At 39.9% G+C, this 72,089-nt stretch overlaps 2 protein-coding genes across 2 annotated transcripts; one reads left to right on the top strand and one right to left on the bottom strand.

The window, feature by feature from the left end:
- The first annotated feature begins 6,092 nt into the window (after positions 1-6,092).
- Positions 6,093-23,263, top strand: TMEM207 (transmembrane protein 207). Its single transcript, XM_075266886.1, has 5 exons — positions 6,093-6,164; positions 13,555-13,589; positions 13,677-13,721; positions 22,623-22,765; positions 23,112-23,263. Exons 1-5 carry the CDS (start codon positions 6,093-6,095, stop codon positions 23,261-23,263), a joined length of 447 nt encoding a protein of 148 aa, XP_075122987.1.
- Positions 23,264-35,261: 11,998 nt separating this feature from the next.
- CLDN16 (claudin 16) lies at positions 35,262-68,766 on the bottom strand. Its single transcript, XM_075268546.1, has 5 exons — positions 68,623-68,766; positions 62,234-62,336; positions 46,626-46,790; positions 39,507-39,698; positions 35,262-35,392 (listed from the first exon to the last, which is right to left on the bottom strand). The coding sequence occupies exons 1-5, from the start codon at positions 68,764-68,766 to the stop codon at positions 35,262-35,264; spliced, it is 735 nt and encodes a 244-aa protein (XP_075124647.1).
- Positions 68,767-72,089: the final 3,323 nt, after the last annotated feature.

Raw genomic sequence — 72,089 nt, 5'->3', positions numbered from 1 at the left:
TGGGCTGTTTAGAGGCTCCCTCCACCATGAATTGGTCCAAACTGGGGGTTTTTAGAGGCTCCCTCCACCATGAATTTGCCCAAACTGGGCTGTTTAGAGGCTCCCTCCACCATGAATTGGTCCAAACTGGGGTTTTTAGAGGCTCCCTCCACCATGAATTGGTCCAAACTGGGGTTTTTAGAGGCTCCCTCCACCATGAATTGGTCCAAACTGGGGTTTTTAGATGCTCCCTCCACCATGAATTTGCCCAAACTGGGCTGTTTAGAGGCTCCCTCCACCATGAATTTGCCCAAACTGGGCTGTTTAGAGGCTCCCTCCACCATGAATTTGCCCAAACTGGGGTTTTTAGAGGCTCCCTCCACCATGAATTGGTCCAAACTGGGGTTTTTAGAGGCTCCCTCCACCATGAATTGGTCCAAACTGGGGTTTTTAGAGGCTCCCTCCACCATGAATTGGTCCAAACTGGGGTTTTTAGAGGCTCCCTCCACCATGAATTGGTCCAAACTGGGGTTTTTAGAGGCTCCCTCCACCATGAATTTGCCCAAACTGGGCTGTTTAGAGGCTCCCTCCACCATGAATTTGCCCAAACTGGGCTGTTTAGAGGCTCCCTCCACCATGAATTGGTCCAAACTGGGGTTTTTAGAGGCTCCCTCCACCATGAATTGGTCCAAACTGGGGGTTTTTAGAGGCTCCCTCCACCATGAATTTGCCCAAACTGGGCTGTTTAGAGGCTCCCTCCATCATGAATTGGTCCAAACTGGGGTTTTTAGAGGCTCCCTCCACCATGAATTGGTCCAAACTGGGGTTTTTAGAGGCTCCCTCCACCATGAATTTGCCCAAACTCTGCTGGTTAGAGGCTCAATCCACCCTGATTTTCAAAACAAATGTTGGTGCCAACCTCAACTTACTACAAGGGCCAAATTCACTGCTGGTGACAAGCTCTCCTCACTGCAAGTGCCAAATACACATGTTTCAAGGTGTTTTCCTACTGTCTGAGAGGTGGTATTGAGTGTGTAAAGTGTGTAGTTGTTAGGCTGTGATGTTGGGGTAATAGAGGGTCTTTGGTGTGTTAGATGCCCCCAGACATGCTTCCCCTGCTGTCCCAGTGTCATTCCAGAGGTGTTGGCATCATTTCCTGGGGTGTCATAGTGGACTTGGTGACCCTCCAGACACGGATTTGGGTTTCCCCCTTAACGAGTATCTGTTCCCCATAGACTATAATGGGGTTCGAAACCCGTTCGAACACACGAACATTGAGCGGCTGTTCGAATCGAATTTCGAACCTCGAACATTTTAGTGTTCGCTCATCTCTAATATACAATCAAAAAGTAGTCTCTGGGAGTCTTTGTATAGGTCAGAAGGGGAACTACTTTTATGCCTCCTGTGGCAAGGCCCAGGGTCTACTCAGATCATACATGTTATCATATACATTTTTTTTCAATGTAGATTGTGAGCCCACACAGGGCTAACAACGTACATTTTTCCCTATTGGTATGTCTTTGCAGTGTGAGAGGAAACCCCTGCTAACGCAGTTAGAACATACAAACTCCTTGGCAGGCTTCGAACCCAGGACTCCAGTGCTAACCATTGAGCCACCGTGCTGCCCCCATCATATACATATTTAATATAACTGCATGACAGAATTTGCAGCAATCAGACATTTCTATCTTGGTGTGTGTTTTTTTTTTTTTGAGTGTATAAAGTTGCATATGTTCTGCTTTCTTTCACAGGAACCAAGATGAGCTCATATTGACATTTATGTATCCCATTAAAAGGGTATTCCCATTATAAGACATTTATGACATCCACAGAATATGGGAACACAGGTACCATATGATTTGAAGCAATAATCCAGTTGTGTGGATGTAGGTATTGGTGTAATTGCATTGCAGGACATTGTGGGAATATTGTGGTGCTTGCTAGGGATAATAATCACTGCTCTTTTACAAAATCCTATGAGTGCTGGAGGTTAGGAGGGAACACTAGGATTATGGTAGAAAGGTGACAGAAAAACCCTTGTGATAATAAATATAGTAATAATAATTATTTATATCTACATATCATTTAAATAGTTTGATGTTTATTAAAAATGTGTGACAGTAATCATGCCATTGACTTACACTTATATTCTTAGATACTGTACGTAGATCTTGTTACAGTTGCATGAAAAAGTGAACTCTTTAGTATTACATGGATGATTACTATTAACCTGTGGATTGTGATTGTTACAATTCACAATTATTGACAAACAAAATCTACTCATATAAAAGGGGTTTTCAAGCCCTAAATAGAGTTTTCATACTGATAACCCATCCACAAAAACGGCACAGGAACTTTCCGTAATAGGATAAGTCATCAGCATGAGATCTGTGGGGGAATAGACACCAAGACGCCGCATAGATCAGCTGTTCTGGTAGCCTCCAGACACCGGAAACGGCTGCATTAGTGGACGGTGTGTGCTGGCTAATCCTATTCAATAGGAGTGACACAGTAGCCCTGGCCACTGCTCCTATTAGAGGAGGAGCCTACCAATGCTACTTACCCACTGAACCAGTTTCCAGCACCTGTGTGGTCTCACAGATGACATAGTAATAATCTATCCCGGGTATATGTCATCAGCATGAAAGCTTCATTTGGGGCCAGAAAACCCCTTTGAGGCTCTGACGCCCATAAAGCAAAACACAGTTAAAAAGTGTTATTAAGTTTGCGGAGCTAAAACTAACATAATGCATTATTAAAAAAGCAGCTTTTCTTGCAGCCATTTTTTTCTGCAATGTGTGGAATAGATTAACTATAATCTCATTCACTTTGCTGGTACTGTAAAACACAGCCACGTAGCCACACATAGCGAAAACCAGCTAAAAACATTGCAGAAAAACATAACCGCAAGAATAATTAAAATATGTAGCATTTTTTTCTGCATGTTCTGCATTTTCCATTGTATTTTTGCTGGGTTTTTCTCTGGGCTTTTTCTTTGCCTATTAAATATACAGGGGAGACAGTCACAATGCCGCAGCTAATATTACCATGCTCTTTGAAACATTTTGAAACGCGGCTTTTTAGTAGCTTTCTTTTTCCACAGATTTTTTTCACAATATGTGGATGAGATTAAACAAAATCTCATTCACTTTGCTGGTACCGTAATACATATCATTTTACACGGAGTTTACTCAGCTGCAAAAGTCCACAACATGGGGCCTTAGGGTTCATTCACACGGAGTAATTGCGTGCTCATTTTGGCAGTAAAGAATACACGTGTAAAAATAAGACTCCCATTGACTTCAATGACATTTTTTACACGTATAAAAAATGCATCAGTAAATGCAACACGTTTTGACACGGGTTTTTTTTAACACATGTAAAAAATGTCATTGAAGTCAATGGGAGTCTTATTTTTACACATGTATTCTTTACTGCCAAAATGCATTTACTCCATGTGAATGGACCCTGAGTCAAAGATTGACATAAGAAATAATCATCATAATAATAATCATAATCATCATAATAATAATCATAATCATCATTATTATTAATAATAATATTTATATAGCACCAACATATTCTGTAGCACAGACAATATTTGACATCACAATGTGACAAAAAATTAACACATCAAACAATATGAGTGTGAGCCTGGCTCGCAACTGCTTACATTCTATGAGTAAATATGGGGACACAAGAGGTAAGCGATCTTAGGGTAAGTTCACACAGTTTTTTGGTCAGGATTTTGAGGCCGTATCCACTGCAAAATCCTGGGAGCTGGTCAGTTCTTTTCTCCGAGAGCCATTTTGAAGTGACATGCTCATTCTTTCTGGCAGATTTGCTTCGCGACATCTGCCTGAATACACTCCCTCCCGACTAGGCCCATTCATATGGGCCTAATCCAGAGCGGAGTGCCACGGCTGGATGCACTGCATCGGCATCTAGTCACTGCTAATTGTATTTCTGGACCAAAAAACCCCGTGTGAACTTACACTTATTTGGTAGAATGTTAGGGCCCATGGAATCATAAGGAATGGGCCCCATGGTTTCACAGGCCCTGGCACGGTGTCTTAATGATGAATTTATGTTAATTATATGGTATGGTATTTCTGTGTGTTTCTCCCTCCCTATTTTATGTTCACAGTGATTTTACCTTATGGGAGGTCATCTTCGGGTCAGCTGTGCCATGGCATGAGCAGGTTCTAGAAGTTTCTTGAAGTTTGCCCAGCAGCAGGAGCATCAGCTGATTGGACAGCTGGAAGCTGTGGCAGAGGTTTTGATTGGGTCAGCTGTGTCTCTAAGGCATGAGCAGGTTATGAGGGTATTCTGCCTGGTAGCGGATACGGCAGATGATTGGTCCGTTGGTTTCAGTGGCGGGAAAATGGAGCTTTATAAGGAGCAGTTTGTGAGGGATCTGTGGCAGCTTACCCAGGATCCAGATGGAGCAGCACCCGCCCCCCCTCCCTTGAAGATCCTATTTTCCTACCTGTCGCGATGCTTTGTTAGTGGGGAATTGTCCCCCAGCTAATGCTGGGGGGACTGTGTTTAATTAATTGATTTGGTGATCATTAATTGGTTAATATTGATTTTGGTTAATTATTGGTTATTTATTATTTAATAAAATATTTATTTTATGGTTATTTAACTTTTCATGTAACCCCTTAATAAAGGCATCGCGGCCAATTTTTATCCAATGAAGAATTTGGTGTGTTTGTGATTTATTTCAGGTAATTGGTATAAATGGTAAGTAATAAGTTGTGCAAATGGGCCTTTGTGAAACCATGGTCCAGCCGTCAATTAATAGATAAGCTCACATAATTGAAGCTGTATGAGCCATCACCAGCCAGTATTTGTGAATATATAGATACTAAGTATGTGCAGTGCAGGGTAACCTCTAAATAAAGGGGTCAGATTTTGAGTAACAGGTCATGTGATGAGCATAGACAAATTTAATTTTAGGGAAGAAGCTGCTGTATTTGGATATTAATGGGATTGTTTGGGGTAAAGCATTTTAGAGCACAGGTGCAGCTTGAGAAAAGTCTTGGAGATGGATTTTATCAATGATTGTGATAGTTTTAGGGAGCCTTCACATGGAGTTTACGCTCCGTTCATTCAGACGCGTAAACACGTGTCAAAATGACTGCTGTAAAACACAATCCCATAGACTTCAGTGTGCCAGTTTTACACGCGCTACACATTGAAATCAATGGGAGGCTTTTAAACCCATTGATTTCAATGCATAGCACGTGTAAAACTGGCACACTGAAGTCTATGGGATTGTGTTTTACAGCGATCACTTTGACACGTGTTTACGCGTCTGAATGAGCGGAGCATAAACGCCGTGTGAAGGCTCCATTATATTGTATTCTGTGGTGAATGGGCAACTGGCACAGGGTAGGTGCATCTGTATATCAGTTTGACAGAACAATAAGTATAGTGGCTGCATTCAGGACAAATGGGTTTAGTAAAAGGAAGCCCAATTAATAGAGATTTGCAATAGTCAAGATGAGAGTGAATCAGAGCAACAATAAGGGTTTTTGCTGTCTCCACATTGAGAAAAGGGCGGATTCTGGAGATGTTTTTCAGGTGCAGGTTTAATCCTAGTAATGGTAAGTATGATATATACTATAGATAACGCAAACTTGAGCCTTGTGTAACATACAGATAGACTCATGTACATAGCTTGTAATGGCTACTGAACTGTGTTAACCCTGCTACCTTTGCACAAATTAAAATCAATAATCATGACAACCACCTTCATCACAACAATGAAGAACCTAAGAGCTCCTCGGTCTTCACTGTCAAGTTATCTCACTAATAGTCAGATATTGAAGACTAGGAACATACAGTGTACATGAGTGGAATTTTGACTCCTCCAGATAGGAAATTATATGTGGAGAGCTTATGTGCTTCTGTGTCTAATGGCGTGAAACAAAAGTTCATTTGCTGTTAACACCCTTTAAAGCAGCACTTTCTGCATCCCATAATCAGTTGGTCACACCGGAAAACTCCCTAATGAATTCAGCAACCGGAGCAGAGAACTTCAAAAGCACAGGAGAGTGGCATACCAGCTGTGAGCGCAAATCTTAATAGGATTTTTCACACTCATAATGAGGTTTAAAACAGTGTGCTCCTATTTCCTGAACCCTTTAAATGGATTGGTGTATTTTGCGTTTCCTCAGGTAACATTACATACCATATACAAATATACATTACTTCTTTTTAATGTCCTGACAGGCTTTTCCATACCTAATTGCAAAGTTTATGATTGATATTATATTATATTTAATTGCATGTAAACTGATGAGTTCCTAAAATACACTACAGACAGGGGTCTCTAAGAGATTGCAAAGTACATAGATAAATGACCATGGCAGTCACTGTCACAGCGGTAGTCCAGGATTTTAAGTGATAGTTTTGCAATATTTGGAGGCACATACACCCTGAGTTATCTGAAGTATAACATTGAAGATGAGGTGATAGATGACATTTTGGAGAAGATTATGCTCTATGGCTGATGCGCTCAGTTCAATCACTAGTAAGAGCTTTGCTGCTCAGTTCTTATGCCAGGCAATCACTCAATGTCCAAATCTTTCCTAAAAAAAAAATCTTAGTGGAATGAAAATCTAAAAGGAAGTTCTTGTAAAATTACCTCAAGATATAGAATCTGATAAGACATGGTTGATTTGTATAATTATTTCTATGTACTATTGTTATTGTAGTTAGTAGTAAATATACTGAATATTGTTGTAAATATCCAAAATATTGACAGGTCTATTTTCACAGATTTATTCCAAATTGGAAATAAAAATGGTTAAAAGGGGTATTGTTGTATAGAACCCATACATCAATTGTCTTCAATAGGAAATACGAAAAGTCACCCTGTAGATTAATTCAGTACAGTGTAGGCTATTGTGTTGTGTACGGCATCTATTCAATCCCATATAAATAACTGTACTATATAACGAAGTTTATAATTGCCATAGTCGGCATTATGTATATACTATTGTACCACCACCAAGCAGTGTGCTGAAGCTGAAGTTCCATAGCGCATCTTACTCATAGAATGTACAATTTTCTATAGTGTTATAACTCCAGTTACAATGAACATGGGGGAAGTCGGAGAGCCGTGTCCATAAGTGTCAAGATTCAGGTTTTCGTGTACAGTTTTCTAAGCCAAAACCAGCCATGGTGCTAAGCCTAAGGGCAATGTTTCCCGTGTGTATGTGGTTTCAATTGCCTCAAATACACACTGCATTTGTATTGGATCAAACATCTGCTGGACTTTTCTCTTAGTATTACCGTTCTCTTAGAATTGGCTGGGGTAAAGGAAGTGCCAGCAGTGGTTTGGACATTACAACAGTGAGCAGGACCAGCGTGGAGACACTTTATGTACAGCACTTATACAGTATGATTACTTTATTCAATCTACTCCTGGTTTTAGCTTCAGAAACAGCTTGCAAAAATCTGAACATGAAAACCAAGTTTAGGCCGGAGCCTTAGGGCAAAGGACACACAGAACTGAAACACTGTCAAAACATTCTGAGAGAAACAGAAAAACACAAGTTAGGACACTCAAGACTAACAATGTTTGAGGCTTTTAGTCTATGAGGATTTAAGGTGAGGGTAATAAAAGCAGGTATTCTGCAGACTGGTAAAGTGGTGCAATATATATAATATACACAGATACACACACACACACACACACACACACACCATAGTGTGTTTGCCACACCAATATGTGGATAACATTTAGAAACATTTTCCTGGGGTCGTAAAAAGCTGTGTTTTTGCTACAAGCATCTCCTCACCAAAAACAATGCTTTTCTGCGCTATCTGTCCACGACCGAAACAAAATTACCACTATTACACATGCGTGAAAGTGGCCTCATGGTAAGCAGATTTTTATTTTTTTTTTACAAAAAGTTCTGAATGGGGCAGAAATAGAGACCCCCATGACTATGCTCTGGGTTGGAGATATGACTTAATTGTTTAATACAGATAACTCCCTTCCCTCACACACAAAGATGAAAAATGGATTCCAGATCAAGTCAGTATGTGTCAGATCACTGTCTATACTCCCCAAAAAGAAATTATTCAGGCAGATTTTCATGTCTGTATTTGAAATAAGGAGAGAGTATAGTGTCCATATGAGTATATTACACTACTATTATATTATACTATATGCTCCGCCCCTTTATGTCTATATACTAGGCATTTTAGAGTTTTTTTCTTTTTTCCTCTGTTTAGTTATGTCTATTACTGATCTTTCCCATATGGTTGTAGTTATCTGTATGTACTAGGTGCTGCTTAAGTATAGATTTAAGCAGCTTCTTTTCAGAAGATCAGTACAGATATGTCATGCATGAGTCCAGATAATATAAAACAGGACATACAGAGAGATAGTAACGAATGCGTGTCATTAAAGGCATGTTAACCCATTAGTGACCGGCATATAGATTTTCTGCATTGGTCACTAATGGTACATATTTAGCTGCTACTGTCTTTCTACGCTAGTTGCAGCAGAATATTGTGGGCTCTCCAGCTTGCTCAGATGTGGGGGTATGTCTATGTACTCACTCACAACTGAGCAACTGCTCCTCATACCCAGGATCAGCAAACCAACGATCCTGGGGGTCTAACTCCTTAAATACTGCAGTAAATAGTGACCACAGCATTTTAATAAAAAATACCACGTGTCTTGCAAAAAAAAACATCCCCATACAGTTACACCAGTAGAAAAACAGTATTTGCTTTGTGATAATGTAAAAATGTAAAAAATGGGTTAAACCTGCAATACAGTTAGATAGGTCAGGCTCACTTCACTGTAACACATTTTTCTCTATGAGAATTCATGCCTCCATTACCGAGATATTCATTTATTTCACATTATGTAAAGCAATCTGGATCACCGGCGATGACTCCATTGATCCAAATTGCTATGTTCCACACTGTTCCAATTTGCCCTTCTTCCCCCTCCCTTCTTTGTGACAGGGCCAGGGAGCTAAACTGAAATCTCACCCTGAGTTCTCATATTTGCTCCATAGTAGTGTCAGTCATAGCAGTTTGGAGCAGTGGAGCTGCATACAGTAATCCAGATTGTGAAATAAATAAATATCTCAGTTGTAGAGACATTTTCATAGGGAAAATGGTTTTACATTGGGGTAAGCCTGACCTATTTAACTGCAAACTAAATACTGGTCTTCTTTGAGAGCCTAAGGCCTCATTCACATCTGCGTTGGTAATCCTTCCGGGGGAGTCCGCATGGGGACACCCCCCCCCCCCCCGAAAGGACTACCGAACACATATGCAAGTGCTGTGCAGAGAAAGCACACGGATCCCCATAGACTATAATGGGTTCCTTGTGCGGCAAGTACACGAACCCCATTATAGTCTATGGGGTCTGTGTGCTTTCACTGCACACCGCTTGCAAATGTGTTCAGTAGTCCATTCAGGGGGGTCCCCATGCAGACTCCCAAAATGGATTACCAAACGCAGATGTGAACCAAGGGTAATACTAATAATTGTATGTAGCAATAGGCAGAGGTGTAAAATCAAGCTTCATAGCCCCAGTGCAAAATCTTTACCAGGTTCACCAACTACGATGTATTATTTATAGTACTAGTCTCTTCATTCTGGGAAGAGACACCTTATGGCCCCCCCTAAAGCTCCCAGGTTATGTCCCTGGTAATAGGCAATTTTGGAAAAAGGGGATAACTTTTAGTAAGACCAGCATTTCATAAGCCAATCTGCACAGGAGTAAGATACAAGTTCTCTATGAGCACACCCCTCTTAAATTAGAGCAAGCTGAGGGGAACCTGTTCCTCCATTAAGCTCTTCCGCTTTTCTGGAAAGCGGCAGGTTGAAAACTTTAGTGAAAAACAGGCTTGTATAAAAACCTGTGTCTCGTGTATACCAGTTTTCTTCCATAAGTACTTTGATGATTTTCCTCAGAAGTCTTTATATTTTATGAAATAGTAAAATAAATTATATAAAAGGGAATTTGAGCATAGGCTAGCTGTTAGCCAGATTTACCAGCTTTAACTTCATTCTGGGTGCAGGCCTCCTAGCAATCTAGTTATCTTTGATGGTGGGAGTCCCTACCTCTGAGTAACATACTGTCCCTTACCAACTACAGCATGAACAGTATGCCTCTGGGTGGCAGGGACTCCTAACATCATAGATAGCTATACTGCTAAGACTGCTACTCCCAGCATGAAGTTCAAACCAGTAAATCGGGCTAACACAGAGACTGAGTTTCATGGGTCAAACTTGGTCATGTAGACCTAGCCTAAAGCAGAGAAAAAGTATAAAGGCAAGATGTGTTGGTGTAGATCTTCCCAATTTTGAACTCACTCCTGATTTTGGCTTATGAACACTAACCAAAATGCTGTCATGTGACGGTGGTCTTGGGTTTAATTTTCAATTATTGAACCATCACAAATTTAGACTATTGGACTAAAATAATTTGACTCCATACATTTTAATATTTCTTTTGTATGAGCTTTATGGATGTTTTTCTGTTTTTGTTCAGTTAGATTTTATCATCCTAGAAAAGCAAAAGTTAAAATAAGTTGGTATTGAGCCTGAATTTTAATGTGACATTTCCGACTGGCATTAGACGAAGAATGTTGCTGTTAATGAAAACAAACTGGAATTAGATGAATCAATTCTCATTATTTTCCCCATTGCTAATGGTAGAATTGATTGTTTGCTGATCAGCTACTTGGAGAACATACGTTTTACATTAGCAGCATGTTTATTGTTTGACTGAACCAGATGTCTAAAATTACATCTGGCTTATTCGATTAAACTAATTATTCGCTTCATATGTTGTCTAAACTGATTTTCTTTAAAATGGATAATGACCTTATGTCTGCTCTTCTAATGGTAGAGATTGGAGTGGTCCATTGATTTCTCTCAGCACGGGTATTACATAGTGCCATGTACTATAAATCATTGGATCTAAGTAGTTTAAGTTTTTCAAGTTACATTACAAAATTTCTGAAAATATAACATTTTGTTACTTATTCATATAATGATATTCAAAAAGCAGAAATTGGTATACATTATATTGGCATACCGTATACTGTTATTTCCTGCAGGTGCCAGAATGTGGAAAGAGGATTAGCCTCCGGCTGATCATTGACCTTTCCATACCATGCTGATGCTCCCAAAATCTGTTCCTTGCATAATGTCTGCTATGTTACTAATGCTGATCTATAGGGCTGGGGACATTAGGAGGTAAAATGACTATGAAAATCTAGTTCGAATTTGAAAGGAAGAAGACTAAAAATTTGCTATTCAAAGAATCGCCTTTTTATTACCACAAAGATCTGCATGAAGCTAAAGATCCACTTTAATATGTTATTCGTTCTTTTCATGCTGACAATGCTTTCCATGTTGGCAATGTCTTTTAGACCTCATGCACACAAACGTAAGAAAATATGTTACTAAAGGAACAATCTATATTGCCTTTGATCTTCATCAATTTCAGAAAATTTTTAGTTCTGTATGAATACCATCTATTCTTCTTTATCAATACCAATACCATCTATCTCATTAAAATGGTACCTGTCAAGGGATGGGATATGTCAGACAAAAGTTAACAATCTGTTCTTGATGTTGGGTTGGAAACAGGATGGGTTGGAAACAGTGGCGTAACTACCAGGGTAGTAGAGGAGGCAGTTGCAACACAGGACCCAGGGCATTAGGGGGCCTGGCGACATATCAAAGGTTCGCCATGGGGCCCCCGTCATTCCTAGTTACGCCACTGGTTGGAAACAGAGATTTGAGTGACAAGGGCTAGATGACTGAGTTGGAGCATCTTGGTAGGTCTCATGGGGTGTTTATGGCATACAATGGTTTCTACCAACTAAAAGTCAACCAGTGAAGGATAACCAGAGAACTGGTACTTGTGAAAGAAGATGTAATTAGATATGGGAACCTCACAAGTTTGTTTTGTACTAAACTTGTTCAGGTTAAACTGGAATTGCTATTATTATACTCTAGGTTCTCATCAGACCCCAGAGTACAATAAGCAGAGGCTCAGGGGAGGTGAGCAAAAATAACAAACAATTATACTCACATCACCTCACCTCTCCTGGGCATCTTTACGGTGCCTGACATTCCAAATTTCAGACCTCTTCCAGCCTGTGGTCACCTCTGAGGCCTGTGATTTGGCCACAATAGTCCAGTGGGGCTCATAGATGTCACGTCATTAAAACCTAACATCATGATGTTGACACACTCCATGTTTCCACTGAGAATGTCACACACCCCGGGCCGTGTGACAGTCGGAGGTCAGAAGAGGTCAACACCCAGGAGAGGTAAGACAAGGTGATTATAAGAGTTTGTTAATTTCCTTCACATGTGCCTCCACTTATTATTCACAAAAGTTTTGTGCTTGGACAAGCCTGAAACTTTAGGAAATTTCAGGTCACATCCGGTTTTAAACAAATCAATCCACTCCTCGCTACTGGTAATGTACTGGAAGAACAAATCAAATCCATGAAGTTTCTACCTCAGAATTTAAGGAACCTGAGGTGGAAGAATGCCTTCAAAGGTCACACAAGATGCAACAAAATGTGGCTATCTTAGATTGCATGTGAGCAGTCAATTCTTAAACTTGATGGCCTGGAAATAGTAAAATGAGGATGTGGGTGACAAGAGCCGAACTATGATGACTAAACATCGATATCAGATGATCTTCAAAGTGGCAGTTCTTATGAGGTAGAATTGCAGTGGTTACCACCTTCCAAACTTCATCAAAGGAAGGGCAACCAAAGAACTGATAACAGTGTTATGGGAACCTAAAGGTTATTGATAGTGAGCAAAAACTTAGTGGCATAACAAACATGATTAAAGCGAGTTGATGAAAGAAATGGATGTATCATATGGTGAATTCCAGATGAAGGTGAAAGTGAAGTGAATAACATTGATTATTCATTATAGTGGTACCAGTAAAGAATTGGATATGTCAGGCAGAAGTGAACAGTCAGTTCTCTAATTTGATGGGTTAGAAATAGAAAAAATGATCAAGTATAAGTATCTGAGTCACATGTGGTTACTACTTACTAAAAGTCATCGAAAGAAGGACACGTCAAATCCATGAGAGTCCTACCTCACAATTCAAATGGATTATCCACTTTTATAAAATAGAAAGCCTTTCCTTAATATAGGCCATCAATTTTAGATCAACAGGGAAATAAAAAAACACATAGCATATGCTACCACTAGCATGTTACAAATGTATATATCCAAATTTTCAGGTCTCCATTAACTATGATAGTACCAGGATAAATTTAACCTGCATTTGCATAGGATATGATGGAATATGCTGTTACACCATACAGAAATAATAGCATATAAATATAGGACTCTGTGCATGAGCTCATAGACTAACATTAACTTGATTGTATGGAACAAATGTTATTCCATACAGATGTCACTTACTGTACACTTGTGCATGACTGCTAATTGGTTTAGTGAATGAATGTAACACATTTCATTAGATATCAGACTGCCTATGTATTTCTTGGTACTACTCTTAAATGTTTTATGTATCCGCAGCCTTCCTGCACCAGTTTATGCAACCAATCTGAGATGTAAGTTCCCTTCAATTTCCTTGATATTTAAACTTTCCAATATTTTACACAAGATAAACATTTGAAGTCATGCTTTGTATCTTTTAGATGTGTCCGTTACATTGAGCATCCTTTGAATGCATGGTATATATGGTAAGTATCATTGGAATTCTCATTATAATAAACACAAGAAATGTCTCGCAACATCTGTCTTTGTTTACCCGTCTTTAAGAAAATGAAAGGCCCTGTCCCCTTTTAGCAACACCAATGAAAAACCATTTAAGGCCGTTTATAGTCACATTGCTCAAAAATATGCACAAAGTAAACACTGACTTCCAATACCATCACGTTTTGGGAAATTGCAGCATGTCAATTATACCTACGGATACACTGGCGCTTTCCTTATAGGTAAAATGGAAGCAGAAAGCAGAAAACTTTCTGTGAAAAATGCTGCAGGAAAAACTGAGATGCATTGCAGCCATGGTTTTTACCTCAGCAATTTTTTGTTGTGGCCTGCTATGTGGGGCCTTAATATAAACCTATATGAAATCACCACAACATAAATAACCACATATAAGACATATACCAAAATATAAATGCATTTTATTAATCAAATAATCAATTGTCATTTTTTGGATAGTACTATATACTCCTGTTACTGTGTAATACTGTTTTGATACGCTGTGAGGTGGTACCGCGACTTCCGCGTTTTTTGTATGTGTTTTTATGCATTTATATTTTAGTATATGTCTTGTATGTAGTTATTTATGTTGCAGTGATTTCATATAGGTGTATATCTGTTTTGGGGAAATCAGTTGCTTTATGGAATTTTGATAATAATTGGAGGAAATTGTAGGTGTAATATGTGGGGCCTTAGCCTAAGGCTAAAGTCACACATTGTGGAAATGCATTGTTTTTTGTTGCAGATTTTGCTGCAGTTTTTCAAACCAAAGTCAGGAGTGTATTTAACAGAAGGGAAACATCTAAGACCTTCCTTTTTATTTTCCATTCCTTTTCAAGCCACTCCTAACTTTGGCTCAAAAAAGTGCAGCAAAATCTCCTGAGTGTCACTTCCACATAACAGTTTAAGTGAATGGGCTGAGCTATCATATAAAGCACAACAGCTGTACGAATTTATGGCACTGTGCTCGGTAAGATCTAAAGTGGTTACAGCACTCATCTGAATGCTGCATACTTTTCAAACAGTCAATTGGCCAGTGAGTGTCCTAGCTGTCGAACCACTGCCAATCGTTAATTGATGATGTGTCCTAAAGATAGGTCATCAGAGCTGGAAAATCGAAGGTTTGACCTAATGATAAACATTTAGGCCGGGTTCACACGGAGTTACGTGCCGCGAGATTTGGCACGTAGACGCCGCGTGACCCTTTGCGTGCCGTACACGCTCCCATTGAGTTCAATGGGAGCAGGGAGCGTATGCGCCGCGCTAGTTTGCGGCCGTGAATAAATGCACGGCCGCAAACTAGCGCGACGCATACGCTCCCCGCTCCCATTGAACTCAATGGGAGCGTGTACGGCACGCAAAGGGTCACGCGGCGTCTACGTGCCAAATCTCGCGGCACGTAACTCCGTGTGAACTCCCCCTTATGCTTTTATTCGCAGGGTAAAAATGGGTTCTCCAACAGCTCCAGTAGAATATATTCAGATCAATATAAGCTAACATCTTTCAGTGTCATGTTGGGTTCACACTACCGTTGTTAATGTCTGTTGCTGTCTCCCGTTATAGGAAGACAGCAATGGACATTAACTGTTACAGAGAATGGACACAGACAGAGTCTATATCCATTCCCATTGACATTAATGATGCTATCTTTTGTCATGCTTACTTACTTTTGTAATGGAAGAAAGTCCTGCTTGTAATTAATGTCTGCAGTTGTCATCCTATGACGGAAGACAGCAACTAATATTAAAAACAATAATGTGAACCCAACCTTATGCATGTGTTACTTGTGAAATAACAAAATAATGTTACCCTAGTAGCCTGTAGCTATCATAATAAGTAACATTTTCCTATAGATGTTCTACTCTGTAGATGCCCTGCTAGAAAGCTAAAAACATTGCATTTCCGCAGCATAGGGACTTCGCATTAGGCTAATGCCCCAGGGAGCAAAGTGCAGCTTAAATTGCTTGCTTTTCACAGTGTTTTTCATTGCATTTTTACTGTTTTTCTCTACAGTTTTTCTTCATTTTCCGCAGCAAAAATTGACCTGCTGTGTTTTTTTAAATGGATACAAAGTAGGACATGCAGGACTTTGTGTCCGGTTAAAAAAAACGGTTTCACCGCGGAGTGGCAGAAGAGACACACGGGCGATTACTGTGCAAACCCATTCAAGTGAATGGGTTTGAAAACTGACCGCCGAGTTTCCTTCCCCTGTCCAGTTTCTCGGGGCAGAAGACGGAAACCCACTGGATTGGCTAAAGTGGAGACTAGACGCTGACAATGCAACTTTTCTGCAGCTGTTTTTTTCTCTGCAATGTGTGGATGAGATTAGCCAGAATCTCATTCACTTTGATGGTATTGTAAACACAATGTTTTTTTCCACTGCATTACCAAAATGTGGGGCCTTGGCCTGAGTCAGGAGAATTGGAAAATGGAATTATCTGTGCTGAATACTAATACATAATAAATATACTATATGAGTACCAATGTGTCCCATCCTTATAATACAGTACAAAGCCAAAATGTTAACCCTACAAGCCACAAACTAGTACTTACAGGTTATTAAAATCTGCAGAACAAACCACTAAGTTCGGATTTTAGACAGCTTTTTCAATAATTATATAACTCTATGCCATACATACTGTACATTAAGGATTAGTTAGTGTTAAAGTCTATACAAATGTGTTTTATAGCATGACAAATACTGTAGTTGTTATTTAGTGCTAAATAGAGATGAGCAAACGGCGTTCGATCAAATTGGTATTTGATCAAATATCAGGCTGCTTGAGATATTCGATTCCAATCGAATACCACGCGGCAAATGCACTAAAAATTCGTATCCCCCCCCCCCACCTTCCCTGGCGCTTTTTTTTGCACCAATAACTGTGCAGGGGAGGTGGGACAGGAACTATGACAACGTAGGCATCGAAAAAAAAAAAAATCGGAAAAAGTAATTGGCTGGCTAAATCAGGTGACCTCCACTTTATATGAAGATTGGATTTCAGATTCAGTTCATATGAGACTGTGAACTATGTGACTGTGAGACAGGGATAGATGTACTGGCAAGGTTAGCTAGGAATTAGCTTTATTTAGGTGGGAATGTCACTCACACAGCTCTTTGGGGCTCTATCTCGTGGCAGCCCATTATATGCTAGTCGGGATCCCTGTCAGCTTGCGTTTTGTGGGAGCTGACTTTTCTCAGGTGTAGCAGAGTTCAACGCACGGCCAACACTGCCGCATCTCAGGTGTAGCAGAGCTCAGCGCACGGCAAGTTCTGCTGCATCTCAGGTGTAGCAGAGCTCATCGCACAGCCAGCTCTGCAGCATCTCAGGTATAGCAGAGTTCAGCGCACAGCTCTGTTACACCTGAGATGTAGCAGATCTGTGTCAAATCTGCTATACCTGAGATCAGGCCACAATGGAGACTGCTGTGGACCGTTCTTAGACTCCGCCTCCTCACATACGAGCCTCCGGTAGAACCAACGTTGATTGGCCGAATGCTGTACTCTGTATGGCATTCGGCCAATCAACGCTGGTCAATGCATTACTATGGGAAAAAGTCAGCTCTCGCATTATTAGCAGCGTAATACAGTGACTTGGGCATGTTAGATGCCCCCAGGCATGCTTCCCCTGCTGTCCCAGTTGCATTCAAGAGGTGTTGTCCTCATTTGCTGAGGTGTCATAGTGGACTTGGTGACTCTCCTGAGTCGAACATTGGTTTCCCCCTAATCGAGTATTTTTCCCCATAGACTATAATGGGGTTCGATCGAACAGTCGAGTATTGAGCGGCTACTCGAATCGAACATTTCACTGTTCGCTCATCTCTATTGTTTACTTTTACTTTTTACTCCCCAAATGGAATACTGAATACGGATGTGAACCAGCGGCCTAACAATTACTATTTAGATTGGCAAGCTAGTGAACAAAGGCTCAACTGATACATCAAAATCCAATACAGATTAAATGAAATCCAACATCAACATTTCATTATGGAGATATATTTATATTTATTCAAAAACACATCAGGTAACACATATTTGAAAACCACAAATAAGCCTGCCCCGACATTATAGCAAATCTAGTAAGAATAGATAAGATTGGATCTCAAATGTAACCCATTTGGGGATCTCGTATGCAAAGTTATCATCCTTTTCCAATCACAAAGGGCAAAACCCTTTTTCTGTACCATACACTTGCATAGAATTCACTGATCCTCCATGTGTGTTGATTACATCATGACATATTCATTTTCAGCGTACTTTATCTGCGAGTCGCTCTTGGGTTTGCCCAGGACGTGTGTGTTTGTTTGTACAGCCTAATGGAAATATTTAGTCAGGTGTTTCTATCCCATATATTTATATGTGTGTTATATAAATAATTTTTAATAAAAGTGTACAGTTTGTTTTTCATCATTCCTGTATACTTTATTATCAGTGTGATCTGTTGTTTTTTGCTATACAGGATAAGTATAGATCAGGGAATACAGGCCACAATGTGAATAGGTTTAGCTGCTATACAGGGCAAGCACCAAAACATGAGACCTGAGGTCATATCAATGAGTTAAGACAAGGCCTCTTCTGTATTCAGTAACATTACATTCTTTATCATTTTTAATCTGGTGGTGATGTCTGACTGTTACATCTTGAAATTGCAGCTCTGGTTGAGTGACTGGTAAGTATGAAGTGTACCGAGCAGCCCAGAGAATGACAGGTTTACAGGCATCATTCAATCCTACAAGACGGAAGTCTTCTTAGTAATCACTCTGTATGCAGGAACTGAATTGCAAGGTCTTAATGTTACAGAGAGCAATTCTGATCTTGCTGACAAGATGTCTTGTGATATATTGTAACAGCTAGCAGTGCATGTGGACACATCACTGAAGAAGGCATATAACACCATGCAGCCACCTGCTTGCACAAACGATATATCAAACTACATGGGGAATACTAACTGCTGTTGTAAGGGAATTGCTAAGACAGCAATTCCCAGAACTGTTAAACCCTGGGAGGGGCACAAGAGACAGTGAGCCCTAAGCTGAAGCCCCCCGCTTTCCCTTCCTATTGCCAGGCCCTATCCTAGGTAATAGGCGACAACCACGAGGACAATCCCTCCCTGAATATGTGAAACACAAAACGCAGACAAGACGAATAACAACAAAGGGAGGTCAGCTAGCCAGGGTTCGGTAACAGGAGAGTGATGCAGTGCCAAATCGGAGTCAAGAGAATAGTCAATGAGAAAAGCCAAAGGTCAAGTATAATAGTATAAGCAAACAGGGACAGTAAGAGCAGGTATGCACACGGCAATAACAAGCACTGGTGTGAATGGGAACCAAGGCTAAATAGGGAGGAAGAACCCGCCCATGGAGTTCACAGAAAGGCAGCTGTCAATCACAGGGCAAGGCCAGATTAACCACTTAATGGACAGAGGCAACCTTGGCAGAAGACAGGTGTGGTGCAAATCCAATTAAGGACTAGAGCCGTGTTCACACAGTGCAACTAAAAACTTTAAGCAGATTCTCAAACTGCACACGCCTCCTGCGCCGCAGCACACGAGCAGAGGGTGGTGCAGGGGCCCAAACAGGCAGAGATGTTACAGCTGTACTGTAGTTTATCAGAAGAAAACACGGCTTATACCAAATGCTGGGTACAAGAGCCATTCATGATGTATGATGATCCTTAGCAGCATAGTCTATTAAATGTATTTGAGATGTATTTTTAGGTTCTCTCTGTAACTATGTTTTGTCATATAGGTCAAAGTGGAGGTTCCAAAACTAAAATTGAATGATTTTGGTGAATATTTATGTATTTTTGTTTGTTCTTTAGCCATGCTTTGTAGTAGGAAACTAAGAGATGGATTTTATTTTAATATGTTTGCAGGCCCATTTTGTAAGAAGCTGTATGATCATGATGCCCATTGCAGATGCACAAAGTAGAGCCAGAGCGAGAAATGCAGATATACTGTACATTGTTATGCCATACACTACTTTTTCAACACTTACAAACCTCTTATAAAAAGTTAAAATTCTTTGTCACTTACGACAGAGATGTGGTATTGTTTAGTTTCTAAAGTGTTTATTGAGATAAGGCACAGAGATAGAATACAAGCAAAATAATATTGTGTAAGCCATTCCAAACATTGATAGAAAATCAGCAATGGAATTTCTTATGAAAAAACGAACACACTTTCATAAGTACAATAATGAACTTACAATGGTAGATACAGTCAAATAATATGGATAAAAAGGAAGCAACCAAAAACAAATAAAGCGGAATAGACTGTGCTATAAAGTAGTAATCTAAAGGAGGGGTTAATATAGGGTGAGATGGGGATCCATGTTAAAGGGGTTGGAGGTGAGCGCATTGTCTGAACAAAAAAAGAATCATAGTCGAAGACAGTATGAGAGACCTGGGATGTTAGCCCTATCAAGCCATGGAGACCAAACCTTGTTGTACTGTGGAGGAGCATCTGAAATTATAGCATTGATTCTCTCGTGGATTATAATGGTGTCCACACAACTGAAGACGACAAAGACTGAAAGATTTGCTTTTCCAAAGTGGAGGCTATGTGGATTCAGGCAGCCATCAGGATATACTGTAGTAGTTTATACTGTGCATATCTAACCAAAGTTGGCTTATGGCCTAGAAGGAAGATTGGCACAGTGAAAGGAACTGACTGGCCTATGAGTAGTTGCACCAATGTATGAATTGATAGAAACAGCTGCATGTCCACCAAACATGAAGAGTATTTCTGACTGTGTTGCATTGCCAAAAACAAAGGAACAAAGCTATGTCATCTAGAGGGAACCATATGGGATCTGTGGAGAATCTTTAGGGAGGATTTCATAAGGGTGACCTGGCAACTGCCCTTTCTCATTAATGTGCAGCAATCTGTCCATTGGGCTGGTGCTAGGGTGGTCTCCAGGTCTCATTCACAGGTGTGTTCAATATATATATATATATATATATATATATATATATATATATATATATATATTGTAGGGAACCGCTCAGGTAGATGCTTGTAGCAGTGCAGGAAACAGGGACACAGACACTGGATTGCACACGAGCTCAGGCTTTATTCACATGTAACACATACACTGCTTTTGCAAAGCCACAGGATAAACAAAACAAAACCTTTCTTGGCTGAGAAAACTAACTTAAACGTAAGGAAACTTTTCCCTGACTTATACAGGAGACTGGCTACCAGTCTCCCACCTTGGCAACAACAACGGGTGGCACAGTACCTGCTCTGTAGGTTTAGTTTGGACAGTTCAGCTCTGCCAGTGTGGTGCCAAACTCCTAGTCTTCACACTCAGACTGTTATTAGGGCCCGATTACCCAGCTGACCTCCCTGGTGTGGGCCTTTACCAAACACCCTTCAGGTGCCTGGCTTGAATGTACCTGTCTTCCCAGACCACACCCTTCACTCTCTCAATATATATATATATATATATATATATATATATATATATATATATATATATACAGATAGAGGCTCTCTAGAGATTCTCTCTTCTCTCTCTCTCTCTCTCTCTCTCTCTCTGCCACCCTGAATACGTTTGAAGCATGAGTATGGATAAAGTAATCTCTGTTGGAGACCCATTAGTCACAAAAAAAAGTGAAGTAGGAGGGAGCAGTGGCAAAATTGGACTTTGCAGTTTAAAGCTAAAACAGACCCTCCACCATAACTGCAACATATAGTGAGCGACTCTATTGGCCGCTGGATTTAAGTGGGAGGTCGATGGAGGAGTCCAGAGCCTGTAGGGAAGCAGGGGCAACTAAAGTATATTCCAAGGCTACCCATTAAGGACAGTCAGTCATGCATAATCTTTCTCCGGATATGTGGCCATTTATAAGCCCATAGAAAAATGAAAATTTTCTTCTGTAGGCCATCAAGAGAGGAGGATGTTACAAGGGTGGGGAGCACGTGGAAATAATAAACAATGCATGGTAAAATGGTCATCTTAATTGTGTGGGTCCTACCAATTTAGGAGAGAGTCGGGCAATGCCAAGTGCTTAAATCTTTCAGATCTGGAATATGCGTGGCATAATTCCATTTAAAGCAGGTATCTTTAGGGCAGCAAAGGTTAATGTGTAGATAGGGTAGGTACTTTTTTCGAATGTGGAAACTGAAGCTTAATTCTATCAGCTTTTTGGTGGCCTGGGGGATATTACAATGTAAGATGTCAAACTTGGTAGCATTAAGTATGAGGCCAAGAGTTGTGTAAAATAGGAAAGGTTGTTGATGAGATTCGAGAGCGTGATGTGTGGATGCCATTATAAGTCAATGTAGTTTGCTGGTCATTTGTAACTGAAATCATGATACAAATGTGAATAGAGCCTGACACTAGTTTCACACCTGTGTTCGGGTTTCCGTTCAGTGGGTCCGCCTGGGGACCCCTGAGAATGGAAACCTAATACGCTTAAAAAAGTGGTTACTCGCGGTAACACACAGAGCCCATAGACTATAATGGAGTCTGCCTGCAAATGGTGAAAAATGCGGAGAGAAAAGCGCTGCTTGAAGCGCTTTTCTCTCTGCATTTTTTAAACAGGTTTCGGGACGGGAACCCACAAATGGAATTCAAGCGCTGGTGTGTAACCAGCCTTAGACATATTCTTGTACTAGGACTTTTTCTTATTGTTCTATATTATACAATCCACCAACCATCTTTCACCACTATAGTGTTACATTTAGGTTGATCTAAAGTTGGCAATAACATATGAAAGGAAAAAGATTTCAAGGAAAAAAAACGATCACTAAATAGGCTGCTGCCAATGGTGCAGTGTCTTATTCCCCTCTATTCATTGAAGCAAACATGAACGCTTGGCTGACAACTGACTATACAAATGCTTAAAGTAAGTGTATCTTATTTTCCAGGATCTTCCTGCTTGTCCTTTTAATCCTGAGCGTGCGTTGTATGACTGCCTGCTGTCTCCAGTGTTGTGTAAAGAAACCAGCAAAATTGTCTTCAAGAAAGAAAGTTACAGTTGTCACTCTGAGTGGCTCAGATTCTATATACGGTACGTAAACTTCCAAGGATTTTACCACACTCAATATTCAATGGTGGTAGGAATAGTATATGTACAATAGTGTCCTATAATATTTGCATCACGTCTAGGATATAGAGAAACCTCTGCTTGGGATATGAAATGGTTCCTCTTTTTGTATATGGTTAGTACTGTTCTCAGAAATGGTAAATTTAAGATGGCTGTATTATTAGTCAATATACAATAACTTGAGTAAATCCTAACCTAAGCATTTAACTTGAGGAGCATTAGATAATTTCTGCACAGTGCACAGTAGGTGGTGCACATGGCCTTGTTTTATCCCTACTTACAATATAACAAGCATTTTTCTTTCCTACAGTGACCGAATCATCCCAGTGCCTTCATCCACCGACATGGTTTTCACATCAAACCTCAAATTCTTCAGTTTCTTCTGTATCACTTGGGGATTTTAAGTTAGGAGCACCTCCTTCATATGAAGAATTGTTTTACAATAGAAAATATTCACTGTAAATATGATTAAGGTTTTGTTTGATGTATCTTTTCCTTAAAGAACACTACCTATAAGTGTTGAATTGGGTTAGACTGAACTAGTGGCGTAGCTAGTGGGAGGAGCAGAAAGGACAACTGCCCCAGGCCCACTGACATTGTGGAGCACCATCAAGGGGCCGCAGTTAATACCTGCTTTACTTTTAACAAGATCAGAGGCTGCAGACACCGATCTAGATAAAACACATTCTGCAACTAAGGGTGCATTCACACTGAGTATACGCTCACTGATTCTGAACATGTAAACTCATTCCGAATCAGTGGTGTTAAAACAGATCCCATTGCTTTCTATGGGAGCCGGCATGCGTGCGCTCACCATAGAAATGAATGGGCTGCTTTTTTCCCTATTGCTTTCAATGTGATACGCTAGTGTCCGATGCTAATGTCCGCACAAGATTTTGAACAGACATTAGCAGCGGACACTAGCTGTCGGACACCGACGGTAGTGTGAACGCCCCCTAAGGGAGAGTTCACACGGAGTAACGTGCCGCATGACGTGATTTTGCGTGGCACGTTACTCTGTGTGAACTCTCTCTAAGAATGTCAGAATAAATCCCTGGATTAGACTCTTATCTCTATAAAACTATTTTCCACCTCCACCAAACTTACCTCTTTTCATCCTTTACTAGGTGTCCCTCTACTGAATCTATTTTGAATTTTTTCTCTATCGATCACCATTCCTGAGCAATCAGTACAGAAAATTTTGGTGCCTGATATGCTAACCAGACTATCTAATGTCAAATGGGTGTTGGCAGGCTGGGGCAGACAAGGAGAAATGGTCAACAGCATCAGAGCTCAGGATCACGCCCCATTGTCTTCCTGCCTGACAACATTCACATGATTTTAGAGATCATGGGAGGAATATACAAATGACTATGGCTGTACAAGTCTCCACACACCTAATAGGTGGTTTCTCCTTAAGGAGGAACATTATCCCCATAATATGATTTTAGAGAGTCTAGTTAGAATATCAGGCACCAAAACTAACTGCACTGTTTGCACAGGAAACAGATTTTTTTTTTTTTTTAAATCTGTGCCAGCATCAGTGGAGCAGAGCCTATTAAAGAATGAAAAGAGTTTGAGTTGGTGGTTGTAAAAGATCCTGCATCCTAGGTACATTACTTTACATTTGTCAACTTTGATTTCGCCCTCCATGTTCTTGTCCATACTTCCAGCTTGTCAAATTCTTTCTGTTACATTAACCAGTTCAAGAATTCTATAAAATTTTAGTATCATCAAGAAAGACTGACACGTTGCCTTCTGTCTCCTAACCCACTCTTTACCCAGGTGCATATATTATCCCTTAGTCCTTACATCAGTATTTGTGGGACAAAGTTGTTGTGTGATATAGTATTAAATGCTTTTGCAAAATCCAGAAATATCATCACACACGGCCAATATCCACATGTAACATCTCTGCCTGTTCGGGTCACTGCACCACCCTCTGCTCGCATGCTGCGGCGCAGGAGGCGTGTGCAGTTTGAGAATCTGCTTAAAGTTTTTCGTTGCACTGTGTGAACACGGCTCTAGTCCTTAATTGGATTTGCACCACACCCGTCTTCTGCCAAGGTTGCCTCTGTCCATTAAGTGGTTAATCTGGCCTTGCCCTGTGATTGACAGCTGCCTTTCTGTGAACTCCATGGGCGGGTTCTTCCTCCCTATTTAGCCTTGGTTCCCATTCACACCAGTGCTTGTTATTGCCGTGCGCATACCTGCTCTTACTGTCCCTGTTTGCTTATACTATTATACTTGACCTTTGGCTTTTCTCATTGACTATTCTCTTGACTCCGATTTGGCACTGCATCGCTCTCCTGTTACTGAACCCTGGCTACCTGACCTCCCTTTGTTGTTGTACGTCTTGTCTGCGTTTTGTGTTTCACATATTCAGGGAGGGATTGTCCTCGTGGTTGTCGCCTATTACCTAGGATAGGGCCTGGCAATAGGAAGGGAAAGCGGGGGGCTTCAGCTTAGGGCTCACTGTCTCTTGTGCCCCTCCCAGGGTTTAACAGTTCTGGGAATTGCTGTCTTAGCAATTCCCTTACACCACAAGTATTTTTTTCTATACACATTGTTAAAATGTTTTTCTATCTGGGCCTTTCAATCACACATGCACAGAATAGTTGATAACTTGCAGATCAGTGGGGATCTAACTGCTTAGACCCCAATTAATCAGAAGAACCATGAGTACTGTACGTTGGCTATCTCCAGCATTCCCCTTTATATGAATGTAGCAGTGCATGGCTTTCCAACTAGTGTATATCAAGTGCAGAGGATAAAAATAAAATTCCACCATTGTCCTGATCAGCAGGGGCCTAAGTGGATTCCTAGGGGATACCTTGCTTAGATAGGAATACCATTTTAGGCCAGGGGCTGTAGCATTTTACAGTACCAGAAAAATGGATGGTATTCTTGCAAATCCCATCCAAACATTGCAGTAAAATACCCGCAGTGGAAATGCATTGCATTGTGTTTTTGGAAATTGCAGCATGTCAATTATACCTACATAAACACTGCAGCCCGTTACGTGGGGCCTCAGCCTTAATCTGGTGGCTTTCTACAAAACAAAAGTGTATGAGATATTTTTTTAAAGTTACAAATTTTAATACTTTTATTCTTTCATTCATGGTTAACTTAAACTCAAAATTCATATTCACAGCAATGCAGAATAAAATGTGTACAACAAATCTTATCCTTGAAATGTCATTGTTTGCATTGCATGGCCTTTTTCCACTCTTCAATGCAGTACATTAACATTTTTCATTTATTTACGTATGTAAACTAATAAAAGGGCATACGTGATACCAGCACATTATCCTGAGCTGCCTTCTTCAAGTATTAGAACTATTTCAATATTTCTTTAAATCCAACTAAGGCAATATGTGTTTCATTTATAGTATTCATTTTTTTCCATGCATTCTGGACCAATGACACCATGGCGGCAGACCTGCAGTTGCAATCGGCCCATGGTGGGAGGGCTTATCCCCACTTTTTACAACACTTTGATCTGTTTTGACATCTGGCAGTTTGAAGCCTTCGCCAAGCTACTTGGCACAACCACGATCACCCTTCTAACCTTCCACTCATGTCCCTTGAGTGCCTGGGTTCATAGGATAATATGAAATAATATGAACGAGCTTTATAAATTTTATATATTTATTAACCCAAGTAGGTCGGTACTAGCCCCTAACATATGCAGAAATACATATCAGTGGATGTCAAGCAAATACAGGTAAAAGCACAATAAAATACAAAAAATAAAATAGGAATAAAAGATAGAAAAGAAACAATACCGAAACGAGTTTGTAATTTGGTTCAGGGCACATGCTTAAGTCAGTCAAAGAGCATGTGTCAGCTACGTGCTGTCCAAGAACAAAGATCTCTTAGGCCTCAATGCTAGGACTCAGGGCACTGGTTTAAGTCCACAGCATGACAGGCCTCACATCTTTCCAGGATCATAACAATCATCTTCCCCTAGGTGAAACCATATCACTCTCCCAGTCTTCTCCCTGTGGGCTGTCACTAGAAGGAAAAGTCCTGCCCTCGATCTTGAAACCAAATAACTATGAACAGTCATAATTCCTGGCCAGATGACCATAGTGTCAGGCAAGGAGTATGATGGGGTTTGTGGCAAGGTCCCATTGTGTAGACACCAAGAATAACACCCCAATTCCCTTTGGGTAATGAGTTTGGTGTCTGGACCTTTTCCCTGTGCCCAACAGTAACATGTCTGGACTGGAACTGTGTGTCTTAATCTTGCGCACCTGAGGAATTTATTGGTGTGACTGTAGGATGTCCTTCTAGGGAAATATTATCAGAAAACCATATTTCCTTTGTAGTTTTGGCTTCAGCCACAAAATCTGAGGTTTGTGTACACAGAGGTCTTTCCCAATACACAACTCCAGGAGGTCCCCCACGTTTAGAACTTGTGTGATAATACACCACAGAAAAATAAATGCCTGGAAATACATAACTGGGGCTCTCCTCATCACAGAGAACTTATGTAAAGTAAATCCGTTCTCCCTGCATAGAGGTTTTTGATGCACAATCTGTCAGACATGCCTTTTACCTGTCTGAAGAACATTACATTGTTCAATAACAAAATATCAGCAGGTCAGTATATAGTCAAAAAACATGAAGATGTGGAGAAAAATTTTGCTGCAAGGTATACAGTATTCTGCCTGGATAGCAGAAAAAGGAACCCATTGAAGTCAATGGGAGGCTTTTTTTCAGCGCTGAAATTCCACACCAAATTCCTCACCATTGTTCTATGTGTGAATGCACCCTTAAATTGTGAGTCTCTGACTCTTTGGCCAGAGTCCCACAGGACAGAAACGCCATGATTTAAAATTGTGGCATTTTACAGTACAGGTAAAGTGGATGGATCCAATGCCCACTGTGCAGTAAAAACTGCAGTGCGGACATGCCGCAATTTCTGAAACCAGCACGATTTTGGAAATTGCAGCATGTCAATTATATCTACGGAAACGTCAGTGGTTCTCCATAGATATAATTGTAACAGAAAGTCCATGGAGGAAAACTCTGTGAGCTTTCTGTTTAAAGCACAGCGAGAAGAACCACGATATGTTCCCACCACGGTTTTTCCTGCAGTACTTTTTGGCTGAGGGTCGACCTGTAGGGCCTTAGCCTTAGGATGAGTCCCCATGTTGTGGAAATGCAGCTTTTTTTGTTGCAGATTTTGTTGTATTTTTTTCAGCCAAAGTGAAGAATGGCTAGAAAAGCAATGGGAAATATATAGGGAGTTCTTATACTTACCTTCTGCTCAATCCAGTCCTGGATTTGGCTCAAAAAAACACAGCAAAATCTGCAACAAAAAAGCTGCGTTTCTGCAATATGGGGCCTCAGCCTAACTGTACCTCTGTCTTCTTTCTGTATAGACTTTTATGGGCAGTAACTTTAATGTAATCTTTCAGTGAAGCCGACAAACTCCACTCTAGATAGAGAATTCAGTAAATTTAGAGTGAGTGAACATTTAAGAATGGGAGTGGGAGGAACGGATCCTTAAGTAGAGGCAGTGGCATTTTTCTCTGACTAGATATATTGAAAAGTTTCTTCCTTATACTTGGAGGTGCACTTAAAACACAATAAGGGTTGTAATGATTTCTTTATTTGCAAAGAAAGACAAAAAAAAAATCTTTCACATTCAAAACTGACATTCACTGTAAAAGTACACCCAACAACACCATTAAAAGGAGCTTCTGTTTTGTTGTGATATGGACCCATTCTACAGAAACCACTATTGTATAAAGTTTGGGAATGTTAAGCACTGGCCAACATTTGCAAATGGAAACAAATATAAATAATGCCAACCCTTATCTAATAAATGTCACACCCTTCTTCTTGTCATCTTCAGGTCAACCACCATCTGAGCATTAACAGGAAAAATAATGATTCACTGGATTTTGTTTGGCACATTGATTTAACTATATGACTAATGGAGGCAAGGACATATTTAAGTGAATTTTACTTATGATAAATATTAGTATAGAACATTCTAATATTTTCTAGAATAAAATAGGTTCATTTTTTCCAGGAAAAAAAATACATCCCAAGCAGCTATATATAGTGTCCTAACATAAAAAATAATACTTTCCTATTATTGATCCCCTGCTACCTAGGTTTAGTGGTTACAGTGGTAACCCATCTCAGTCAGTGATTTCTATCTCCAGACATTTCATGTACAGTGGCTTATAAAACTGTTCATACCACTTGAATTTTATTCCATTTTTAACAAACTTAAATATATGTTATTTTGATTTTTAAGTGATAGACCAAGTGATTGATCAAGTAGCCAATAATTGTGAAGTGGAACGAAAATTATACAAAATTTTAGTCAAATAAAAATCTGAAACGTGTGAGGTGCAAAAGTATTCAGACCCTTGTACTCTGATACCCCTAAATAAAATCCAGTGCAATCAATTGCCTTCAGAAGTCATTTAATGAGCTAATAGTGTTCATCTGTATGTAATTTGGTCTCAGTATAAATACATCTGTTCTGTGAAGTCCTCAGTGGTTTGTTAGAGAACACTAGTGAACAAACAGCATCATGAAAACCAAGGAACTCACCAGACAGGTCAGAGATAAAGTGTCATGTTACTAGTGGTATGGGAGCAGTAGTCAGGTAAGGCAGAGGAGGCTGGAGACAGCACACGGATAGCCCATAGGGGGTTGCAGTTGTAGTCTGGAAGCAGGTACGTAGAGACCAAGATAATAGTCTGTCATATCTCAGGAGCTCAAGTGAAGCTATAGAAAGCTTGTGGCCAGCAAAGATGAAGTTCCAAGGAGCTGAAAGAAGATCTCCAGCAAGGAGGTCTCCTGGGTGTACAGTCTATATTCAGTAAACTGAACACGATACTAACACAAAGCAAGGAGTGTCAGAGCCACCATATATATATATATATATATATATATATATATATATATATATATAGGCAGTCCAATCAGAGTTAACTCAGGACGGGTTCTATTCAGTGGAAACAGATGATGAGCCTCAGGAGTAGGTTCAATACAATAGTCCAGCAGAGAACTGTTCAACCAGCTGAATAGCTCATCAGACAAAGAGACACATGAACAATTCACTAGGACACGAATCCTGACATAAAGTTGTACAGAAGTATACAGCAGGGTTAGTTTATAAAAACATATCTCAAGCGTTGAGCATTCCAAGGAACACTGTTCAATCCATCATCTGAAAATGGAAAAAGTATTCTACAATTGCAAACCTACCAAGAAATGGCCATCCACCTAAACTGACAGATCAAAGGAGGACAGCACTGGTTAGAGAAGCAGCCAAGAGGTCCATGGTCACTCTATAAGAGTTGCAGAAATCCACAGCTCAGATGAGAGAATCTGTCCACAGGACAACTATAAGTCTTGCACTCCACAATTCTGGCCTTTATAAAAGAGCACAAGAAGAAAACCATTGTTGAAAGAAAGACATAAGAAGTACCATTTGCAGTTTGCCACAAGCCATGTAGGGGACACAGCAAACATGTGGAAGAAGGTGCTCTGGTCACATGAGACCAAAGTTGAACTTTTTGGCCTAATTGTAAAGCGCTACATGTGGCAGGAAAGTAACACTGCTCATCACCCTGAACATACCATCCCCACTGTGAAACATGGTGGGGGCAGCATCAGGCTGTGGGGAGGCTTTTCTTCAGCCTGGACAGTTAAGCTGGTCAGAGTTGATGGGAAGATGGATGTTGCTAAATATAGGGCAATCCTGGAAGAAAACCTGTGGAAGGCTGCAAAAGACTTGAGACTGGGAAGGAGATTTACCTTCCAGCAAAACCATGCTGCTTTTCACAAATGGCTCTGCATCCAGTCTGGCTGAGCTTGAGCTATTTTACCAAGAAGAATGGGCAAAAATCTCAGTCTCTAGATGCGCAAAGTTGGTAGAGACATTCCCAAAAAGACTTGCAGCTGTAATTGCTGCAAAAAGGTGCTCTACAAAGTATTTAAATAGGGGGTTGAATATTTTTGCATGTCATACTTTCCAGATTTTTATTTGATTACAAATTTTGAAACCATGTATCATGTATCATTCCACTTCACAATTATCTACTACTTTGTATCGGTCTATTACTTAAAATCTCAATACATTTAAGTTTGTGATTATAATGTCACAAAATGTGAAAAAGTTGTATGTATGTTCTAGAAGTAAATACCAGTGGGGACCACGGCAGCACTGAAACCAGAGTAGCGGAGGATCAGTGTAAGGCACATGACACTGTGTTTAGCTATTTGGGATATATTTTTGTCTCCTTGGAAAACCCTTTAACCATAAAATATATACACACAAAGAGGCATCTGTTACTCCTCTGATCTCATTTCCTTTATACTGATCCTGCTCACTTGACTTAGGGACCAAGCACACCAAACCACTTTCCTTAGGTCTCATGCACACAACTGTACATTTTAGCCGCAATTGCAGATAAAAGTACAACCCCATACTTTTCAATGGGTATATACTGTACACACAGCCATAGCTTTTAAAATATGGAGCAGGCCCAATAACTGTCTGTATTGATGTCTCTGACAATTCATTTGCAATGACTGGGTCCATGAAAACCACTTTATACCAATCCGCGTGTCATCCATTCAGTTTTCACTGAACCATACACTATTCTCGGTCATGTGCTGGAGGCCTTAGATAAGGCCCTTTGTTAGATGCCTTCCAACCAAAATGGGAGGGATGAGGACACACTTTAACCCATGTTCTCTGCACAGTTTCTTCGTATTATAAGGCCTGTTGAAAATTGCTGAGCAATGTTGGTAAGTTTTACTTCATTTCTAGTGTTACTGTTCCATGAATTTGGCATCTGATTGCCCCAAAATATATTTGCCCCAGAGTCGCAATTTGATGCTTCGTTGCAATGTTTACCTGAAAACTCTAGCACTCCACTTTGCAAGGGACCATGGGAAGAATATGCAAATCTGTCTTCCATGATGTGATTCTTCCCATGGTCCCTTGCAAAGTGGAGTGCTAAAAGCTTAATAAGTCTCCACACACCTATGTGGTGACGATACCCCCCTTACCCTGTCTAAGCCTCTCACCTCTGCCAGGTTATAGTCTTCTCTACACCGGGCTGATGAGATGCAATAACATCGAAACGGCTGTCCTCGGTTGAGAGACTATACCTGGTAATAATCCCAGCATCATTGCAAAACAAAGGCCTCTTGGAAGGTCGAGCATGATGTTAAAGGGAGCAGCCTTTATTGGGCCATATCACTGAGATTCTGTCTTCCTGATTACATCAGGGAAGACAGGTTTGCACATTCCAGTGAGCGCCCTCTATTGGTTTGCAACACTGAGGGACCTGACTTCCTAATTACATAATGGAAGACAGATTTGCATATTCTTCCCATGTTTCATATGCTCTGACAGACAGTGTTATACCATGTGGCAAAATTAGAGTCAGAGTTATAGACATACTATTGTTGATATAGTGCACCATACAGTATATAAGCTGTGATGCCCAGAAGCTCTGGAGTTCCATAAAAAAAAACCTGTGCAGACCAGTGAACTTCTAGATACAGATGTAAGATTACATCATTTCATATGATCAGTAATTGCCATTCATTTTCTAGATAACTTTGATGTTTGAGGATTTTTTCAATGTTCAGTGCATTAAAGAAGCATTCTCATCTCAAGGATCCTACCTATACTGCTATGTTGCATAAATTCAAGAGTTTTCTTAAATTCTTTGATTTAGCAATGCTGCTTTGTTTGCATGCTATATTACATTATTCCTCCCATTGTTTACACAGCATTTCCTTAATGCACAACCTCTATCTGATAAGACAGTACAGAGCTATGAATCACTTCTCTCTGATGGGGGCTGAGTGCTCTCACTGTTATCTACAGCTCTGTGAACATTCAGGTCAGCTAATTGCAGTTAGCTGATAAAGGCTCAGACAATTTGTTTTATCCATGTGTAAACAGAAATATAACACTGAGTTTATTGCAAGTCCATTCTCTCTGAGCATAAGTGTTCTATACAAACCTTTGTAATGTAATAGTCATTTACTGTGCATGTTATTTTATCTGCATTTATATTATATTTTTAATCATAATAAATAATCCTTCTTACTAAGGGCAATATTTATTGTCTATATCTATCTTCATAATGTCCTGTTCAATGGTAAACACCAGCCCACCAGCTTGCTGAAGAGTATGGGAATTGAGAAGAAGATACAGCTGCTAAAACAGGATGGTGGGAAACCCCTTTAAGTTGTTGCTGCTGCAGCCATTTTTCAATTTTCATTTTTTACTTGCTGTCTTCCAAAATCCATAACTTTCTTATTTTCAATTCACAAAGCCATATGAGGGCTTCATTTTTGTGGAACAAATTGTACTTTGTAAATGTACCATTTAATATTCCTTACAATATACAGTCCTATGAAAAAGTTTGGGCACCCCTATTAATCTTAATCATTTTTAGTTCTAAATATTTTGGTATTTGCAACAGCCATTTCAGTTTGATATATCTAATAACTGATGGACACAGTAATATTTCAGGATTGAAATAAGGTTTATTGTACTAACAGAAAATGTGCAATATGCATTAAACCAAAATTTGACCGGTGCAAAAGTATGGGCACCTCAACAGAAAAGTGACATTAATATTTAGTAGATCCTCCTTTTGCAAAGATAACAGCCTCTAGTCGCTTCCTGTAGCTTTTAATCAGTTCCTGGATCCTGGATAAAGGTATTTTGGACAAACAATTCAAGTTCAGTTAAGTTAGATGGTCGCCGAGCATGGACAGCCCGCTTCAAATCATCCCACAGATGTTCAATGATATTCAGGTCTGGGGACTGGGGTCTGGGGACTGGGATGGCCATTCCAGAACATTGTAATTGTTCCTCTGCATGAATGCCTGAGGATTTGGAGCGGTGTTTTGGATCATTGTCTTGCTGAAATATCCATCCCCGGCGTAACTTCAACTTCGTCACTGATTCTTGAACATTATTCTCAAGAATCTGCTGATGAGTGGAATCCATGCGACTCTCAACTTTAACAAGATTCCCGATGCCGGCATTGGCCACACAGCCCCAAAGCATGATGGAACCTCCACCAAATTTTACAGTGGGTAGCATGTGTTTTTCTTGGAATGCTGTTTCTTTTTGGACGCCATGCATAACGCCTTTTTTTATAACCAAACAACTCAATTTTTGTTTCCAAAATGAAGCTGCCTTGTCCAAATGTGCTTTTTCATACCTCAGGCAACTCTATTTGTGGCGTACGTGCAGAAACGGCTTCTTTCTCATCACTCTCCCATACAGCTTCTATTTGTGCAAAGTGCGCTGTATAGTTGACCGATGCACAGTGACACCATCTGCAGCAAGATGATGCTGCAGCTCTTTGGAGGTGGTCTGTGGATTGTCCTTGACTGTTCTCACCATTCTTCTTCTCTGCCTTTCTGATATTTTTCTTGGCCTGCCACTTCTGGGCTTAACAAGAACTGTCCCTGTGGTCTTCCATTTCCTTACTATGTTCCTCACAGTGGAAACTGACAGGTTAAATCTCTGAGACAACGTTTTGTATCCTTCCCCTGAACAACTATGTTGAACAATCTTTGTTTTCAGATCATTTGAGAGCGGGCTGTCCATGTTCGGCGACCATCAAACTTAACTGAACTTGAATTGTTTTGTAGAAAGAAATGGTCCAAAATACCTTCATCCAGGATCCAGGAACTGATTAAAAGCTACAGGAAGCGACTAGAGGCTGTTATCTTTGCAAAAGGAGGATGTACTAAATATTAATGTCACTTTTCTGTTGAGGTGCCCATATTTTTGCACCGGTCAAATTTTGGTTTAATGCATATTGCGCATTTTCTGTTAGTACAATAAACCTCATTTCAATCCTGAAATATTACTGTGTCCATCAGTTATTAGATATATCAAACTGAAATGGCTGTTGCAAACACCAAAATATTTAGAACTAAAAATGATTAAGATTAATAGGGGTGCCCAAACTTTTTCATAGGACTGTATTGGGAAGCTGGAAATGGGGTGGATTAGAGAAAACGTGTTTGTGTGTCTTCTTATGGACTTAATTTTTAAAGCATTCACCGTCTAGCCAAAATGACATATTACCTGTATTCTGTTGGTCAATACAATTATGGTGATAAAAGGAACAGGCAGGAGTAGGAACAGGACAGGTCCCATTGACAAGGGGCTTAAGGAGGCTATTTCATAAAGCAGCAATTCGGCTGCAATGGAGGTGGCTCTGCTTCAGAGCTCCTGCCATATTTAAATACCTGCCAATGGTTTAAAGGACCCAGTCATAACTAGTTATACCAGTAGAATGATGTAAAATTCAACCATTAGTTTTACATATTATTTGCATCCATTGTTTTACATATTCACATCGTAGGTCTTCTATATATAAAATCAGTAAATAACATTAAAATTGGGTCCAAAAGTGATGCGTCTTCTGAATTACACTCTTGTACCCACAGCATACATCTTTGCAGTTTCCGTCTCAGGTGCTGAATATAACTTGCTTGCAGAGCTTCTTGCATGAAGGTAGGTTTTTCTAGAATATGAATGATTTCGTCCATATCTTGCTTCTGGAATAAATAAATTCTTTAATGAATTTCTGCAACATTCTAAACAATACTGAAGTTTTTGTTACCTTTATGATTATTCTATATACACTAATTTCACATTTTATTGTTTAACAGCATACACACTGCCCACGGTACTGTATTATTGGCCTGTAGTTACTCCATGTGTCACTATATGGATCCAAAGTGGCTAGTTGATTTAATTTAGCAGAAAGTGCAATGGAAGCTATAGAACTTCTAATGAAATTATTTTACCTGCTACTTGCTGAAAACAAATTAATCAGAAACTTTGTCATTGTCATTGAGAACAAATGCCAACCACAAATTTTTTTTTTTTTTTTATTTAACTTAAAGAGGACCTTTCATCAGATCGGGCACATGCAGTTTTATATACTGCTGGAAAGCTGACAGTGCGCTGAATTCAGAGCACTGTCGGCTTTCCCGATCTGTGCCCGGTGTAAAGCGCTATCGGTCCTGGTACTGTAACGCTTTAGTGTCAGAAGGGCGTTTCTGACAGTTAGCCAGGGATGCCCTTCTGCCCAGCAGCTCCTATCGCTCTGTACTGTGGAGCGGGGAGGAACGCCCCCTCCCTCTGCTCACAGTGCTCGTCCATAGACGAGTATTATCAGGAGGGGAGGGGGCATTCCTCTCTGCTCCAAAGTACAGCGCGATAGGCGCTGCTGGGCAGAAGGGCGTCCCTGGCTAACTGTCAGAAACGCCCTTCTGACACTAAAGCGCTACGGTCCCAGGACCGATAGCGTTTTACCCCGGGCACAGATCGGGAAAGCTGGTAGTGCGCTGAATTCAGCGCACTGTCAGCTTTCCAACAGTATATAAAACTGCCTGTGCCCAATCTGATGAAAGGTCCTCTTTAAAGAGAGTCCATCACCTTCACCAAGCACAATCAACTGTCACCACCATATCACAAACCACATTGCAGTGATAAACAATTTAAATTGTTATGTATGTCATGTTTGTACATTTGGAGAAAAACAACTGGAAGACTTATGCCAATGAGGCAGTTGGTGCACTGCGGGCAGACCTTCAGATTCCTGTAGCAGCATTCTAGCCACACTGACCCCTATCATCGCCCTGCATCACCCTGTGCATCAGAAGTTGATCCTTCACATCACATATTTCAGTGCCAAGAGTAATGCACCCAGGCTGACAGCCCACCCCCACTGCATCAACTGTCTAATTTTCCTAATATATCAAAATTGTTTTATTGCAAATGTACAAAAATGACATACATGACAAAGTTGTGTTGCTTATCATTTTAATGTGCTCTGTAATATAGCGGTAGCAGTAGAATGTGCTTGGCAAAGTCGGTAGACTCCCTTAATATTTTTTGTAGAAATGCAGGAGACTTTGAGTTTTATATCAGAAAATAGAGCTTTAATCATTACAATTAGAGATGAGTGAACAGTGAAATATTCGAGATTCAATATTCGTTTCGAGTAGAGCCTCAATATTCAACTACTCGATCGAATATTGAATCCCATTATACTCTATGGGAAATAATGCTTGTTTCAGGGGAAACCACTATTCCACTAAAGGAGAATCACCAAGTCCATGAATAGCAGGAGGAGAGTGTTTAGGAGGAGCGCTGTGCAGTTAAAGCGCACAAACCCCATTACAGTCTATGGGGACTGTGCGCTTTAACTGCACAGCGTTGGCAATTGCGCTGATAAAATGTCAGTTCCCTCACAACAGCAAGCTGCCAGCTCTCCTGGCTAGCAAAGACGAGCCTGCAGCAAATCAATGCTGGTTCTGCAGCAGGCTCGTCCTTGCTAGTCAAGAGAGCTGGCAGCTTGCTGTTATGAGGGAGCCGACTCTCTCTCAAAGGAATTAATTGACCAGCGTTGATTGGCCAGTGTACAGCATTCGGCCAATCAACGCTGGTCCTGCCGGAGGCTCGTCTGTGAGGAGGCGGAGTCTAAGATTGGACTACAGTGGAGACTGCTGTGGTCCGATCTTAGACTCCGCCTCCTCACAGACGAGCCTCCGGCAGAACCAGCGTTGATTGGCCGAATGCTGTACACTGGCCAATCAACACTGGTCTATTCATTCCTATTAGAAAAAGTAAACTCGCTTGTAAAAGCAAGCTGTCAGCTCTCCTGACTAGCAAGGACGAGCCTGCTGCAGAACCAGTGTTGATTGGCCGAATGCTATACACTGTATAGCATTCGGCCAATCAACGCTGGCTCTGAATCTAATATTTAATGTGAATAGCTGTACTGTAGTACTCGATCGAATACTACTCGCTCATCTGTAATTACAATGTGTTATGAACCTTTTTATATAAAGCGGAAATAAATACAATTCACATTTCTCTGCCATAAACCATTTTCTTAAACTCTCAATATGCTATTTCAAAACATCAGGATTTTTAAGCTGCTTGCGTTTGTGAAAAAAAAACATGATGTGTTTCCACCACAGTCTTTTCCACAGCATTTTTTTTTGCCTATGGCTCACTATATGGAGCCTTAGACTAAAGGTTTGGTTTTTTTACAAATCTGGCTATGAACAGGTAAAGTATAAAATTATAAAAAAAATAAGCGCTACTGATCCATTAAGGTCTGTTCACACAGAGTTTTTTGCAGGCGGATTTTGACACAGAATCCACCTCAAAATCTGCCTGAAATAAAGGCTCCCATTCACTGCAATGGGAGCTGCTTGCTTTTTTCTGCTAGCTAACTAGTGGAAAAACGAAGTGGCGTGCCCTATCTTGCCACAGCGTCCGCGGCTTGAGACATGCTCCTGTTTTGGCCCATTCATTCGGGCCTAATCAAGAGAGGGATGCTGCGACTGAATGCTGATGCACTGCCTTGGCATCCATCACAGCTAGCCGTGCCAAGAAAACACATGGCAGAAAATCTTTCTGCCATCTGAACTATCCCTTAAAGGCCCCTTCTGGGGTCTCTGTTTCTCTCCAGTCTCGCAGTGATGATGGTATATACATCATTCATTTGACCCCAGCAGCCAATAACTGGTCTCAGTAGTCTCATGTGGTATATACCAGTTATTGGTTGCAGAATCATGTGAAAGATATTAATGACGTTACTGCTGCAGGCATGACGGTTAGCGATTGTCTGTTACTGCATTAACAAGTGAGTAATGGATGTTTAATATTTTATAAGCTCTCTTCCTCATAGCCAATTGTCAATCATATTAGGGTTATCCGTCAATTAAAATTTTACTACACTGAAGACCCCTTTTGGAACCCCTTCAAAAAAAATCTTTGTGTTAGTCCTTACTCAGTGAAACAGTTCTCCCCTACAAGTATTTGGGGGATGAGAACATCTGAGCGTCCATTCACACGGACGGAAACGGTGAGGAATTTTGACTTCAATGGGTTCCTTTTTCTTCTAGCAGAAAAAGGAAATAACCCTAAATAATGTCAAACTGTGTATGCCTCTGTACAAAATATTTGAAGGATTCACATGGAGGTATATTCTGGATTTATGATGTCCTGTGGGCCCATAATGCACTTGTGTTTATGAGTCCTTACAGTTAAAAAGTTAATGATCATAACAAGTGTAAAATATAAAGTAATGAAATTAATGAGTAAATGTAAATAAGATGAATATAAATATATTTGAATGTGCCTATCTCTTCAATATCTGTAAAAATAGCAAATACAATTATCCTTTATAGTTCTGATAGCTTTCTTTAAGCATACTTTGGCACAAAGTGCCTAAATGCTGGAAATAAATTGTTTTCTGAAGACTTGAATTTGTGTGAATAATGCTTGGGTGCTGGTTATAATACGGGTTGTAGATCACGTTCACTGCACCATTTGTCATGCCAGCTGGCAGAACCAATAGTTAATAGTACAGGAACTTCAATTTGCTGATTTAATCTGAAATTCCAGTCTGAATTATATGTCTTTATGTACGGTACATTGTGCTTGGTAGTTAAAGGCAGGGGTAAAAAAAAAACATTAGAGACCAAAAAAAGACTATAATTTGAGGGCACGTCTCAGTTTTGACAGTCTCCTCACAGATTTCAAGTCAGTCCAAGATAAATTGGTCACCTGAGAGAGTGTTCATTCCTGGAAGTCCTCACTCACTCAAAATTATTTATAGATCAATTAACACAATCAAAATGTGTTTACCTTTAAAAAAGTAATGGCACGCAATGAGAAGAGCCCCACATAAAAAGCATCCCAGGGATCCAAAAATTCCAAGCCAGCAAGACCAGCCAAACTTATATTGGATTCCCAAAAAAACATTGTTGATAATCAAACTTGAGCGTTCCACATAAACATCAATGGCATACCACACTGAACCAATGATCCCAGGAACACCTGCAGGAATAAAGAAGCCACATATTTATATACATATATAATGGTGTAGTACAGATGATTAAAAATGGAAACTTACGAAATATACCTTGTCCCTTCTTTTTAATCTTTTATCATCCCCCCCCCCCCACAAACCTTTAAATTTGTGTAATATGGCCAGCACCTCCTCAGACTACTCTATGAGCACTATACTTTGGTAAAGCCTGTGGTACTCCACCAAGCTGTCAGTGTTAGAAAGAAGACTGGAACCTCCACAGCACTGTGCGGAGGCCGCCGGCCCTCTCCCCACTGTGCTCCTGAGGTCCCCGCTTCCGGGTCTCGGGAGGCAGGCCCGGAATCTCCGCAGCATTTTTGCAGAGGTTGCCAGTCTACTCCTGAGACAGACGGGAGACTTCTGGTTTCAGCCTAGCAGTAGACTGGAGCCTGTTTAAGGAGGGCTATGGCTCCGGACCTCTGCTAGCTATTCAGTTGATCTCCATATCCTGATAGTAAGCGTTCCCTGATCTGATTACCTGTATTTCTGACCCTTTTGCCTTGACCTTTGACCTTGCCTTTGCCTCCTGATTCCGTACCCTGCCTGTTCCTGTTAACGACTTTGGCTTGCCTCTAGACCTCTGCCCAGCAGTGCAGCCAAGTCTATTCCCACCATTTGGGGCTCTGGTGAACACCATTGTGGGGTTGGAGTTGGTGTGGCCTGGAGGGTGTTGAACACACGGCGCTGTATTAACCATTTTAATCGATATATCTAGTACTGGTTCTTACTTTGGCTCTGAAACTGCACCTGCTATCCTAACAATCAGATGATCTATCCAAAGGCAGAGGGAGCATCTAAGCCTAAAAGTGCAGTGTGCAAATATTAATTTAAGAAGTTAGTGGCCTGAAGAAACAACTAGGAATGTAAGGAACTATACCAAATCATTATAAGGCTAAGACCCACAGATAGAAAAACTTCACATTTTATTCCACAGCGTTTTATATTCAGTTTTTGCTGTGTTTTCTCTGCACTTTCTTTCCCTTATTAAATCTTTAGGGAAAACATAAGCGTTTCTGTAGGTAAAATTGACATGCTAAGTTTTTCAAAATGCAACTTTTCTACAGCGTTTTGTTTTGAGATGAGATTAGCCAAAATCTCATTAATATGCCTGTACTGTAAAACCCAACGTTTCCATAGAATGGGGCCTTAGCCTAGAAGTCATTTTAATTAGATGAAGAACCCCTTTAAAAAGAAGAAGACCAGAAATTGTATTTAAATATGTATTACGCATTTATTGTGAAATTTATATTGTAATTCGGAGGATCACTTTAATACTTAAGTCTTAGCTTATTACGCCTTTTTTTATTACAAGAGATGAAAAGGTCTGATGCACTTTATATTCTTTGTTATAGTAGCAGTACAATTGTATTAATTATTTTTATAATAGCGGACTCCTCTTCAGATGAAAGTGGCCAAGAGATTCACACAAATGAAAATATAGCAATTAAAGACTGAAGATTAGATCGTTTTGTAATTTAAGTGTGATAATAATTATCTTAAAGGGCTCTCACATACATACTTCTCTCTTGGTGGGATCACTACTTCACCTTGTGCTAGAATAAAAATGACCAGGTACTGCATTATAATAAGGATAACCAAGGACTGCACTAGTGATAGTCAGGTTATCAGTGGTCCAGCCCCACAATCTAATGTTTAAAGGGAACCCATCACCATAAAAATGTCTAATCTGTGTGTTATAGAACCGGGGAAGCTGAGCAGATTGATATATAATTTTGCTGAAAAAACTTCAGTATATTTGGTCATTTATTCATTGTATCTGTTAATAGATACCTGTTAATCCCGGTTAAACCTGCCCACTGGACTCAATGACTCAGAGAAAGAACAGAGAAAATAAAATTATACTAAATATTTTCCAGCAAAACCATGTATCAATTTGTTCAGCTCCTCCTGCTTTATAACATGATGCTTGCAGATTAAACTGCATTTTTATGGTGACAGGTTCCCTTTAAGGGTGAGTTCACACGGAGTAAAGTGCTGCGTGATGTGGCACGTAGACGCCGCGTGAGCTTTTGCGGGCCGTTCACGCTCCCATTGATTTCAATGGGAGCCGGGATCGTATACGTGGTACTATTTTGCAGCCGTGATTTTGCGGCTGCAAAATCACGGCCGCAAAATAGCGCCGCATATACGATCCCGGCTCCCATTGAAATCAATGGGAGTGTATATGGCCCGCAAAAGCTCATACTGCGTCTACGTGCCACATCACGTGGCGCTTTACTCTGTGTGAACTCACCCTAAGTATGATTTTACATATAGATGATTTAACAACTATTTGTTGCCACTCCTGACATGTCCGTCTTAGTAAGTAGTTGTATTCCCCATGATGTCACATTTCAGGATCATCTGTGATTTATAGTTCCTTATTTATTCCTACTAAAAGTTTATGAATAAATTGGTAACTAGGTGTTACTAGTTGGGGTATGTTCCTCCACAGTCTAAGTCTAAGGCCCCATGTTGCACAATTCATATTTTGTATTGTTGCAGATGTTGCTGCAGTGTTTTGGAGCCAAAGTCAAGAGTGGTTTGAACAGAAATAGAAAATATAATGGAAGTGCTTACATTTTTCCCTTCTGTTAAATCCACACCTGGCTTTGTCTAAAAATAAACCCAAAAAACCCAAAAAGAGCAGTGTTTCCGCCACGTAGAGCCTTAGCCTAAGGGGGAATTCACATGGAGTAAAGTGGCGCTGATTCTGGCACGATAACTCACGGCAGAATCAGTGCTGATAAAAAGACTCCCATTGAGTTCAATGGGTTCTGTCTTCCGTCTTGAACTCAATGGGAATCTTTTTATCAGCACTGATTCTGCCGCGAGTTATCGTGCCAGAATCAGCGCCACTTTACTTCGTGTGAATGCCCCCTAAGAGGACTTGAACCTGGGATCTATTGATCCCAGCACATAGGCATATATGCTCCCCTTAGACTGTGTGATCTCATCGCAGGGGAACCAGAAGGGTGGCAGGGCGATTGCACCCCCAAACCACCCAGATGCTATGATTGTTATAAATCATGGCATCTGTGGGGTTAAGCAGCTTAAGTATTTTCTGACTGCAGCGGCTAATCCCAAGTCCTCAGATGTTCCTGTGGCATCGCCATACTATTACGGCTATTAGCGATAAGTAACTTCTCAGTATGACATATACAGGACTGAGAGGGAAGAGGCTAAACAAATCTGCTAAACTGATATAAAAAACATGACCTGCATGAACCATAACTGTGTTCAATCAGTGCAGCTGGTGCTAGGCTGTGTAAGACACACCCCTTTTACAAGGAATGCTAATACCCAGTTGTTAACAATGTAGAATCTCAAGGCCGTGGCCCCATGGGCTGGAAACTCCACGATTTGCCCGCGGTGGAAACGCTGCAGGAAAAATCGTGGTGTTATACAGTACACGCAAAGAGGATTGGTTTCATGCTAATCCCATGCCCACTTTGCGGTAAAAACTGCAGTGTGGACATGCAGCGATTTCGCAGCATGTCAATTATATCTATGGAAACACCAGTGGCTTTCCCGTAGATATAATGGTAACAGAAAAACTTTGTGAACTTTCTGTTCAAAGCATTGCGGGAAGGACCGCGATGCGTTCCTGCCGTGGTTTTTCCTGCAGCGCTTTAGTGCTGCGTATCTTTCTATGGGGCCTTAGCCTAAGAAAAGATGCTCCAAAATTTTTATTTCATGTAGTTAACTCTAGCTTTACACTAGTATTCAGATTTCCATTCTTCGGGCCTGCTTGACTTCCAAAGGTGATGACTTTTTGTATTTTTACACTTTCTAATGCATATGAGGGCTCGTTTGCAGGATAAATTGTACTTCATAATGGTGCTACTTAATATTCTTTGCAAGGCACTGGTATCTAGAAAAAGAGGGGTGGAAAAGAAATAAACTGCAATTTCATCATTTACAGGTTTAGCTTTCAGCAGTAACTGTGCTATAAAAATGACAATTTATCTATAAAACTGTGGGTGAGTATGATCACCGTGATACCACATTTATATACTTTGTGTTTTACTACTTTTTCACAAGTTCGAAACTTTGTAAAATGCTAACTTTTTTTGATTAACATTCTGAAACCAGTAACTTTTTTATATTTCCATGTATGGAGCTGTGTAAGGTGTCTTTTATGTGGTAAGTTGGAGTTTTTATTAGAGAAGAGTGATCCTCTCAAAATTTGTTTCAAGGAGGAAGACTGCTCTGACTTTCTCAGCAGACATCACTACCAGGCAATCTGTGTCAGTAAAGAAGATGAAGGAGAAATGGTTGACAGTCCATAAAGGCCTGGCTGTAAATTACATATTACAACATTAAAGGAGGAGCAGTAGGAATGCACCGACGCCTCATTCAAGATCTTGTGAATGAGATGAGTGAGCTAGATGATCAAAAATTTCCTCTTCATTCTTAAAAAGTACAATAATCCTGAGGCTACTAGTAGTGCCACAAAAAAAACAAAAAAACAGACGTAGTGTAGCTGTTGCCACCAACATTTTTATTGTTATTGTTTCCTTCCTTGTTTTTTACTGGTTATTTTACTGTTCACTGCTTAATTATAATGGTGATTGACAACAATTCTGACACTGTTTGTATATGTGTTTTTTCAGGTTAGTTTTGTTTTTTGGTTTCTTTTTTATCCTCAAACTATTTTAAGAGAAACAAAAAAGCAGTAAAAGAGTGACCTGGTCAGAAAGTATTAAATTAGAACTGCTTCAGTCAGCATTTGTATGTATACTGAATTACCAAAAAAAAAAAAACCTCCTTTAACAAAGAGAGATTTTTCAGATTCTGTGTTTGTTATAATTGCATACTAAGGCCTCACAAAAATAATAGTGGGAGACTGGCTGATCACTGCAAGTCAACACAGATACCTTCACCAGAGCCCACTGCAAGGTTAATTGGACTGCAAAAAACCAAAGCAAAATCCGCTATAACTTATTCAGTGAGAGATAAGTCATAGAAGCACAGGTTGGTACCATGGGAGGATGTCTGAGCTCAAATCAGGAGACAAAAGCAAATCCGTGAAACAAGCCAATAGTCACAAATCCAAATGGGCACGTCGATGCAGAATCAAGAGACAAAGGAAAATCCGATAACAAGCCAAGGAGTCAGTAAATTGCAAATAGACACAACAGGTAACAAAGTAAAACTAGTAGTAGTCAACAAAGATGGTCATAGGAAATATAAATGGAACGGTAAACTAATTAGTCGGTGCCTGTCTCAGGAGGGTGAGGTCTTACATAGGCCTACTCGGCTGCTCACTGGGCCAAGCCAAGAAGCGTCTGGAACTGTAAAAGCTTCCCAAATTGCATGGTAACATTGAAGGTGCAGTAGCCGTATAGAGAATCCTGACAGTGTATAGGATTATTGCCAATGAAAGGGTTTACTATCTGATTCACCTAGTCACTATATCTCTATTGTATTCTAGCACTAATTTGCCTGTGTAAAATTTATGTAATTCATTGTAAAAATACTCAAGCTGTGTACATATCATTACAGTGCATGCAGTAGTACTGTTTGTATGCTGTGTGTGAACTCAAAGGGGTTTTACAGCCCTATATGGTTCTTTACACTGAATAGGCCTACACAATGGGCGAGTATCTGATCTCTATATTCCAAATAGAAGGTAAATAGGTGGCACTGCTCCAAAGAATCAAATTAGTATAACAAATGCTATGGGCCGGCAGTAGGAGAACACATTGTGGTGCTCACACCCCAAACAAAGGTAATAGTGAAGAACTGTCTCATGTAGGTAAGATAGAAAAAAAAAAAAAAAGAGGGGAACTCACAGGAGCATTTTTCTAAAACACAAATTTTTATTCCATTATGTCCATAAAAAATATTCACAAAGTGAGATATATAGGAAAGAGATGCTACATGTCAGGCAGGCCTAGTCTGATATGTATCATCTATCCCCCATATATCTCACTTTGTGGATATTTTTTATGGACACAATAGAATAAAACCTGCGCTTTCAAGTACCAGCAAAGTGAATAAAATGTTGGTTTATTTCATCCACAAACAGCATGGAAAAAAATGTTGTCAAAAACATGCATTTAAAAAAAAATGCAGCATGTTCATTTCAGTTGCAGAATTGCCAGTGTTTTCCCTGTAGGCTTAATAGGGAATGTATAGGAAAATGCATCAAAGATTCAATGAAAAACGGTGTGGGAAAAAAAAATGCTTCAGTGTTTTTTTTTAGCTACATTTCACTACGTGAATCTTAGACTTAGGCCTTATTCCCACAACAGTCCAGTCGGCCTTAGACAGACCTTATTCCCATTTTTATCAACATTTGGTCTGTTTTGATGGACAAAGATAGAGCATGTCAGTTTTTTTGATAGCTGTGAAATTTGAGCTGTCAAAGAATCGGCCATGTAAAAACATATATTCAATTCAAAGTGTTCTCAAAGCGGCCATTTGATTGACATGCTGTGCTATGTGAATAAAGCGGATATAGACAGAGCCATGTGAAGAGACCCATTGAATTTCATGGGTTCTAAAGTTTCAATAGTTGCTGTTGCATGGCCATTATGTACAGATGTTAGGTCCGTGAAAAACAGCACAGCCATCTAAATAAACCCATGCAGAAGATGGAAACCACAGAACGGAGTGCCGAACGCAGGTGTGAACCTAGCGTAAGTTAGCCATTTAATGACCCAAACTTGAATTGGCTGAAGTGCATTCAGTTCAGCGAGGTAGCAGTCAGGCCAGTAAATGTAGCCAATACACAGACCATGCTTTTCCGCCCAATAACGGCCATAAGAAATCATCCTTAGTCTTTGCACTACCAGTTATCATGAAGACCTACTGTGCAGCAACATACATCCATTTGGCATAGTGATATTATGATTTCCAGTAGTATGTTCTAATTATCACAGCCTTACCTCCAATAATAAGGGTAATTCCAGCCACATAACAGATTTTTAACTTGATGTGTGATTCATCTGTAAGGAATTTGACACAGTCGAGCCCCAGGAGAAGGAAAATGAAGCCAAACCCTGCCAGAATATCTGCTGTTATCATAAGCGCACGTGTCGCAACTAATTTCACTGGAACATACAGAAGAATATGATATGAAATTCATAGGAAATGTTTATAGTCTAAAGAGTTATAATTTAGTTGCCTCTATATATGATATGATTTCAAACAGCAAGAAGATTCTGAAATATTAAAAAATATAGATCACATCTGAGACTATGATTATTGTTCTTTAAAAAATGCAACTATTGCAATCTGTGCTTTCCTAGTGATGGATTGCACTTTAGAAAATTACAGTAAATTTGAAGTGTGCTCACAGAATGATGCTGAGAAGAAGTGGCTGGATCTGGGCCAGGGGCGCTGGATGTAAGGAGGGGATAACAGTTTATAGCTTGTTATTTTGGAGATTCAGTGTCTATGTGGAATTATAGAAGGGGTTCCAAGGCTAACATAAAGCTTTTAAGACAGTGTTGGCAATGATAGTAAAAGGAAACAAGGTCAAGAGATCAGCAATGAAACACTCAGGCACTCCATTCCAATGAAACGACACGTTTTTGGTTGTAAAATATGATCTCCAACTTGTTTGTAGTCCTGTAAATGACTGAAGAACAAGTTTGCACATAATACTGCAAAAACAAAAATAGAGTGAGTGTCCAGTAATTTAGAGACAAATGTGAACACTATATTTCTGAATTGTTTTGATAAAAAATAGTCAAATACTGCAATAATTTGGATGCTGAAAATTATAACAAAGCAATTGTTATGTACAGTCCTTGGTTTATCAATTATTAAACCATGAAACATCAAGATTATTTGTTCATATCTCTATTACCTGTTATATCATATCGCTACAGGGTGGACCATTTATATGGATACACCTAAATGAAATGGGAATGGTTGGTGATATCAACTTCCTGTTTGTGGCACATTAGCATATGGGAGGGGGAAACTTTTCAAGATGGGTGGTGACCACGGAAGCCATTTTGAACTTGGCCATTTTGGATCCAACTTTAGTTTTTTTCAATGGGAAGAGGGTCATGTGACACATCAAACTTATTGAGAATGTCACAGTAGAGATTTCACTTTGAATATCAGTTTCGGATGTGGTGGCCAGGGGTTTGGGATAGAGCCATAGAAGAGGTATGTTTCTCTGATAGGATATATTACAAAGTTTCTTACATTCTCTTGTACTATTGATTTGAGATATTAGTGAGTATAGTGACCATTTCAATTGAGAGGAATTCTCTGACATAAAAGCCTTGCTCCTTTCATATCTACAAGTGATTGAATATGAAAATAAATGCAAATAACTGTTTCTACAGTATGTGATTCCTAGTAATAATAGATGAGTGACAAGTTTATATTTTATTTTCAATCACACAGCAGCAAAATTATACTTTACATTAACACCTAATCATATTAACATAAAAATAATCATGTTGCTCCTTTTACAAACTATGTAATTATAACCTATTTAATACATGTGTCAATGCTGATAGAAATTGAGGGATGGAAAAACAACAAATTACTGTTTTAAAATAATGCCTTTGTTGGTTAGTATTCATAAGGTAGGGTATTATTCTGCATTATCTTTGGTTGTAATACATGTAAATAAGATGATTTGTAAACCTGTATTGATATAAAATATATTAGGATACACAGGGTGTAATATCAATTTCAAGGTTTTTTTTACCGTTTAACCACTTGATTGCGAATATATATATATATATATATATATATATATATATATATATATATATATACACACACACACACAGACCAGAAAAACAGCAAGGAATTGCAGAGGGGGCCTGGATGCTATTAAAAAAAAGCCCTTTAAAAAGCCCTTTAAAGGACCAAGCACACTTAAGGTGAATGGTATGTTTAGATGCTGGTTATGATAAGAGTGTGTGTATGAATACATTATAGCTCATGGGTAGATAAAACCACATCATAAATTAATTCACATACATTACGCCAGCAGTCTGTTCAACCACAAACCAATTTTCACTGAATTCTTTGAAGGACACAAATTGGTTGGGGTGATTCATTGATCTGTCAGTCAGTGGATCTGGCATTCAGTGAAATTAGATGCCCAACTATGTAAATAAAAAATGAAGTCACCTCTTATTATGATCGAGTGGATTTGTAATTGAGAACCTTAATACAGTCAAACCCATTACAGCAAATTGATTTGAAGAACTACAGTTCGTGGGAATGTAAATTAAATTGTACAAGATCTTCAATTTCAATTTGGAAAGTGATTTTGTTGTCTAATTAACTTTTCTTCATACCTGGTCTGTTTAGAGAAGTGACGTATATACATAGTGTAACCGTTTCCCTAATCGCTCCTTTACACGGGCAATTTTACTCTACAATAAATGTTTACTCTGTATGGAAATATAGGGCTATTATGGTTTGCTTATGTAATCGCTAATAAAATATAGCACTTTGTAATGTAAATTAAATATACCAATAGAATTAATAGATATAATTATTTAAATAATGCCAACCAGTGATGGATGAACCTCCCAAGATTCATTCTGGGCTAAGCTTGTTTGGTATGAATGTTGCTTTAAAGGGGTTGTTCAGGGAAACCCTTTTAATGTTTAAATCTGTTGGGGCAGTGAAAAAAATGAAAAAATGCGTACTTATCTATCCCTGATGCTCTTGTGTCCTCCTGCGCCTTCCAGCATCTTCCGGAGTTGTGCTGAAGCCGCTGATTAGCCTCCGCAGTCACCTGCCCGCTGAGAACAAGCAGTGATGAGCATGAATGTCACTATTTGTAACATCATGGGTCCTCTTCTTGAAGCCTGCTGAGGCCGCTGATTGGTCTCAGCGGTCACATGAGTTCAGCACAGCTTCAGCACATCTGTGGCTTCAGCACTACTCCGGAAGAGGACCTAGGAGATGCCACCAAAGCAGAAGAAAGGCGAGGTATGGGAGGACCACAGAGCATCAGGGACAGGTGAGTATGCATTTTTTTTTTATTTTTTTCACTGCCCCAGCAGATTTAAACTTTAAAAGGGTTGTCCATTTTCGGCTGGACAACACTTTTAATCTAAGTGTCTTAATGTTGGCATACTCCATGTGACTGCTGAGGCTCAATCACAGTCTTCATATGGCTCCCTGGGTTTTGCTGTCTTCTGTCAGGAGGACAGTAGAGGACATAGAGGAACTGCTGAATTTCATGAGAGAGGCAAGTATAGCAGGGTTGCTTTAACTACAGGACCAATGGTGCACTTGCCCCAGGCCATATAGTAGCTGGGGCCCCCTTTGGACAGCGCAACAGTCCTGCATTTGCTGTCCGGGCTGCCCCAACTCAACAAGTGAGTTGCAGACAGTTGCCGTCTGCTCCCTGCTTCACCACCCAGCCGCTATCTTTGCTCCCGGCGTCCTGGAAACAAAAGGCATGATGTAGTGATGTCACTTACATTGCGCATGTTGCTCCTCGAAGACTTGTGACCAGAGAGAGGAGTGAATGGGGAAAGGTGAGTATTATGGTTTGGTTTTTTCTTTCATTATATACAATGGGGGCAACCCGGAGGGGAGGACATGAAACTGTGGGGGCAACCCCTGAAGGGGGGTGTTAGAGTTAAGTCCTCCATCTTTGTATTTTGTCAGCCATCTTGATACCTTTTTCATATAAAGTGTATGAGAATGTCTGTTTAAAGTTCAAAAGGCCTTTTTGGGTGGTTAAGGAATGCTGTGTAGATGAATCCTTATTAGAGATGAGCGAACACTAAAATGTTCGAGGTTCGAAATTCGATTCGAACAGCCGCTCACTGTTCGAGTGTTCGAATGGGTTTCGAACCCCATTATAGTCTATGGGGAACATAAACTCGTTAAGGGGGAAACCCAAATTCGTGTCTGGAGGGTCACCAAGTCCACTATGACACCCCAGGAAATGATACCAACACCCTGGAATGACACTGGGACAGCAGGGGAAGCATGTCTGGGGGCATAAAAGTCACTTTATTTCATGGAAATCCCTGTCAGTTTGCGATTTTCGCAAGCTAACTTTTCCCCATAGAAATGCATTGGCCAGTGCTGATTGGCCAGAGTACGGAACTCGACCAATCAGCGCTGGCTCTGCTGGAGGAGGCGGAGTCTAAGATAGCTCCACACCAGTCTCCATTCAGGTCCGACCTTAGACTCCGCCTCCTCCGGCAGAGCCAGCGCTGATTGGCCGAAGGCTGGCCAATGCATTCCTATGCGAATGCAGACTTAGCAGTGCTGAGTCAGTTTTGCTCAACTACACATCTGATGCACACTCGGCACTGCTACATCAGATGTAGCAATCTGATGTAGCAGAGCCGAGGGTGCACTAGAACCCCTGTGCAAACTCAGTTCACGCTAATAGAATGCATTGGCCAGCGCTGATTGGCCAATGCATTCTATTAGCCCGATGAAGTAGAGCTGAATGTGTGTGCTAAGCACACACATTCAGCACTGCTTCATCAAGCCAATACAATGCATTAGCCAGTGCTGATTGGCCAGAGTACGGAATTCGGCCAATCAGCGCTGGCCAATGCATTCTATTAGCCCGATGAAGTAGAGCTGAATGTGTGTGCTAAGCACACACATTCAGCACTGCTTCATCAAGCCAATACAATGCATTAGCCAGTGCTGATTGGCCAGAGTACGGAATTCGGCCAATCAGCGCTGGCTCTGCTGGAGGAGGCGGAGTCTAAGGTCGGACCTGAATGGAGACTGGTGTGGAGCGATCTTAGACTCCGCCTCCTCCAGCAGAGCCAGCGCTGATTGGCCGAATTCCGTACTCTGGCCAATCAGCACTGGCTAATGCATTGTATTGGCGTGATGAAGCAGTGCTGAATGTGTGTGCTTAGCACACACATTCAGCTCTACTTCATCGGGCTAATAGAATGCATTGGCCAGCGCTGATTGGCCGAATTCCGTACTCTGGCCAATCAGTGCTGGCCAATGCATTCTATTAGCTTGATGAAGCAGAGTGTGCACAAGGGTTCAAGCGCACCCTCGGCTCTGATGTAGCAGAGCCGAGGCTGCACAAGGGTTCAAGCGCACCCTCGGCTCTGATGTAGGAGAGCCGAGGGTGCACTTGAACCCTTGTGCAGCCTCGGCTCTGCTACATCAGAGCCGAGGGTGCGCTTGAACCCTTGTGCACACTCTGCTTCATCAAGCTAATAGAATGCATTGGCCAGCGCTGATTGGCCAATGTATTCTATTAGCCTGATGAAGTAGAGCTGAATGTGTGTGCTAAGCACACACATTCAGCTCTACTTCATCGGGCTAATAGAATGCATTGGCCAGCGCTGATTGGCCAGAGTACGGAACTCGACCAATCAGCGCTGGCTCTGCTGGAGGAGGCGGAGTCTAAGATCGCTCCACACCAGTCTCCATTCAGGTCCGACCTTAGACTCCGCCTCCTCCAGCAGAGCCAGCGCTGATTGGCCGAATTCCGTACTCTGGCCAATCAGCACTGGCTAATGCATTGTATTGGCGTGATGAAGCAGTGCTGAATGTGTGTGCTTAGCACACACATTCAGCTCTACTTCATCGGGCTAATAGAATGCATTGGCCAATCAGTGCTGGCCAATGCATTCTATTAGCGTGAACTGAGTTTGCACAGGGGTTCTAGTGCACCCTCGGCTCTGCTACATCAGATTGCTACATCTGATGTAGCAGTGCCGAGTGTGCATCAGATGTGTAGTTGAGCAAAACTGACTCAGCACTGCTAAGTCTCTGCATTCGCATAGGAATGCATTGGCCAGCCTTCGGCCAATCAGCGCTGGCTCTGCCGGAGGAGGCGGAGTCTAAGGTCGGACCTGAATGGAGACTGGTGTGGAGCGATCTTAGACTCCGCCTCCTCCAGCAGAGCCAGCGCTGATTGGTCGAGTTCCGTACTCTGGCCAATCAGCGCTGGCCAATGCATTCTATTAGCCCGATGAAGTAGAGCTGAATGTGTGTGCTTAGCACACACATTCAGCTCTACTTCATCAGGCTAATAGAATACATTGGCCAATCAGCGCTGGCCAATGCATTCTATTAGCTTGATGAAGCAGAGTGTGCACAAGGGTTCAAGCGCACCCTCGGCTCTGATGTAGCAGAGCCGAGGCTGCACAAGGGTTCAAGTGCACCCTCGGCTCTCCTACATCAGAGCCGAGGGTGCGCTTGAACCCTTGTGCAGCCTCGGCTCTGCTACATCAGAGCCGAGGGTGCGCTTGAACCCTTGTGCACACTCTGCTTCATCAAGCTAATAGAATGCATTGGCCAGCACTGATTGGCCAGAGTACGGAATTCGGCCAATCAGCGCTGGCCAATGCATCCCTATGGGAAAAAGTTTATCTCACAAAAATCACAATTACACACCCGATAGAGCCCCAAAAAGTTATTTTTAATAACATTCCCCCCTAAATAAAGGTTATCCCTAGCTATCCCTGCCTGTACAGCTATCCCTGTCTCATAGTCACAAAGTTCACATTCTCATATGACCCGGATTTGAAATCCACTATTCGTCTAAAATGGAGGTCACCTGATTTCGGCAGCCAATGACTTTTTCCAATTTTTTTCAATGCCCCCGGTGTCGTAGTTCCTGTCCCACCTCCCCTGCGCTGTTATTGGTGCAAAAAAGGCGCCAGGGAAGGTGGGAGGGGAATCGAATTTTGGCGCACTTTACCACGTGGTGTTCGATTCGATTCGAACATGGCGAACACCCTGATATCCGATCGAACATGTGTTCGATAGAACACTGTTCGCTCATCTCTAATCCTTATCTCTGTCTATCTCAAGGGTCTCATCTTTTGAAGATGCAGCTGACTATTTGTAAATCTCTTATCTCTTTTACTCGATGTATACACTTAGAGTGTGTAGAGTGTATATACTTAGAGTTTATGTAGCCTATTCGTTATCTTCAAGGTTGGAATTGATTGGCACCAGCATGTATTCTTCTCTATCTTGCCATGATATGAGATGTTAGTTCACACATAAGTATTTTGAAACTTTGTGTTTAAGGACAAAGTCCATCCTAGTCTGGAAAGCTATAATGAGATGCAAAATACATTGGGCTTTTAGCCAATAGTCATGTGCCAGGTTCTACAATGTTATGTCATTAGAATAGTCCAACCTACTTTTGTCTGTATTGTATTTAAACTACCTTTTTGCACTATTAAAATTAGAACTCACTTGATATACTATCAGCTGTGTGTGTGGCTTCTCCAGGCTAAAGGATGGGTGAGCTCATCCAGGCCTGTTATTTAATTTGGAACTCTGCAACATACTCGTCCCCAACAAACCTGACGCTTCCACCGTGGACTTGAGAGAGAAGGAGATGATTTGCTGATCCCCCGGACGACCAGTAATTACAGAAGTTCCTGGAACCACAGATCCACAAGGTAGGAGCTTTTCTCTTACCAGTTTGATTTGTGTTTCTAAAGGGCTTTTGTTTTTTCTGTCCGAGTGTGAGGTAAACACATATGTTCCTTATATAGATATCTCAAGCTTTTTGCAAGAACCTAAGAGCAGTATGTTGTATGGGTGTTGCTAGATGAAAGCTTGGGCTGAAGTTAGCTTGGTGATCTGTTGTATTTTTGGTATACATGGTATTTCTCACTTGGGTCTAGTGGACATTAAGTAGTCACGTGACAAAGGGACATAGTGATCCCTGGAATCCTCTAAACTGATCTTTAAAGTCTCCATTGAATAAGATACAGTATATGTTATACTGAGGAAGTCTTATAGAAATTTGGGGCAGGATAAGACAGTGGGAAGGAGGAGAGAAAAGAATTCACACAAGAACAAGATAGGAGGGATACAGAGTCAGTCAGTTTGGAAATAAACCCAAGAGATAGTAGAAGAGATAGAAGTAGAGCTGTGGAGAAAGGCTGTAGCAAATTGTTGAAGTCAGAATGTTGTTGTACTGGACTTCTGATTAGTAGTCATTGGTCAGGAACTGGCTCCACTCATGGATAGTTGGATAAAATTAAGTAAGGATGGTTACAGAAATAAGGTATTGAGTGTTTGTATATTTTCCTTAGTGTAAGGAAATGCATAGTGAGCACCCACTCACAGTCCAGCTAAAAGGGTTAATGTGGTCTGCACATAGCATTGTGTAGGTAATTGCTATTTGAATAGTGACTAGATAAAGATATAGGGAGAACTGATTGGACATAAAATGTGTAAAAGTTTTGCTATGCAAGTGGAAACATGATATGTTTTGTGGTGAGGATCCTGCAGGTTAAGTGTAGGTATGTGTATACATATATGTATATATATAGGCTTGAGTGTGGACACTAAGGAATTTCTAGAATGACTATAGTGTCTTTTATTCAAGAAATCTTGCCCAGTTTAAGATTTCTCCCCTCATGGTAATGTCTTTAAAAATTGGTGAGAAGATGAAGCCTATAACTAACTCTGTGCTTATTTGTAGGAAAAGAAGACTAAGATTTGGCCATCCTGAGACAATAAGATTTCTCACTGTACTTAATATTTGAAAAATTTGATTTTAGTTCAGACAAGTTCTTTTTGATTTAATGGACATTTGTTTGGTTTGTCTGGAGCTCCAGTGTGAAGTTTGTGTGTTTGTATGGAAGGTTCAGAGAAGTGAATGGGCCCATATGTGTGTCAGTTATATGTACATGTTACATGTGTCTGCTATATTTACATGTTCTATTTGTCCATGTCTGTATTGTTACATTTTCAGTCTCCACAGCGAGCAGATGTAGATATAGACTGCTGCTAACCCCACAGAGGGTGGTGATAAGTAGATATGAGAGGGAGGCATAAAAGTTCTTTCCAAATGTTGAATACATATATGTGTGTGTTCTGATGAATATGAGATGTACTTGATATATCATGTACATGTACTATGTACTCAGTTTTTATTGGTGCTTGTGAGTATCAAGTATATCACATGGGCTTTACACTTGCAATATAAATATTGGTTATGGGTTTATACTATAAATCTATGAATGTTAACAATCGGGAATTATTTTGAGAAAAAAAGTTGTATCTAATACTTGTACAATGTTATTGGTCATTGTTATTCAGATGATCCTTCTGGTATGGGATCAGGCAATACATGTGAACTTTCTTACCACAAGGGGCACAGAACACCCCTAACATGTACACGCAGGTAAAGATAAATTGAAGTTCTGCAAAACTAAAGTGGTGTTTCTGGAACATTGTTTGTGATAAGGTGCTAGATAGTTGTCTAAGTAAATCAGAAGACACTCACATATCTGATCTGTAATGTGTTTTTGTGTATAAATTTTTGTTATGATGATTGGGGGGATAGACTTGATCCCTTATTTAAAGCCTCTGCCTTCTCTGCTGATATATTTTGAGCATTTAATGAATTGTTTGTAATTCTGGAGTATTTTGAAGTTTTAGAGAACTGAATTTACTTGGGATTGTATAAATAAGCTGCTGGGATATGTAGTACTACAGCTATGAGAAGTTTGGGGAGAGCCAGCGCAGCTGCTTCCATGATAAGACACTGGGTAATAAATCTTGCAGTGCAAACAAAGATAACAATGGCTGCACAGCACAGACTGTAGTATGTCTTATTTATGTCTTCTAATATAAGTTTTGCATTCTGTGCTGCACTACAAGTCCATTCTAAACCTGTTAACAATAGTTTCAGGGGAGGGAAAAGTCAGATAACTTAAAATTAATTTTATTTTTGCTGATTTGGTTATGTAAATGATGAATCTATTGTTAACTCTGATGAGAGTTCTTTTATTTTAGATGATTCTCGATTTGGGAATGATGGTGGATTCTGCACCAGATATGTCATGGTCACTGAATATGAGGTAAACCAAGGGTGAAACCAAGCACAAGTAGAACCATTATAGAACTGTATGGGTCTCAGCTCATGAAACTGAACTAGAAGCCATCACTGAGACAGGGTACAAGGCCTGAGGGTAGGTGTTTGATATAGTAGGACTATGGTCCAATCTGGAGAGCGAGAGCTTTCTGTAGGGTTAATGTTAAGCCTAAAAGGATTTCCAGGCTGTTCAGATAGTGATGGACCCTGCTGCTGCCCCCACACAGGTGGGTATAGTCAGAAGTCAAGGCACACACCAAGGCTGATATGAAAGAGAGTAGATGTAACATGTGGGCAGACACTGCCACTAACCCAGCTGCAGAGGCCTAGGGGATATGCTTTACTGATAATTGGTCATTATACTAGGCCCAAAACCCTTTTAGCTCTCTTTTCAGGTTTTACAACACTGAGGCACCAAAATGGTCCAGGAGGAAAGAAGCTTTGGAAATAGCAAGGATCAAAAGAGGATGAATAACTCCTGGTGTCTGGTGGTAAGAGAGTATGTACTGAGAGCATCGTCCCCACTGATGGCATAAGCAGATTATTATTATTAAGTGTACTGTTTAGTAGTAGCCATGTGTGACCTGGTGAGCAGAGGATGGGCGGCTGCAGGATTTAGCATCACTATAGTAAGATATGTGTGAGCCTGCATGACATGTGGTATACACAATATAGATCAAAAAGTGAAAAGTTTCTGTGAGCCATGCCTGGAGCCCTTGTACCTGTTCCAGAGATTGCAGGTTAACTATATGATATAACTATAACTTTAGTAACTACTAAAGGTGAGACGGTATAAGTACGTGCTTGTGTGTATAGTTATTTCTCTTCAGGATGGCCCGAGGCATATCTGGTGAAGAAAGCCATCACAAGTGGGCTGCAGGTAGACGGCTATTGAAAGATGTAGTGTGTCACTTGTATTTGTATTTTCTGTAAGGTACCCTCCTGACAGAAGAATTGGTTTTAGCCCATATCAAACTTACTTCGGGTCAGCCCCTAGGTTAGAGTTGTATTATGGTGTACTGACTGACTATGTGATGTCTTGGCAAAAACATCTGACTAATGTATAGTTTTGAGTTTTCTCCTCCCTCTCAGATTTTAAGTTAGTAGACGGGACCTATTCGTTTGAGACAAGAGATTGATGGTGATAAAGAGACACGTGAGAAAAACCTTGGACCCAAGAGTTGATGGTCCTTCCAAGTGCTGCTGATAACCAGTATTTCTATGAAACTTGACGGAAAGCCTAATTGTATCCATGCTTCACATTGCAAGGAAGAATCTACACAAAAAGCGATGAAGATTCTCCTGATGTTACTGTTACAGATGGTCCTGGCAATAAGCCTGTATAAAACATTTGACAACGAGTGGGACAATAAGTTTCTTAAACATCATATGATCTTGAACGAAGATCTGAATGTGTCAGATTGTAGGATATGTCCTCATAGCCCCATATTAGCCTCAGTCATGTCATATATATAGCTGTTTTCATAACACAACAGGAAATGTTTGAAGTAGTGATACATAGTATAAGCAAGTGAATGTCAGTAAAGTTGCAGCAATAATCTTATGTTTCTTTTGCTTGTTTAAACTATTACAGTGTTTATGCAACCGGATGAAAAATACAAAACTTGAGAGGCCAGACCCCTAAGAAGGATTTTTTGAGATTCAGGTTGAAATGCAGAAAATACATGTAGGGAATCTGGGAAAATCCGGCAGTAGACATTAGGTCACTGAAGTACTTACATGTTAATTTCTGTATTCAACCATCTCAAAATGGGGGAAATGTTAGAGTTAAGTCCTCCATCTTTGTATTTTGTCAGCCATCTTGATACCTTTTTCATATAAAGTGTATGAGAATGTCTGTTTAAAGTTCAAAAGGCCTTTTTGGGTGGTTAAGGAATGCTGTGTAGATGAATCCTTATCTCTGTCTATCTCAAGGGTCTCATCTTTTGAAGATGCAGCTGACTATTTGTAAATCTCTTATCTCTTTTACTCGATGTATACACTTAGAGTGTGTAGAGTGTATATACTTAGAGTTTATGTAGCCTATTCGTTATCTTCAAGGTTGGAATTGATTGGCACCAGCATGTAATCTTCTCTATCTTGCCATGATATGAGATGTTAGTTCACACATAAGTATTTTGAAATTTTGTGTTTAAGGACAAAGTCCATCCTAGTCTGGAAAGCTATAATGAGATGCAAAATACATTGGGCCTTTAGCCAATAGTCATGTGCCAGGTTTATGTTAAAACTCTACAATGTTATGTCATTAGAATAGTCCAACCTACTTTTGTCTGTATTGTATTTAAACTACCTTTTTGCACTATTAAAATTAGAACTCACTTGATATACTATCAGCTGTGTGTGTGGCTTCTCCAGGCTAAAGGATGGGTGAGCTCATCCAGGCCTGTTATTTAATTTGGAACTCTGCAACATACTCGTCCCCAACAAACCTGACGCTTCCACCGTGGACTTGAGAGAGAAGGAGATGATTTGCTGATCCCCCGGACGACCAGTAATTACAGAAGTTCCTGGAACCACAGATCCACAAGGTAGGAGCTTTTCTCTTACCAGTTTGATTTGTGTTTCTAAAGGGCTTTTGTTTTTTCTGTCCGAGTGTGAGGTAAACACATATGTTCCTTATATAGATATCTCAAGCTTTTTGCAAGAACCTAAGAGCAGTATGTTGTATGGGTGTTGCTAGATGAAAACTTGGGCTGAAGTTAGCTTGGTGATCTGTTGTATTTTTGGTATACATGGTATTTCTCACTTGGGTCTAGTGGACATTAAGTAGTCACGTGACAAAGGGACATAGTGATCCCTGGAATCCTCTAAACTGATCTTTAAAGTCTCCATTGAATAAGATACAGTATATGTTATACTGAGGAAGTCTTATAGAAATTTGGGGCAGGATAAGACATTGGGAAGGAGGAGAGAAAAGAATTCACACAAGAACAAGATAGGAGGGATACAGAGTCAGTCAGTTTGGAAATAAACCCAAGAGATAGTAGAAGAGATAGAAGTAGAGCTGTGGAGAAAGGCTGTAGCAAATTGTTGAAGTCAGAATGTTGTTGTACTGGACTTCTGATTAGTAGTCATTGGTCAGGAACTGGCTCCACTCATGGATAGTTGGATAAAATTAAGTAAGGATGGTTACAGAAATAAGATATTAAGTGTTTGTATATTTTCCTTAGTGTAAGGAAATGCATAGTGAGCACCCACTCACAGTCCAGCTAAAAGGGTTAATGTGGTCTGCACATAGCATTGTGTAGGTAATTGCTATTTGAATAGTGACTAGATAAAGATATAGGGAGAACTGATTGGACATAAAATGTGTAAAAGTTTTGCTATGCAAGTGGAAACATGATATGTTTTGTGGTGAGGATCCTGCAGGTTAAGTGTAGGTATGTGTATACATATATGTATGTATATAGGCTTGAGTGTGGACACTAAGGAATTTCTAGAATGACTATAGTGTCTTTTATTCAAGAAATCTTGCCCAGTTTAAGATTTCTCCCCTCATGGTAATGTCTTTAAAAATTGGTGAGAAGATGAAGCCTATAACTAACTCTGTGCTTATTTTACAATGTTATGTCATTAGAATAGTCCAACCTACTTTTGTCTGTATTGTATTTAAACTACCTTTTTGCACTATTAAAATTAGAACTCACTTGATATACTATCAGCTGTGTGTGTGGCTTCTCCAGGCTAAAGGATGGGTGAGCTCATCCAGGCCTGTTATTTAATTTGGAACTCTGCAACATACTCGTCCCCAACAGGGGTGAGACATGAAACTGTGGGAGCAACCCTGAGAGGGAGGTGGACATGACACTGTGGGAGCAACCGAGTGGGGGTACATGACACTGTAGGGGAAACCTGGGGGGAGGGGGGACATGAAGCTATGGGTGCAACCTTTGGGGGACATAAAACTATGGGGGTAACCTTGGAGGGGACAAGAGAGTGAGGGGGCAACCTGAGGGGGACATGATACTGTGGAGGCAAGTTGGGAGGAGGAACATGACACTGTGGGGACAACCAGAGGGGTGGGGGATATAAATATGTAGGAGCAACCTGGAAGGGGTCACTATGAGGGGCATTTTACTGTGTGAGAGCCACTAAGGGGCATTATAATTTGTGCAGGTCAGGTATTTCTAGGTGGTGGTGATGGACAGGGCCCACTTATGAAACATTTGCACAGGGCCCACCAATGTGTTAAAACAGCCCTGGAGTATAGGTCTTCATTATGTTACCAAACCTCCTCTAAACCTCTTATTATAATCCAATATCTTATTTTCTGCAGCACCTTACAGTCCAAAATCAGACATGATGAAATAACAAACTAAACCATTCAAACACAAGGAATAAGGGTCCTGCTCACAACACCATTTTGATCTTTGAAGAAATAGGTTTAAACTAAAAAACACAAGCATAGGATAAAACATATAAAACTGAGCTGCATCAGCTGGTTACCAGTTAGTAGGTATGTAAGTGGAAATATGAGGCACATTTAAGACCATGCAGTATAGTGATTATTGAAGGATCAAAGGATCATGTTCTGAGGAATATTGAGGAAGAGGTCTAAACTGAGGAAAGCTATATCAGGGTCTCCCTAAATAACTGTTTTTAGAGTATGCTTGAAACCGTGGAAATTAGGAAATAACCAGAGTTTCTGGGGAAGGACATTCCAGAGAACTGGTGCAGGTCATGAATAGTATTGGAGACACGAGCGTGAGGTTTTACATCATTAGTAGAAAGGAGAGGATGGGGAGAGTGGTAGACAGAGATGAGGAGTAGACACTGTGCTGTGTATTTATTTAATGTATTTATTTTACTTACTGATATAGGGCTAAATATACTGCAGTGATATACAGATATTGTCATCCAGAAGCTTTTGAGCCCCAATAAAAAATCTGTAATGGGGCCCCTACCTATATTGCACCTTTTACACTAATGGTATTCACTAGAACAACTCGCAGTCTTTGTGGGTAAGAGTGATCATTTTCTTATTTGAATGGGTAACCAGTGCAAACTGGCACAGGGTAAAGGTATCAGTGTGGCAGCTGGGCAGAAAGATAAACCTTGCTGATGCTGCTGCTGCTGGACTGAATGAGGGCAAGAGCAATGAGCTATAATATTGGAGATGTGAATGAATCAGGGTGACGTCAATTGAATTGGTCATAAGATGGCAAATTTAAAATACAATACATATGGTTAGAGATCATAGGTATGGTCAGCATGTTTTAGAACATTTTGCACTTTTGTTATTTTTTTTTTAATTTATTATAATGCACATAATGCACATGCTTCTTCTGTGCTAAGGGACTTTGCCACATAACCAAACACCAGATTTAGAAATTAAACATGGAAGGTGGTGAACTTACAGATTTTACATTGGAGCCTGAAGAACTCAAGTTAGGCTTCTGTGTGCAGTTTATTTCTAGTTTTCTACAAGACCAGGTATTATGTTTGCCTGCATTGTAATATAATATGATATATATATATATATATATATATATATATATATATATATATATAGCAATTTATATACAATTGGAACAAGAAGCTACAGATTTCTGTAATTGGGGCAAATCTACTGAACCCAACACTAGGACATATTACCGTACACGGTGCAGATCTTAGTTTTAAAGACGTATTCAGAGCTACTGAAGAGAAAACAAGCTAGCAGATTGTTCATATCAAAGGCATACGTACATGGGTGTTCTGCATATATGGAGTCGTATTCATCACAGGTTGTGATTCCATCAAATACGTTGGTTACGCATTCCCACCAAAGACCACGGCATTTGGTACTCACCTGCAACAAAAGTGTAACAGACCTTTATCATGTCAGCTTTCTGTTTTCCTGTGTCAAAGAAAGTTAACTATAATTACTATACTTATACCAATAGAAAATCAGATTTCAAAGGAAATTTGGAAATTCAGTGGGCATTCTAATCATTCTAATCTAGTTATTGACTACTGTGTTAAAACCAGGGAGCACATAGATGACTCCCTGAAACAAAATGATCTACAAAGCTCATATTTAGGTTGTATGGTACCCTATGCAGTCCTTTCTTTTGTCACCTCCATAAAAAGTGCACTCTGTGCCACAAATAGTCACAACATACAGTGTCAAAATAACATGGCCGGCTGCCTAAATCAGTTCATTAGGGAACGTACTGGTACCAGGATCAGTGCAGCTGCTCTTTCAAGGAATCTACCAGTAGCTACAAATGCAATTTTTGGAATGTAACATAATGATGTCCAGTCTATAAAGATCAGTAAGCCTCCAATAAAGCCGCACTTCCCTTTGGATAGCCCTGTGTGATCCAGTACTATTGTGTCTCATGTATTACACATGTTCATCTCAAGATGAAAAAGCATAACGCTTATCCAAAAACCATACAAAGATATTGTTTAAAGAAAAATTAGAGAAGCAAAAAACATCAAAAAGAAGTTGTGCAAGTAGTAAATGACATGAGAACATTAATTTGTACACATTAACAAGAGCGAATGTTATAACAGCAGTTATAATAATAGGGTCAAGTCAACTCACTGCATTTAATTTAACTGGGATATTGCATCAGTCCATAAAATATAGTCCCAGACATAAGTGCTATTCGTTTACTGAAAAACGTGCTTGTGATGGAGAATTGTAGGCTGGACCAATATAGTTCTCACTAGAAAATAAAGGAGGCCAGAATCCAGATATGTGTTGTATGCTATGAAATGAAGCGATTTTCAAAATAACATGATTTTTATGATATTTATAATATATGTGCCTATATGTGACAGTATTGTGAATTGAAGTCCTTTAAGGGTTTTTCTAGCTTATAGAGTTACAGAATTGGTTCTTGAGAAAATAGAGTACAGCACAGGTTAATAGCACATATGCATAGTGGGAATGTGACCAAGCGGAACTGTATTTGCCCTTTTTATGGGTTACCTATACATTATACAAAAATGTAAAAGTGTAGTAGAAATATCTGTACATATTTTTGTATATATATGGGTCAATAAATCTAGCCCGTTAACTATAAATGTGTGGGCTCATAAGAAATTCTGTAAAGATAATTACATATTTATTACTTATCCATATTATTATGTCAATAATAATTGCACAAATCTTACATATTTAATCTATGACCTATATACTCACTTTAATAACTTTAATGTATTATAAATCATATATATTCTTTGTAATAATAATTTTCACAATGTCTTTAAATATCAATCTGCTGGTATGGCAGGTTTTTAATACTAATTCAGGAACAGCGGTGGCCATGATGGAAAAATATGCAACAAGCAGTGCAGGCCTGTGTTTTAATATGCATCCTGTTGCTAGATATTCTTCCTAATAACAGTGCTGCCTGACTGCTACACATTTTATAAATCCCTTCATAGCAGGTGTATTAAATAATGTCTCCCCGGTGGACGATGTTACTCTATACAATCAATATTCATATTGCTTACTGCAGCAAATGAACACATTCTAATCCTGGCACCTTGATGAGATTAGTATTGTAAATATAATGGGGATCTGGCAGGATACGTTGGTGGCTGAACATTCTGTAAACTTCTTTCCACCCTCCAGAGATGTGATGTCGTTCCATAACTCAGCAGGAGCTGTGCAGTTTTGGGTCATTTGCTGGCATGTACATAGTAAAAAGTCTCTGAGGTCATTAAGCAGAGAAGGAAACCCACTCTATCACATATTAACGCCTAAGGCTTGTTCTTGGAGGGTTTGGCACAGGTTTGACTTCCAGATACGTGAGAAAATTAGTTGTCATTAACTAAGAGACCTGTTAATGAGGCTGTTACACCCAATACCTTCTAAAGGTGCCTTTGTCTATAGAAGGTTACTACTTTTTTTCTTTCTGAAACATAAATGCTAGGTTTATAGTATTAGTATACAGCTTGCTTGTAGGCGTTTCTCTAGATAATTCCCACTAATTTCCACTAATGTACATTGCACAGTAAAATCAGTCTCCATGTGCGTATCACATTGAAAGCAATAGGGACAAAGCCTCTCATTGATTTCAATGGGGAGCACATATATGCCGGCACCCATAGAAATCAATGGGAGCTGTTTTTTACGCACCCATTCTGAACGAGTTTTACGTTCAGAATGAGCGCAGCGTATACTCCGTGTGAAGGCTCCCTAAAATGATAAAATAATTATTAAGAATTATTTAGAAACGGCTTTCAAAACAATATAGTTTACCAGACAAGATACCGTATATACTCGAGTATAAGCTGAATTTTTCAGCCCAGTTTTTGTGCTGAAAAAGCCCCCCTCGGCTTATACTCGAGTCAGCCAAAAAAAAAATAATTTTTTTTTTTTTTTTTTTTTTTTTTTTTTAGGAGGGAGGGTCTATGACCAGCCACAATATTAATGTATAGAATCTCCCATAAAATAGTGCAAAAGAAAAAATTTAAAAAAAAAAAACATAAAAGTTCTAAAACACTCTTCCTAGAATACATACAAAAGTAGAAAATGACTGTGAAACACATACACATTAGGTATCCCTGTGTCTGAAAGTGCCCGGTCTATATAGGGGATCTGCAGTGCTCCTGTTCCATCGGGAAGGGGTTAATAGAAGCACTGCAGATACCCTATATTCAGCCAGACTGAATTCCAAGTGGGGGGAAGAAAAAACCCAGTCCTCAAGCTCAGGGAAGGGGCAGACAGACAACCAAAACACCCCCTCCCCTTTCCCAGCAACTACTGCACCCAAAAACTCCGACCATTTTAATTTTTGAAATTTTCCAGTAGCTGCTGCATTTCCCCCCCTAGGCTTATACTCGAGTCAATAAGTTTTCCCAGTTTTTTGTGGTAAAATTAGGGGGGTCGGCTTATATTCGGGTCGGCTTATACTCGAGTATATACGGTAATTCATAGACTATCTAGACTATGTAGTATTAATTCCATCATAAATTCTGCTGTTATCATTGCACGCATAGGTAATATTCATTATAAATTGTAGATTTCCTCTGTTGAAACGTATTAACACTTGTTGTAGCAGGGACATTTGGTTCTGTCTGAGCCTGGGCCCATCATCACTGGAGGATCTTTTGCTGGGTCAGTCCAACACTTTACAAGGCAAGACTGTTAGGCATGTCAGTTATACCTATGGGAACACTGACTGTTTCCCTATAGGTATAAATGAAACAAAAAATTCCACAGGAGGAACCTCTGCAGACTTTCTGTGAAAAGCAATGTGGGAAAAAAATGGTAAGTTGCTGCTGCAGTTTTTCCTGGAGTACTTTTTTGCTGCGGCCCACTACAAGGGACCTTAACCTAATATCTGCAATGTGGTATTTGGCAATTTGGTCATTTTGGTGGTGATGCCAACCAAGTGACTTCTGACAATATGAAACTGGTACTAAACAACAGACTTCCTCAAAGGTTCATTTACTTCTTATACCCCAGAGGTGTATGGATTTGCGGTGTCCATACACTTTAGATGAAACGGAGAAGCTCCAAATGCCAAAACATAAGGTATCTCGTATCCAGCCAAAGGTTCTCTGAGCCACTTCCTTACAATGGAGTTTGGAATGGTTTGAATACTATGGCATGTTCAATAACAGAAAAATCTCCCCAAAAGACCATCTCCTTGAGAAGACCTTTCATTTACAATGTATATTGGCCAATTACCTAGAGAAGACCATCTAGAAAGCCATTTTCCACTTCATCCAATTATTCATCTGATTTTCTTTACAGTATTTTACCTAGTAAATCTACAACAATTGTTGTATTTATTTATTTTTCTTACTATAAGAAAGTGGTTTAGGATAAAGGAATCTGGAAATCTTTGTGCAGATTACATTATTTTAGTCTTTCAATTTTACAGCCGAATTCCCAACATGTGATATTAATAATACATTGCATTTTCATTGAAACTCAGGGATTATTCTATAGAGTAACAGTAGCAGCAAAACCTTCCTTAAGTAGATCAGAACTGCTTTAGGGTATAATATTGTTTAGAATGCGATCTGATATTTTTTCTGAATTATGGGGCTGGTTTTCGCTATGAAAACATAGTTCAGCATTCTTTGATTATTATGATATCCTTTGAAGGCCTTGTTGTACTTTACATTATGCATAAACAAATGAAAAAAAGAGGAGCAGGGCATCCAGATTTTATTTCTCTTACAAAGTCCCCATGCTGCTTCAGTCTTTAACTCTTCTGTCACACTATTTTCTCATTTTCTAGATTTATAGTGCTGTTATTATATAGTGTTGGTCTATGCTTATACTTCCATCAAACAGTATGCATAAATCCTACCTAATACTTTTATATACTGTCATTCTTTACAGTAAGAAGTTTGGAATGTCCTACCCAAACAGGTAATAATAGAGAAAAAAGGCTCTGTACAGTTTTGCTGTAAATAAGTATTTTTAACCCTTAAGTACTATTATGGTGTCTATCATACACATATCATTATGATAGACACCATAGTAGTTAAGGGTTAAGCTGCAATTCATATAAAAGGAGTGAAAATCTCAGTAAATTATTGAAATGAGTCAAGGATTTTTTTCCCTTTAGACTAAGGGTTGGTTCACACTAGCGCTTGTATTCCGTCCGCAAGGAGTCCGCAAGGAGACCCCCTGGACAGAATGCAATCGCAATTACAAGCGATGTGCTTGTAAAGCACATGGAGCCCATAGACTATAATGAGCTCCGTGTGCTTGCCGCGCACTGCCCGCACGTATGAATTGTGCGGGCAGTGCGTGGCAAGCACATGGAGCCCATTATAGTCTATGGGCTCCGTGGGCTTAACTGCACAGCGCTTGCATTAGCGTTGGTATTCCGTTCGGGGGGTCTCCATGCAGACTCCTTGCGGACGAACGCTAATGTGAACCGGGCATAAGGCCCAGCATAGCAGGCCGCAGCCAAAAAGCATTGCAAAAAAAAGTGAGGCGAGAACAGATTGTGATTTTTCCCACAGCGCTTTTCACAGAAGGTCTGCAAAGTTTTCCTCTGTGGACTTTCTACCTCAATTACTGTATATTTATACGGAAACCCGCAGCATTTCCGTAGGTATAATTGACACACAGTGATTTCCAAAAACGTGACATTTTGGAAATCGCAGCAGGTATTTTTCTGTAATGTTGAATAGGATTCACCAAGTGGGTCTTCAACCTTAATCAAAATTGCCCACAATTGCTCACGGAGCATTGCTTTGCCTACGGCTCTTTTAGGTTAAGGCCAGATGGGACAGGTTCACTGTGTGACATGTCTGGACCCGTCTGCAGTAAAAAACACCCAAATTCAGTTGGCTTTCATTGTGGATTTCAGACATGAATTCTAGACAGCTGGCCCAGTTTTCAACCTTCACATTGCAAAAGTTGAAAGCTCAAGTTAAATATGCAGCAATAATCGACATGCATAGGCATACAGTAACATCCTTCACACATTAGCTCACATGTTAAAAAAATGTATACTGCTCAAACTATTGTACATTTTACTGGACATCGCTATAGAGAACCTATATAATACCCTGCTGCTATTCTATACAGCAAAAAAGGTAACATATTACATACATATTACATATTACATACTGGCTTAGTCAAGTTAGTGAATAAGAGCCTACGGGTCTGTCTGACATATGCACAAGTGGCGTTCTGGATGCATATAGCAAGCAGACAGAGCTGCACACAGTGTGAGAATGTTATACGTAAAAACTTCAAGAAACATTTGGGGGATTTCTGAAATAACCATAACCTTTACAATTGAACTAACAAGTTTTGTTTAAATATTCCATATAGTAAATTCAGCTGAAGAGTTCAGATTTTCATATATTCAGATAATAAAAATAACATTGCTAACACATACAATAATTATACTGATAACCAGGATGTAGGATTTATTACTTGTTTTTGTTTAAGACTACTACTGTAGCTCATAAGACAAAAACTAGACTTCAAGTTACCATAGAGAAGATAAGTGAAATGCACTTTATTATTTCATATCCTGGTAGTTTGTATAAAATATTGTGTCCACTGCCCGCCATTTACTGATTTATACCAATAATTACTCTTCAGTATAACAAGCCTAGGAGATTATTCCTACTTTTAGATGAGTATTATGTCTTACCTCCAGAGAGTCATCTGCGTTTTGCATCCAACAGTCAGTCCATGTTGCCACAATTAGAAAGCCAGCAGACACAAAAGCAAGAAAAATGCCTATGTATTGTGATAGGTTCCTCACTATGCCAATACTGGCACTTGAGGTATCCATATCATTAGACTACATGCATCTGGTGACCAGCTCTTTAAAAATAAGGGTTGACCCACAACATAAAAGATAAATTCTAGCAAGGAGACTGCACAACTTTAAGAATGAGGATTAAAAGAAGAAGGCTACAGTACAAAGTCACAGAAGTCATGAGACATTGAGTTGGAGAAGGAAATAGAAATGTAGTTCACATTTAACCACATATATTTAGGCATAGGGGAGTAGGATGGGGGATAAGTAAAACAAAAGGCATTCACATTAGAAAGCTCAGTTAATGATTGACCGGCATTGTTTTACAACTCTACTGGTTGTTTTAGCTTTAAGATGATGTGAATACACTTACTGCATTGGTCACTGCCTAAAACACACTGTAAATGTATCTGAAAAAAATAAATAAATGACAGATAGACAGGGCCTCTGTAGCCTCAGATATGGAAACCATTTTCTAGAATTACGTACAAAGTTTTAGAATGTTTATCTCACCAAAGAATCTATTTCATTATACAGTTTTATAAGGACATCATAGCAGAAGGCATCTTACTTGGGTCTCCCTTCTATGAGTGGAGTGCTAGTATCCAAAAGTGACAATTTACTATTGTGGGGAAGTCAGCTCAGTAGAAGCAGTGGTATGGACCCAAACAGTAAAGACAGGGACACAAAATGTGCAGCAAACTGGTTTATTTAGAAAGAAAAACAGGAAAATAAATAAACTTTGACTTCAGACACAAAATTAGCAAAACAAAATACAGCCTTAACTTCAGACAAAAATAAAATAAAAGCCTGCTCGTCTGAGTGACTAACTAAACAGAACAGATAACCTAACTATACGCGTGGCTTACTTCCAGCCACACGAACAAAACAAGTGCAATATTGTCGCACCAGACTCAGGGTTACAGGACAGAACCATACACCTCCTTCACCTCATGGAACTGCACTGCAATGCATAATCGGCAGCCTTTTTCTTGCACAGTAAGGAGCCAAGGATCTACACCTGGGCTGAGACCTACTCCAGATCCACACATATGTCAGGAACCTAGGGCTGATATATCTGGACTCCAGCCCTCTGCCTGTCACCTTCTCACACCATATCAAAAAAGAAATAAAATAGACTTTATCAGTAATGTCTGAATTATTACATTATGGCATTATTTATCTTGCATGGAATATGCAGTAAACATACACAATGCCAGAATTATTCCATTTTCTGGTCACCTCTACTGCAAAAAAGTCATAAAAACTGATCAAAAAATCATATGCACTCCAAAATGGTGCATATGTTGTAAGTTATGGGACTCAAAATATGTTGCCCCCAAGCATTTTTTTTTCAGTTTGTAAAAGTAGTACAATAACAAATGCTACATACATTTGGATAAATTTGGTATCAAAATAATTTTAATGGTTTGCAAGATAAAGTTACCAATTCATTAAATGCTCAAAAATAAAAAAAATCATAGATTTAAATTTTTATACAGCCTCCCCCCAAATTTTAACAGAATCCAAAAAAATGTTCTATGTACCCTAAAATGGTGATACATTAAAATGTAACTGCTCACAAATGAGAGAGAAAAAGATTTCATACTTTTCAAATGTGGAGATGAAAAGAAGAATGAAGATGAGATTAGATAAAGTCTAAAACAGACGAGTCCTTAATATGTTAAGGTTTTTATAACCCTTTGTGATGAAAGCTGACACATAAATCCTGCTATTCATATAACTGACTCCTAGTATTTCACAACCCCTTTACAATCTCATATTTTCCCACCTGTATCCGATATAAAATGTAAGCAGTGTGATTAGGAATCCTATAAATTTAATGTGATAAACCTCTTCAGTCGTGAAAACCTAAGGGCCGTGAAATTTTACTTGTAACCCCTCATGCAGTCATAGAAACTTGTCTTGCTAATTTGCGCTCGGCAGGAGCCTAATCTATGGAAAAAAGTTTAGGGGGGTAAAAAGTAGAAATATATACTCACCATCTTCAGCTTTAAATTCTCATATATATATATATATATATATATATATATATATATATATATATATATATATATATATATGTGTGTGTGTGTGTGTGTGTGTGTGTGTGTGTGTGTGTGTGTGTGTGTGTGTGTGTGTGTGTATATATATATGATATACATCATATATTCATGAAAAAATTTATTACACCTGAAATACTCACAAAAAATGTATATATTTTAGAGTCATCCACGAGACTATTCATATTTTGCATCAGCAAATTCCATCCAGACTCCTGACCCCAGGTTTAATAACTTGCATGACAGTAGTCAGGAACCCGGCCACGTTACTAGAGGAAGGCTGCTTACTCCACTTTTGCAGAGCAGCCCCACTAAGCCAACCCCCTTTATTAGCATTCAGTGATGTCAGTGTGAATACTTATAAAGGGAGCCATACAGGATTTGGGAAAAGGCAAACCCAAACCAGAAACATTTGGTGTTTGTCAAACATTATTACATTCTGGACTCTCCTCAAACCTCAGAGTATAACAAGTGGAGGTGAGTGAAAATAACAAATAGTTATAGTCATCTCTACTAGGCATAGAATGGTCCCTTGGCATCCTGTGATTTGGCCTCAGTGGTCATGTGGGACACGCTGAAGGTATAACACATGATGTCAGCGCTCTCCAAATGATTGCTGAGTTCCAATCAAGGGCCATTGGGCCTCTGGAGTGACCCCATTGGATTGTGACAACACCTAAAGGCCAGAAGAGGCCTGAAGATGAGACCCCAGAGTACAATAGTACCAAAATGAACCAGGAGGGCAAACATGACAAATATATGTTGAAACAAATCTCAAGGGGCTTGCCTTCTTTACAAATGAAGAGGCCCAAGGGACAATGGGACACTAGGGAGAATATTATCCTGTAAGGGGCTCTTGGGAGCATGCATACTGTGGTAGGGCCACTGTGGAGCATTATACTTTGGAGGGGGGCTCTAAGGAGTATATTTTACTGTGTAGAACCACTGTGGGACAATATATTGTTGGGGCTAATGGGAGCATATTATTCTATGTGGGGCAACTGAGGAGAATTACACTGTGGGGGTACAGTAAATAATTTTATATTGTGGTGGGGCATTGTGAAGCACTATACTGGAAGGAGGAGGAGGCCGCCCACACATTTTTTCAGTATTGGCCCCAATATTCCCGATTGCAGCCCTGGTCATGTTAATGTGACCTAATTGCAAGAAAAAATGAAGTATAATTGACAGATTTGCATCAATTTTATGGATCAATTCCTGGTTTTGGCTCACAAGTTATGTAGGAAAAATCACCTAAGAACTACTATGTGAATAATCCCTTATTTTGGATGA

The sequence above is a fragment of the Leptodactylus fuscus genome, chromosome 3 (assembly GCF_031893055.1).
Source record: "Leptodactylus fuscus isolate aLepFus1 chromosome 3, aLepFus1.hap2, whole genome shotgun sequence".
Lineage (NCBI taxonomy): Eukaryota > Metazoa > Chordata > Amphibia > Anura > Leptodactylidae > Leptodactylus > Leptodactylus fuscus.
Note: the sequence above shows the minus strand (reverse complement) of the source record. Positions and strands in the feature narration are given on the sequence as shown.

Coding starts and splice junctions, on each gene's coding strand:
- TMEM207 (XM_075266886.1), top strand. CDS start 6,093: ATGAGGTTTAAAACAGTGTGCTCCTATTTCCTGAACCCTTTAAATGGA. Junction 6,165..13,554: donor TGTATTTTGCGTTTCCTCAG/GTAACATTACAT, acceptor ATGTATCCGCAG/CCTTCCTGCACCAGTTTATG. Junction 13,722..22,622: donor TTGAATGCATGGTATATATG/GTAAGTATCATT, acceptor CTTATTTTCCAG/GATCTTCCTGCTTGTCCTTT.
- CLDN16 (XM_075268546.1), bottom strand. CDS start 68,766: ATGGATACCTCAAGTGCCAGTATTGGCATAGTGAGGAACCTATCACAA. Junction 39,699..46,625: donor AATTACCCTTATTATTGGAG/GTAAGGCTGTGA, acceptor TTATTCCTGCAG/GTGTTCCTGGGATCATTGGT. Junction 35,393..39,506: donor GTGCCATTACTTTTTTAAAG/GTAAACACATTT, acceptor TATTTATTCCAG/AAGCAAGATATGGACGAAAT.